The sequence below is a fragment of the Xenopus laevis genome, chromosome 1L (assembly GCF_017654675.1).
Source record: "Xenopus laevis strain J_2021 chromosome 1L, Xenopus_laevis_v10.1, whole genome shotgun sequence".
NCBI classification, from domain to species: Eukaryota; Metazoa; Chordata; class Amphibia; order Anura; family Pipidae; genus Xenopus; species Xenopus laevis.
This window is the reverse complement of record NC_054371.1, coordinates 4,995,987-5,068,075: the sequence shown is the minus strand read 5'-3', so window position 1 is coordinate 5,068,075 and position 72,089 is coordinate 4,995,987. Positions and strand designations below refer to the sequence as shown.

Genomic DNA, 72,089 nt, shown 5'->3' with positions numbered 1-72,089 from the left:
ATGGCAAAATCATTGCAATTATTTCTTCCATTTTCTGAGTATCCTCCATAAGGAGAAACCAGTCTTGGATTGTAGGGGGGTTCCTATCTTTCCATTTTTTTTTTGGTATCATAGCTTTTGCAGCTTGTAACATGAAAAGTGTCAATTGATTCTTTATTGCAGTGTCTGTATGGGGATCATAATGGAGTCATTTAATTTTAATAAAAAATCGTTTGAGATCTTTTCCTGGGTAACCCTCTCTATTGTTGTTATTATTTATATCCAGGAACTATTTAAAACTTCACACTGGTGCCAAATATGAGTATAGGAGCCTGTGTCTTATAACATCTCCAACATTTACAACAGGTTTACTTGTTAAAAAGATATTTAGAATCTGTCAATCTCAAAAACAGAAAGTTGACATTCAGGCAGAGGTTGAAGTTGTAATAGCTAGCTACCAGAAAACAATTGGTATTTTCCATGGTATAATAGAATACTTTATCAGATTGTATGTTTTACCAGAAAACAGGAACATTAAAGGGATGGTTCACCCTTTACTTACCTGTTAGTATATTGTATACATCCATACTCTAATAATATTTGCACAATTGCTTTAATTATTTAGCTAATTCTCTACAGTGTCCAGTATACAGTGTCCTTACACTTCAATTCCCTAACTGGCACTCATTGCCTGGGAGCTCTTCCCCAAATCCTCTCTTCTCATTTGAATATAGGTTATTCCCCTGCAGGCCAACTGTTTGAATTGTTATCCCGCTAACAAAATCCAGTCCAATTTAGGCTTAAGGTGGCCATACACGGGCCAATAAAAACTGCAGACAGACCGAGTCGACAGCTTATTGGCCCATGTATGGGGCCCCCCGATGGGGCTTCCCCGATCGAGATCTGGCCGAAAGTCGGCCAGATCTCGATCGGAAGGGACTAAAAATCCCGTCGGATCGCGGCCACATCTGTTCGTTGATTCGGTCCCGTGATCTGACCGCCTGTTAGGCATCATCATGATCCGATCGTTGGGCCCTAGGGCCCATGATCGGATCAGCCCCATATTGCCCACCTCAAAGTGGGCAACATCGCCAAACGAGCGGATCTCTCCATGTATGGCCACCTTTAGTAATACTGGGATTTCTTTCAAGCTATGCAAGATAGTGAATGTAACATACCTGACAAAGTTCTTAAATGCTCTGAGAGAGTAACAAAGGACTTGAAGTACAGATTCTTCGTTCCTTCAGTAGTAGTAATTCAACACTTTCGTTTTCCTCTGATCGATATTTTTAACTATAGAGGAAGCAGACCCTGCGTTGCAGGGGGGCCCACCCAGGAGTGTAGGGGGCACAGTGAGACCCTAATTAATTAGCAATTTTAATATATCTTGGTAAAATAGGCCAACTTATAAATATGTTGGGGCCCTAAATTGAATTTGCTATGGGGCCCAGTAACAACTAGTTACGCCACTGATAAGGAACTTTGAATCATCATAGTACAAAAGATACCTAACAAATAATATTTTTCTCTGTACTTTGCAAAAAGGAAAGTGCTAAACTTTGGTAGTGCTTCCCTCCCCCCCAAGTTATCCTGAATCCACTTGGACATCCCATGAATACTGGGAATGAACACATGTTCGCTAGAGTAGCTATTCACAAGTAAAGTGGATAGGCAATATGTTGTTTTGTAACAGGGGTTTGGGTTCCTATCAAGCAATGACTCTTAGTTGGGAGGACACATTTTGCACATTGTGCTTCCCATCTCTAAACTTTTAAAATAGCATTTTAAATCATTACCCAGAAGCCCATGAATCTGCAGTAGCTCTTGCTTAAACTATAATTCCCACAATGCCTTTCATTATCAACTTGGAAAGTCTGACACATGCATGTAGGTAGAGCCCCTCTTGTATGCATGACGTCAGAGAGAAACTCCAGATCCAGGTGTCAGTTTCCCTTTTTTTTCTAAATTACACTGTTAAGACTGCAAATAATTCACTCTACCATATACAATTTCATTCCTGAACCAACAAGTATATATTTTATTTTAGTTATAATATTGGTGTGTAATTGCATCTCAGGTCATTTTGCCTGGTCATGAGCCAGCACTTCACAATGTAACTGCTTTCTGACAGGCTATTGTTTCTCCTACTGAAGGAATCACAGTGGGACTTGGCTTTTTACTGTTGAGTGCTATTCTCTTATGTCCCAGGGAGCTGTTATCTTGTGTCTGGGAGCTGTTATCTGGTTACCTTCCCATTGTTGTTAGGCTGCTGGGGGAAAAATGGAGGAGGGTGACAACACTCCAACTTGCGATACAGCAACAGCAACTGTTTTCAAGCAATACACTTCCTATGTCAGATTTCAAAATGAAATATAAAAATATATATATTTGCTCCGTTAAAAAATGTAGTGCCAAATTCTGCTGGAAAAAAAAAACATGTTTTCCCATGATTAGTAAATTTACTAAAGGGAGAAGTGGCTAATGCTTGTGAAAAATCGACAGCGTGACGTCATTTCGGCACTTCGCCAATTTACTAACGGTAGCTGTCGTAAATTCGCTGGATTAATTTAGCCAAGGAGATAAACTCTGGCGCAACTTTGCACTCTAACGCCTGGCGAATTTACGGTCTGGCGAAAGAGCGTTACTACGCAAATTCACTACGTTTTTGATTTGACCATTACCTCTATCACCAGACTTGCCTTCGCCACCTCAGACCAGACAAAGTGCAATAGAGTAGACAGGAGTTCCTCAAAAAACGCTGGTGTTTTTTCCTATTTAAAGGGTGATAGACTGAAAAAGATCATAAATGTTTTTTTTGGGGTTTTCGCCTTTCCCAAAACACTAAATCCAAAAGAGATGTCAGGACCTCCAGTAATAAAGAAGCAATTATGTTTAAAAAATTAGAAAAATGTATTAGTGCCTATTGTCTCACTTACTCATAGGCTATCCTCCTTTCCCCCTACATTTGCTAACATATGGCACCTCAACTATACTGTTGGCACATGTGTAGGGCATTATAACAACTTTATATCATTTTATTAAGGTTCCCTGGCATTGTGCAGTGTAATGTATTTGCTACAGCATATACGGCCATTGTACTTTAACTGCACGCCGTATGCTAATTAGCCAACGCTAGCGTAACTTCAAACTGCTGAGCGTAATTTCGCTGGCGTAATTTTGCCAGCATTCAGTACCCTGTGTGCAACTTCGGATCTTCTTAGTGTTGTCCAGGCGAACTTACGGCTGGCGATGTGTTGCGATGTGCGCAAAGCCATCTCTGTCGAATTTTCGCCTGTTAGTGAATTTGCCCCTAGGTCTGGTATAGCCACATAGGCTGGAGAGTAAATTTTTGAGCCTCCCTGCAGCCTATCCAACCTCTACATGGCCATACAAGGACTTACACTTTGAGAAGAAACACTGACCCATCTCTGAAGCTATACTGCAGAACGTTAGAAAATGCCACTGCTGCAGGTGGTGCCCGAAAAAGGGGGAGAGAAGATTTCTGGGAGAGAAGTAGAAAATGCAGACAAGAAAAGTGGAGACATCAGATGAGGAGAAAGGATGATGAGCAGTTGAAACAAAATTAATTTGCATTTTCATATTTTCATTTTGGGGTCCCTAAATATAAATTCACGAATATTGGGCATCTTTTCAAATAGATGAGATATATGGGACAAAATTATTTTTAGGCAATTTTAAGAAAAGTCATAAAAATCTCAAATTTATTGAGGCTTTGCAGGTTGGTCGTTTGGAGTAGAAATATACTGAATGTGTACAATGTCTTCAAAAAATATTAGATTTCAAACTGTAGATGGAAATAGCAAAATGGCTTCGCTTTAAAATGGTTCTCTCTCTCTCTCCTGCCTCCCAAAACTAGTTTTTTAAGATTGAAATGTTAAAGTTATGCACTTCCTTAATACCTGTTGTAAGGAACCACAATGGGAGTTGAATGTATAGTAAGCTATTTGAAACTGAGAAGGGACTATTCGGGGGCAGTTTTACTAATGCTGCTTCATTAAAAGAAAAGTAAATTTTAATTTTTAAATCTTAAGTTAAATCCTATATTTATAAAACTTTTTTCAAGCATGACACTCCCTCCCCTGCAGTAATGGTGTGTGCAATTAGTCGGGAATTGGGACAATATCTCTTTAACAGCAGTTTCCTAATTCCAGATCAGTTATGGAGCTTCAGACCCTTCTCTCAGTGACAGAATCAGCTTTCCATATTTTTTTCGGACAGTACAAAGTGATCAAACAAACTATTTTACATTGGTGCAATTAATTAAATATTTTGGCTGGACTTGGGTTGGATTTATTACATCAGATGATGTTCCTGGATTCTATGAACATCAGATCTTCACCCAATATCTCTCCAGTCAGGGCATCTGCTTGGAATTCACAATGTATTTAAACCAAAATGTCGATAATGCGGATCGTGAATCTCGAAAAAAGATTGCCCTGTCCACTAGCAATGTCATTATAGTTGGTGGAACTGTGTCTCTTTTAATTGTAGGCAAATTAGATGATTTAAATGAGGCCCTTGCAATGAAAAATGTCATATTCCTACCACAGTGGGGGACATATTTGCTCCACCGTTTTACTTCATTTAAACACTTTAATAGCAATTTGATACTTTATTCACTTTACCCATATAATCTGGATTCTCCTGAAATCAGACAATACTATGAGCAGTTACATCCATCAAATAACCCAGAAGATAATTTACTTAAAGATATTTGGATGAGGATTTTTTTCTGTTTATCAAGTGAACAACACAAGAATGATTTTTATGAAGCCTCCCATCATACTTCTCTACACAATTGCACTGGTGAGGAATATCTTGCAAATCATGAGACTTTTAAGTATTTTGGCAGCTCTCCCCGTATGCACCTCCCTGTCAGTATAATGACCCGCACCATTGTGAATTTGCACGCTGAAATTAGGAAGGAATATCCTCAAATACATACAAGGGCAATCACTTACAGGCACAAGGTAAGTATTATTGCCGTCATGAAAATTAGTCAGCTGAGTAGTTTAATAGTTTGTCTACATTTGTATTATAGTCAATGGTACAGTGTTGTCCTTGCACCTGCCAGCACTGCCCCCTGTACCTTGTATCTGATGTTTAATCCAGAGAAAAGCACACGGCACAACTTGCAAAGACTATTCCGATGGAACACAAGTGCCAATAAAGGGTACAGTTTTGTGCCTCCTAGTACTCTAATACATGCTGCAACAGCGAGAGTATCTAACCTACAATGTACTCTGCACTCAGCCATACAGTATATACAAAGTTCACTCAAATCCATAAGTAAAGATTCAGTTTAATGTAAACATTTCTGATGATTTTATGAGTCGATACGATTGATATTAACTAATGATATTAAATATGCATGATTCCAGAAAGGCAAAACAAAAGAGTTGTTTTACATAGTTACATAGACCAAAGCCTTTCAAATAAAACCCATCCAAGTGAAACCCAGTGCACATCCACTGACCCGCCCATACACTCACATAAATATCTATATTAATTGTAGAATTTAGTATCACAATAGCCTTTGATATTATGTCAGTCCAAGAAATCCTCCAAGTCCCTCTTATAGTCATTAACTGAATCAGCATCACAACATCACCCGGCAGTGCATTCCCCAACCTCACTGTCCTCACTGTGATGAACCCCCTACTCTGTTCCTTTAAATGAAACTTCTTTTCCTCTAGTCTGAAGGGGAGGCCTCTGGTACGTGATTCTCTTTATGGGTAAAAAGGTCCCCTGCTATTTGTCTATAATGTCCTCTAATGTACTTGTAAAGTCTAATCATGTCCCCTCACAAGCGCCTTTTTTCCAGAGAAAACAACCCCAACCTTGTCAGTCTCCCCTCATAATTTAACTCTTCCCTCCCTCTAACCAGTTTAGTTGCACTTAGTCTCTGCACTCTCTCCAGCTCATTTATATCCCTCTTAAGGACTGGAGTCCAAAACTGCCCCCATACTCCAGATGAGGCCTCACCAGGGACCTATAAAGAGACACAATTATGTTTCATCCCTTGAGTTAATGCCCTTTTTTATACAAGAACTTTATTTGCTTTAGTAGCCACAGAATGACACTGCCCAGAATTAGACAACGTGTTATCTACAAAAACCCAAAGATCCTTCTCATTTAAGGAAACTCCCAACACACTGCCATTTAGTGTATAACTTGCATTTATATTATTTTTGCCAAAGTGCATAACCTGCATTTATCAACATTGAACCTCATTTTCCAGTTTGCTGCCCAGTTTTCCAGTTTAGACAAATCACTGTGCAAAGTGGCAGCATCCTGCATGGAACCTATAGTTCTGCACAATTTAGTCTCATCTGCAAATATAGAAACCGTACTTTCAATGGCCACCTCCAGGTCCTCCATTAATAAACCACAAACATAATAAATGGCAGAGCCCTGCAGTACTCCACTAACAACACTTGTCCATGTGGATGTGTTTTATTTAGGCATTTTAGGATTCAGGATAACATGGAGAGAGAAAATCACCAATAAAGTTTGTCATTTTGCCCATTATAAGATATTGAGGATAGTCACACAGATGCCTGTGGCCCCACACATGGAATTATAACAATGAGTAATATGCAGGGGCCCAAAGCTTCAAAGCAGAATTATAGTTTCAGGAGACAAATCATAGTTCCCCAAGTGATCTTTCAAGCTAGAAGTTATTTACATTTCTGCCACTATCTATTTACATTTGTTGTATCATCTACTTATTAGCTGCATCATTATCTGAAGGAGATGACAGTTTACATCACAGATGGCCAGTCCACCAAGTTTGATAAAAATGGAAATCTTGAAATGGATTATGGGATCTTTAGCAACATTATAAAGTTTTTAAATGATGGTTTTAAAGGGACTTTAGCACCTGCTGGGAAAATCAGAGTACGGGCTCCACCAGATCAGCAGATGGAAATCAAAGAAGATTTGATCACGTGGAACTCAGTTGGCTCAATAGTAAGAGATTTGTATATCTACATGATGCAACATTTTATTCTACTCTATAGAGGGGCATTGAATAAATGTGGGAGCACTTAGAATTCAGCTCCAGCGTGCCGCACAAACATTGCAATCCCCCACAGCCAAGTTCCAAAAAGGAGCCGATTATTCATCAGTTAAAAATAGAAATTTATTTTAATGATTCTTCAATAAATTTCTGTTTTTTAACAGACGAATAATCGGCTCCTTTGGTGCTCCATTTTTGCACCTCTATTTATATGTCTCCTTGGTCATTTTTTGTGTAAGGTATTTTTGAATGAAGGCAATCAAAATTAAAATCCATATATTAAGATGTTTCAGTTTTATGTTTTAGTTAAACATTACTTAATATATCATAGCCTCAAGTGCCTGCTTATTTGCCCCTTGCATTATTGATAATGTAACATACCATTCATTTGATGTCACAATGCATAAAGATTGATTGTTATATTCATTATATTTTCAGGTTCCAAGATCTCAGTGCTCAGACAATTGTCTCCCCGGATTCTGGAAGGCAACAAAAGCCACAACCCAGTCCTGCTGTTATGATTGTGTCTCATGCTCAGAAGGAGAGATCTCCAATACAATTGGTATAAATTCACAAACATTTAACATATTACAATAATTAAAAGTTGTAATAATCAAGTTTTCTTTCCAGTAGGCAACACTTTTGGAAAGGTAGAATCATCATCAAATATGTGTATTTTTCACATATTTTCAAACAATTATGCCTCTGTTGTTAGGTTAGTCTGAGGATGATTGTATGTCTCCAAAAATATAATAGAACTTTCTGCAGCTGATCTTTCTTTGAACCAAGCTTGTGCTGGAGAAGCAATGAAAAGGAAGAGGCTTATCAGTCTACTGTTAGGAATCTCTTTAGGATAATCTTTTTAAATTTGATCTTACCCTAGTCATAAAGCTGTCTCATTGGCCCCATTAATTCTCTGTAGAAATTGATTTAAAAAAAAAAACTTCTCTACAAATGCAAGAAATTTGGCCAATAAGAATTCCGATTACAGAACCATGTCAGGCATTTGCTTTTATCTTACATACAAGTTAGCCTGTCAATTTGTCATTATATTACACTGGAGTCAAACATGCTGATCAGATCAGATCTTTGCTGGCTGTTTAAATCTAATTGCTGATTGGTTGCCATGGGCAACATCTCCAGAAATCTCTCCAGATATTTATCTCCAATGTTAGTAAACATGCCCCTTAATGTTTCCAACTCCAATTGTAGGAACAAAGAACAAGGAGTCAGATTTATACAGAATTCTTATTGGATGATTATTTTTTATTTTAATTCACATTTAAAGGAGAAGGAAAGGTTAAATCTAAGTAAGCCTTATCAGAAAGGTCCATCTAAATATACCAGTAAACCCCCAAAGTGGTGCTGCTCTGAGTCCCCTGTCAAAAGAAATACAGCATTTCTTTCCTTCTATTGTGTACTCATGGGCTTCTGTATCAGACTTCCTGCCTTCAGCTTAAACCTCATTGCCCTGGGCAAGAGCATGCTCAGTTTGCTCCTCTTCCCCCTCCCCCTCCCTTCTCTACTGTAATCTGAGCCCAGAGCAGGGAGAGACTCAGGCAGGAAGTGATGTCACACCATGTTAATACTGCAGCTCCTATCCTAAACAAACAGAGAGTTTCTAGAGCTTTTTACTCGGGTATGGTACAACATTCTACAGAATAAATATAGCATTCTTGCTTGCACTATTGCAGCTAATCTATTGGCAATAAAATGCCTCCGCAGCTTTCCTTCTCCTTTAAAGGGATACTGTCATGGGAATTTTTTTTTTTCAAAATGAACCAGTTAATAGTGCTGTTCCAGCATAATTCTGCACTGAAATCCATTTCTCAAAAGGGAAAACAGATTTTTTTTATATTTAATTTTGAAATCTGACATGGGGCTAGACATTTTGTCAATTTCCCAGCTGCCCCTGGTCATGTGACTTGTGCCTGCACTTTAGGAGAGAAATGCTTTCTGGCAGGCTGCTGTTTTTCCATCTCAATGTAACTGAATGTGTCTCATAGACATTGGTTTTTACTATTGAGTGTTGTTCTTAGATCAACCAAGCAGCTGTTATCTTGTGTTAGGCTAAGGCCACACTAGGCGATAGCGCCGCGATTTGACTCGCGGCGACTTTTCGCCGCAACTGCTGGGGAAACTTTTGCACTGGCGTCTATGGGGAATCACTCGAAATCGCCAGCGTAAAAACACACGCGACGATCTTTTTTCTACTGTCGCTCGAAATTGCCTCGCTAGGCGATTTCGAGCGACAATAGAAAAAAGATTGCCGCGTGTGTTTTTACGCTGGCGATTTCGAGCGATTCCCCATAGACGCCAGCGCAAAAGTTTCCCCAGCGATTGCGGCTTAAAAGTCGCTGCAAAGTCGCTGCGAAAAGTCGCCGCGAGTCAAATCGCGCCGCTATCACCTAGTGTGGCCTTAGCCTTAGGGAGCTGCTATCTGGTTACCTTCCCATTGTTCTTTTGTTTGGCTGCTGGGGGGGGGAAGGGAGGGGGGTGATATCACTCCAACTTGCAGTAAAGCAGTAAAGAGTGATTGAAGTTTATCAGAGCACAAGTCACATGACTTGGGGCAGCTGGGAAATTGACAATATGTCTAACCCCATGTCAGATTTCAAGATTGAATATAAAAAAATCTGTTTGCTCTTTTCAGAATTGGATTTCAGTGCAGAAGTCTGCTGGAGCATCACTATGTTCCCATGACAGTATCCCTTTAAGGTTAAGTTTTCCCTAAATTGAGTTTTCCAACAGTTGATGAGAGCACAATGAACGTGTGTATGAACTCTGACCCCAATAAATAAGCCATTACAAAATCACTACATGGTGAGCCCCAGTGGGCAACTTGGATCAGTACTGTTTTTGCACTTCTGAAACTGTTGGTTGGTACAGTAAATTCAGTTTGTTTATATTTACATTCAGTATACAAAATAAATCAGTTCTAACACGTTTATAGCTTGTTTTAGACTTAAATAACATTGCTCCACATATTGGCAGTTCCTTCTAATCCTGCTAATGCTTAACTCCATTCTTGCTAATGCGCAACCCCCACAGTTTTGTAACTCTGCTACTTTACAAAGATAGCTGAGATGGTTAATCATGTCCCACCATAACACTCTTTAAATTGCTTAGTATTATTTTTCCTCTTAATTAATACTGACATGTTTAGACATGATCCCCTTGGAATGCAATTTTTGCAATGTACAGAAAGTTTTGCTCTGTCAATACAAAAACATTTTCATACACCATTTTTCAAATAACTGTCAAATTCAAATTAAATATAATCAGTATTCCTTTGAAGATTCCCTTCCTAAGACCAATAAAGTTCTCAACTTAATAGAAATATGACACAGTGGTTATTTTTGCAAACAATTAGGAGAAAATGACTTCATCCATCTTTACCAAAAATAATGAAAGCTGTTCTCAGGAAAGAATGGAAGCACATTCACCTTGTACCAGCAGTGGAATTGTATTCATGAATAATGTTATATCCCTGAGATCTGAGTGTTTTATCTGTACTTGTGATAACTACTGAGTACTTTTCACAACCACTCAAACTTTTTTGGAAACCTGGGTTCTCTGCTGCTACACTAGTAGCATAAGATACCTGTTAATATATAATAATATAATAATATTTTGGGCATAAAAAATTAGACTAGAGAGAAATAAATCATGAGAGCTACCAGGAAGTTGCTGACAAATGTTTGTTGCTGACAAATGGTCATGTTGGAAAAAGATATGGGCAAATATACTATAGTTCTGTGAAATATGTTGGCGCTATATAAATACATGTTGTTAATAATAATAATAATAATAATGTTAATAATAATATCAAGAATGATGGAGAAGGTGGGAGTGCAAACATTTGTTTGGCAAATAACCAAGGAAATGAAGATACATTTTAAATTTTAAAAATTGGCATTCCATGGAGCATCACGTTAAAACCTGTCAGTATTAATTATGTGGAAAAATAATACTAAGCAATTTACTACTTCTGGGCAAATGTAATATATGGGGGTTATGTCTTTCTAGAACCTTTCTTTGAGTGCATCACCAAATGTAAATGTCATGGCTATTACAAAATAAACACGGAGTGTAAAAATCCCTTTCACTGCTTCAGGCTCTGAGTTATTAAACAATAATAATTTGTCTTGCAAATGCATTTATAAAGCACATAACCATATCAAGCTTTTATTTTCTTTTCATCTTTATTTTAAGACAGTGAAAAATGTTTCCAATGCCTCTACTTGGAATGGCCCAATGAGAAGAAAACTCAGTGTACTGCCAAAGTTGAAGAATTCCTACCATACACTAATGCTGTGATATCCTTGTTTGTTTCAACTATCTCTATTTTATTTTTCCTTATAACTCTGCTAATATTGGGTGTTTTTATTACATACTGGGACACCCCCATAGTGAGAGCCAACAACAGGAGCCTGAGCTTCCTCCTCCTTGTCTCCATCAAGCTGAGCTTCCTCAGTGTGTTTCTGTTCCTCGGTCGCCCTGTGGATATAACCTGCATGCTGCGTAACATCACTTTTGGAATCACCTTCTCCATAGCTGTCTCTTCTCTCCTGGCCAAGACTATCATGGTTTACATTGCTTTCAAAGCCACCAAGCCAGGGAGCTCATGGAGAAAATGGGTGGGAGTCAAACTGTCCAATTCTGTAGTCTTGTTCTGCTCATCCATTCAAATAATAATCTGCATGACTTGGTTGGCCATTTCTCCTCCCTTTCAGGAACTGGACCTTCACACTTACCCTGAAACCATCATCATTCAGTGCAATGAGGGCTCAGCTATTGGCTTCTACTCAGTTATTGGGTATATGGGGCTTCTGGCAGCTGTTAGTTTTGTTTTAGCATTTTTAGCTCGGACATTACCGGACAGTTTTAATGAGGCCAAGTACATCACTTTCAGCATGTTGCTCTTCTGCAGTGTTTGGATCACAATGATCCCGGCCTATCTGAGCACCAAAGGCAAAAACACTGTGTGTGTGGAGATATTTGCCATACTCACCTCAAGTGCTGGACTTTTAGCCTGTATATTTTTGCCAAAATGTTATATAATTTTGTTTAAACCTGAAATCAACACAAAATCACAATTACTTGGGAACAAACCTCATTGATATTTTTGACATTGATAACACTGTGTGTGTGGAGATATTTGCCATACTCCTCTCAAGTGCTGGACTTTTAGCCTCTATATTTCTGCCCAAATGTTACACAATATTGGTAAGACCTGAAATGAATACAAAACCCCAACTATATGTTAACAAAACCAATGTTTAAAATGTTATTGTTGTGTTCTAAATGTGTATCCAGTTTTTATGTTTGGATATTATATAGAACTTTAAGAATGAATGCCCCATACTCCATATGGTAACTGTGCCTGTTAACCTTTTTTTCAACTGTCACTACAGATTTTACCTTTGGATGGTGCAAATATAAAGTTGAAATATTTCAAATATCTTCTTTATTTAGTGTATCACACACTGTTTAATTAATCTGTGCCTTTATGTACATATAGGTGAAGATTTATCAAAATCTGAGCTATCACAAAAATCTGTCCCGTTATTCCTGCAATAAAATACACTGTTCCATTAATTTTCAGTAAGACTATAAAATCTTGATTTGAAAAAGATTATAAGCCCAAATGGGTTAGGGAAGCTATGGTGATGCTAGTGACAAAACACAGGAGGAATTGTTAATCATGAAAAGGAACCATAAAGGGGGTTGAATAAGTCTTTAAACTAGGGGGCACATTTCCTATGGGTCGAATATCGATGGTTAATAATATCGAAGTCAAAGGATTTACCGCATTTACTTTGATCGATCAAACAAACAAAATTTAATCCATCAATCAAACGATTTTCCTTCGATCAAAAAATGCTTAGAAAGCTTATGGGGAAGGTCCCCATAGGCTAACATTGGTGCTCGGTAGGTTTTAGTTGGCAAAGTAGGTAGTCAAAGTTTTTTTTAAAGAGACAGTACTTCGACTATCGAATGGTCGAATAGTCGAACGATTTTTAGTTCAAATCGTTAGATTTGAATTCATAGTCGAAGGTCGAAGTAGCCTATTCGATGGCCGAAGTACCCCTAGAAAAACTTCGAAATTCAACGTTTTTTTACTTCGAATCCTTCACTCGAGCTAAGTAAATGTGCCCCTAGGTTCATTGAAGCATCCTATGAAATTAAAAATATTATATGAAAGCATTGGTTGGTATTATCTACTGATTCACTCTTAGTGGGGTTGTTAAGCAAAAATCTCAGATGTCTTTCAAAAGATCCATGACCATTAAGAATATTTTAGTACCATTCAAGTTATGAGGCAGAACTAATAAGACAATCAGCAGATTAGGTCTGAAAGGTACATTCAAATGTAATACGTTTACTAGTAGCCAGTATACTATCCCTATACATACCTAAAACAGAGTGTCTTTGAGATAGTCCAGGTGTGTAGTACAGAAGTGTGAAACAAAGTTCAGTTAAGGTGTGTCTGGAATGTAGTGGGAGGGCAGGCAGTGAGTTGAGGTGTCTGATCGCTTGTGGAAAAAAGCTTCCGTGCAAAATGTTTGTTTGGGCTTTAATGCTGCAAAAGCATCTGCCGGATGGGAATAGTTTGTGTGAGGGGTGTGTGGAGTCCAGTGCAATGCAGGAGGCCTTTCTTGCACAGCGCTTGTGGAAGATGTCCTGCAGTGATGGAAGAGCCGCTCCAATGATGTTGCCAGCTGCTCTGACAGTCCGCTGTAGTCTTTTCCGGTCAGCAGCGCTGGCACTACTGTACCAGACGATGATCATGCTCCTTGTTCCCCGTCCTTTCTCTATATGTTACAGTTGCCTTGCCTGGCCAGAGCTTCCCCCATGGTCCTCTCATGTTAAGTCCTGGCTGCATCCGAGTAGTGGAGGGCTCCTCCAGAAGCCAATGGCTATTGTTAGAGGCAGAAGTGTGAGTCAAGACCTTGGGTTTTGAGATACCTTACCTTACACAGCGAAATCAGTGGATTGGTAAGAGTAAGGAGGAGATTGTCCATTAATAGTCCAACTTTATAGTGTTTATGGCATTGTTCCTAATTACCATGGCATGGGGCTCAATGCTTAAAAGTTTTAGCATTGTTTTACTTTTTTCATTTTATTTTTGAAGATAAAAATATCTGTAAACCTAATGTTAAAATTAAGAATGTGCAGGGGAATCACAATGGGGCAGATTTATTAAAGGTCGAGGTGAATTTATGAATGAAAAAAAAATCGAGCTATTTTTTGTGTACCTTGACTAGGGAATAGTCCAAAAAAATTGAAAATTAGAATTTTGAAATGTTTCATGTATTGTCCCTTTAATAATTTGACTTGAAAAAGCAAAGTTTTTTTGTGAAAAACTTTGATTCAAATTCAATCGAAATGCGCTGTTACTTCGATTCGTATGATTAAAATTCAGCCGAATAGGGACCTATGCGATCAAAAACTGACCTTTTCAAAAAAAAAAAAACTTTCTACTTAATTTCTGTTGGTCTTTTTTAATTCGAATTTCAGAGTTTTTCTAATTCGAAATTTGACCGTTGAAAAAAATGCCCCTATATGTGTCGAAATAAAACACTGGGTATTTTAGTAATAATTTATTTCCAGTAGCTTTAAGTATCACATAAGGATGGCATCCATCATGAGCACCCTCTCCTGCTCACTGGACCCACTACAATTTGCATACCAGCCAAACAGGTCAACTGAGGATGCCATATCTTCTGTACTCCACCTCTCACTAACTCATCTGGACAATAAAGACAGTTATGTGAGAATGCTGCTCATAGACTTTAGCTCAGCATTCAATACCATCATCCCTCTGAGCTGAACAGGAAACTGAGTGAGCTGGGATTGAACACCTTTTTGCTCAATTGGATCTTGGACTTTCTGTCAGAGAGGCCTCAGTCTGTACATATCAGCGACCATCAGATTGAGCACAGGAGTGCCTCAAAGATGGTTCTCAGCCTGTTGTTTTACACATTGCTGACACATGACTGCACAGCTAGACACAGCTCAAACCACATCATCATAACATGCTGATGACATGACTGTGGTGGGGCTCATCAGCCACAACGATGATGTTCAGCAGCTGGTGGTCTGGTGCAGTGAGAACAACCTGTCACTGAATGTGGATAAAATGAAAGAGATGATCGTCAACTTCAGCAGAACTCGCCCCGCTCACACACCACTCAACATCAACGGCTCCACAGTAGAGGCAGTTAAGAACACCAAATTCCTGGGAGTCCACATCTCTGATGACCTCACCTGGACCACCAACACTGCCTCCATCACTAAAAAGACTCAGCAGCGTCTTCACTTCCTGAGACAACTGAAATGGGCTTTCCACCTCACAGTGTTCTACAGGGGTACCATAGAGAGCATCCTGACGAGCTGCATCTCTGCATCCAATCACAATGGCACATTGTAACTCTTCAAAGAGGTGACATCTGAAGAAATTCACAGATGTGCTGATTCTGTGTAGTTACTGTGATAGGATTATCCAATGTGTCATGCAACTCCTAGAGTTGCATGAATGGATGAACTACACAGAATCTACACCTCTGTGAATTTCTTCAGATGTCACCTCTTTGAAGAGTTACAATGTGCCATTGTGATTGGATTAGTGGAAGAGTTTATATGCCGAGAACTTCCCACACCAGTCAGTTGTACTGAAGAAGCTGCTCGGATGAGTAATGAAACGTCTTCATTGATTACTCAGCAAGTCCAGTTGTTTTTAGATTTACCTATACTAGATATACTGTCAAAACAAAAAATTTATATTAACTATTTGATTATAATTATTTTAATACATCATGTAATTATATTATAGTCATAATAACAGCATACAATACAATTCTGTTATTCAAAGGGGCAAATTTATTCAGCAGGCATGGGTTTGTGGTGAATTTCCACATTTGCCACCCGCCAATGTTTTTGCGAAATTGCAGTGAAAATTAGATGAGACAAAAACAATTGTATGTCAAAATTGGCTTTTGCATAAAAATTGTTGCGCGTCAAAATTAATCAGACAACCATTGACTTTTTTGCATTTGGACAAAAGAGTTGCGCATGCGCATATAAAAAATTGACTTCAATGCATTTTACAAATTTTTTGCTGTTTTGCTATTTTTTTCAGAGTTTTGGTGATAGATTCATTCATCACTAATTACAGCAGATAAGGCATAAAACTAACCAAAAACAAACCCAGTATGTGACCATTGCACAAGTACAGATGGTATTAAATAGTCAATTTGCTTATGTTCTTTATTTATTATTCCCTAGTAAATATTGTTTTGTGTTCATCTCTGGCTTCAATAAAATAATGTAACATTTGGGGAGAAATATACAGAAGAGAAGGCCACAGCTTGAAGAGATTATGGCAAATATTTCCACTGCCACCATGTATTTGCCTTTGGTGCTCAGATAGGCCGGGATCATTGTGATCCAAACACTGCAGAAGAGCAACATGCTGAAAGTGATGTACTTGGCCTCATTAAAACTGTCCGGTAATGTCCGAGCCAAGAAAGCTACAATGAAACTCACAGATGCCAACAATCCCATGTAGGAGAGAACAAAACAGAAGCCAATGGTCTCATTGCACTGAATGATTATTGTTCCAGGTTCAGACAGAATATTGAGCTCCACAAATGGGGGAGAAATATTTGAGCAAATTACACTAATTACTATTTGTATCATTAAACAAACAACAACAATTTTATAAGCTAACCTGACTCCCACCCATTTTCTCCAGGGACTGTCAGGTTTGGTGGCTTTGAAAGCAATACAAACCATGATAGTCTTGGCCAGTACAGAAGACATAGCTATGGAGAAGGTGATGCCAAAGGAGGTATTTTGGAGCATACAGGTTATATCAACAGGACGGCCAAGAAACAGAAACACAGAGAGGAAGCTCAACTTGATTGAGACAAGGAGAATAAAGCTCAGATTGCGATTATTGGCTTTCACAACTGGAGTGTCTCGAAATGAAATAAAAAGTCCCAATATAACTGCTGCTAATAAAAAAAATAACAGAGAGAGGAGAATAAAAGTCACAGTTAGGGAATCATCTTTGTATGAAAGAAATTCAGTTTGTTTTTTGATGCACAGAGTTTTCTTCTGGTTTGGCCATTCATAATCCCCACATTTTAAACAATTTTCTGCATCTACAAGAAAATAAATTTGTTAATATGAAATATGTAATATAAAAAAGTATAGACTTTTTTTTCTGACTATAGACTCATATAACTGATATAGATAAAGATAGTTGATAAATTCATAATGGGTAATTTGTTTTTCTCCAAACCAACAGACTACAAGGCTTTTTTTTTTCAGAATTGAAACATTCGGAATATGAACTTCATGGTCTTGTAAATATTTTGATTTTTGTTAGAATGTCTAGCTAAACTGACTGGCGTGTGATGTGTAAACTTATGCAACCATACAAAAAGCCTTGACACTGGAGCAATTAATGGTAAGAAATGATTTAATAAAAGAAACAAGACACGCAGACAAGCAGAAATCCTAATGATGAACAGGAGATCAAAAACCAGGAAGTAGGAATATAAGGAACAAGGGCAGAAGAGGATCCAATTTACAGTCATTCATTCTGACCACAGCACCAAAAGCACAAGACATTTTCCCCAGATGTTCAGGGCCAGCAGTTGCATTAAAAAATCCTCCAATCAGCATCCCACCTGACTCCATGTTCTTTGTTCCTACAGGTGGAGTTGGAAGCATTACATACATTCCCCAGCAGAACAGGTCTGTCCTTTATCCCCATGTTTGATTTCAGTGTAATATAATAAAGCCAAAATGACACATTGAAAGATTGAAAAGAAAAGTTTTTTTTTAGTTCAAGCCCTCTTTCGGCCCCCTTATTCGTGAAATGAGTACAAATCATTTAAAGAATATTGAAAATATTCAATTCATATTTAGCCCAAATATCATCACAACTACTGTGTCAGTAATAAATGGATGAGTTTGCCATGTTAAACTTGATTCTTAGTAAATTTATAAAAGAAGATCTGGGCTTAGGGACCACCACCTAGAGGTTTCAGGTTGAAAATTGTGTGCCTTTGGTAACTGCCATCTTGCTGTGCAACTGTGTAGATCGCCATTTAGCTGTCCATGTTGGATCTCAGGGGTGTAACTATAGAGGAAGCAGACCCTGCGGCTGCAGGGGGGCCCAGGAGGTATAGGGGCCCCATGAGGCCCTTATTCATATACAATTTCAATAAATATTGGAGAAACAAGTCAACCTCTAAACAAAAATAAGTCCAAGATGAAAGGCATTAGCTAAAGATGCTAAGCACTGATGTGGAGATGGGACATAGTTTATTCCAATGTAGGAGTTGTAGTAAAATATTTTACTGACCAAAACACAATATATAAAAGCATATTGCATTATATTGTCAGTTTCAGTTATTATGTAGTTACCAGTTATATTGGATATTTCCCCCTCTGAGCACCTGGCACAGACATAACAGCAGGGAGGGGCCCTTTCCTTTGGAAGTTTTCTGTAGCCAGGGGGGCAGTTTGGAGAACACTGGGACTTTAGAGTCTACAAATCAGATAAAGAACAAAATTTTTATTAATATCAGTAAATATTGTCAGTTTTAACATTAAGGGGCATATTTATCAAGGGTCAAATTTCGAATTGAAAAAACTTCGAGATTCGAAATAAAAAAAACCAACTGAAATTAAGTCGAAGTTTTTTTTTGGTCGAATAGGTCCGTATTCGGCAGAATTCGAATAGTACAAATCGAAGGAATAGCATTTGATCGAATTCGATTAGAAGTTTTCCCCACCAATTGACTCCAGATATGTTCTAGGAGGTTCCCCATAGGCTAAAACAGCATTTAGATGGCAAATGGTCGAAGTCAAATTTTTAAAGAGACAGTACATGATAAATTCAAATTCAAATCGAATTTGGGCTATTCTCTAGTTGAAGTACACAAAAAATAGCTCGAAATTCAAATTTTTTTCATTACAAAATTTACCTCAACCTTTGATAAATCTGCCCCTAAATAAACCTCTATTTTATACAAACATGGAATCCCTCCAGCCAGCAGAGGTTTCGCTGCAGAAACATATTTGCAATGTTTAAAATATGATAGAAAATACGTTTTTTCTTCCTACCTGGTTATTATTGTTTTTTTTCCATATTATGTTTTCGGTATCAATTTCAAGGAAACTTCCTTGAAATTGATTCCTTGAGATTCTGACCACAAGTATTTCTGATAAGTATTCCCTTCCCACTATACACAGTAAAAATCATGTAATTCACAGGGGATTTCATAAGCTCATTAAAAACTATTTCTGGTCCTCGTTTTTCATGAAAACGAACATTTCTCAGATATCGGTGTAACTGCAAAATGGAATGAATCTTATATTCCACCCTAAAGTTCTCATGTAGGGAATGTTTCTTACCACTTTTCCCTAAATGGTTAACCCCATGCCATTAAATCTGGGGCAACTAAAACATTGCCACTGCTTGTACTCTAGTGAGACAGTTATCAACCACAAAGAGAATGAGAAAAATTGCCAGAGCATAGTTTGCCTTCAAAAATAATTATTACAAAAAATGAGGTTTTAGTAGCACACTTTAGCCAAAACATGTAAGCTCACGTGCCACGTCCAGGCCCCTCATTGTACAGTAAGTGAGTCCTACACTATTTATTGGTAGGAATGGACAAATTTGACCATTTCACTTCACCAAAAATTAGTCGTTGGCAAAAATTCGCAAAATGCATTAAAGTCTATGGGCTGCAATTTCTTTTGACGCGCTTCAATTTTTTTTCTCCCATTGGAGTCTATGAGCACAAAAACTTGGCGAAAAATGTGCCCATCCCTATTTCTAAGCATTCTAAGTATGTAGTGCATTTCAAATCAATTCCCCAAGCAACCAATATGAATGGGTAGTAAGACCAATAGTGCACTTACCCTTAACTCAGGAGTTATATTGAAACATGTAGGAGCTTTAAGCCCCAGCCAATTAACATACATCTATAAAGAATTCCCTGTTTTGTAGGCTGAATGGCAGCTATAGGCAATACTTGGCTACAATTTGTACAACAGAAAAAAATCCCCAGCGCTCAGTCTAACCCACAATCTGGAGTTGACCAGCTGCTATAATAGATATGGGTGGCACGTGAGCTTACATATTTTGTCCAAAGTGTGGTAAAAACATGTAATTAGCACCAGATAAATATATTTCTTTTTACTACCACTGAGAGTTAGTGAGACCTTTTGTTTAACACACCTTCGGGTGCATCAGTCTGGTGTTGCAACATATAATTCTGCTCACAATACTTTGGCACAACTAATATAGCCTCACAGACCCATAGGGGCACATTTACTAAGGGTCGAATATCGAGGGTTAATTAACCCTCGATATTCGACCATCGAAGTAAAATCCTTCGACTTCTAAAATCAAAGTCGAAGGATTTACTGCAAATACTTTGATCGATCATTTTAATCCATCGATTGAATGATTTTCCTTCGATCAGAAATAGCTTGCAAAACTTACGGGGAATGTCCTCATAGGCTAACATTGGAGCTCGGAAGGATTAAAGTATGTAGTCAAAGTTTTTTTTAAAGAGACAGTACTTCGACTATCGAATGATCTAATAGTCGAACAATTTTTAGTTCGAATCATTCGATTCAAAGTCGAAGTCGTAGTAGCCTATTCGATGGTCGAAGTACCCAAAAAAAACCTTTGAAATTCAAAGTTTTTTATATTCAAATCCTTCACTCGAGCTTAGTTAATGTGCCCCATAGTGTTCTTAAAGGGGCCTTTGATATTTCAATACAAGGAGTGAGCTCAATTATATTGCCTAATATTCTATGTGTTATTGTTAAAAAATGTCACTGTTATTACACATTATAATAGTTTCTATATATGGAGTGGTTTATTGTCTGTTACATTGGGTACAGCAATCACTGCACTGCCCATGGAGTTATATTAACTTGGTGGAGACAATTAACTTATTCAAACCTCACAAATCTCCACTTAGTGGAGGCTTTCTATTATGTTAGCCAGTGTGGCCCTTGTTACAATACATTGAGAGGGATGAGAATTTTTTTTTCACAGAGTATCGCCTTAGAAATGACGCCCATAGAATTTAATGGGGGAAAAAAATGTTGCGCCTCGAAAAAAAAAATTGTCGCTCATAGACTTTAATGCATTTCGGCATATTTTCACAGACTGCAATTTTTGGGCGAAAGAGTCAAATTCGCCCATCCCTTTAACATTGAGCTTTGTTTGTTAACACCAGAGGTTATGTGACGAATACTTTCTCATTTTATGGCCCCATTTCTAGTTTTTTTGTAATGTAATAAAACACTCTGGCAGAAATGTATGTTCTTGTACCTTTTTTACTTGACACTATACAACATTAATAATGAATCTAGTATTTATGCACACATTCACAATCTATGTCTAAGGTAGGGGATTGTTTATACAGTTTAAATGGACTAGTGATGGGCGAATTTATTCGACAGGTGCAAATTTGCGGTGAATTTCCGTGTTTCGCTGCCGGGGAATAAATTTGTGAAATTGACAACATTTTTTTCTTTATGCCGCGGACAATTCCAACTCTGGCGACAATTCCAACACCGGTTGATTTTAATGCGCGTCAAATGTCGCCGGCACAGAAATTGACACCGGCAGCAAAATTTGTGTTTCGCAAGATAGTAAACTTGTCTGTAGCAAGCAATGCCAGTCAGCAGCATCAAGGGCAAATAAGGTCTTGAGTTGTATTAAATGGGGCAGAGAGTCACGGGAGGAGGGGGTCCCACTGTATAGAGCACTGGTAAGGCCCCATCTAGAATATGCCGTACAGTTTTGGTCTCCATCACTCAAACAGGACATTATTGTATTAGAGATATATATAAATATATAAGGGGATCATATAATAATCTCTCTAATGCTTTATTTACCAGTAGATCTTTCCAGCTGACACAAGTTCCCCAATCCGATTAGAAGAAAAGAGGTTCCGGTTAAATATTGGGAAGGGGTTTGTTACAGTGAGAGCTGTGAAGATGTGGAATTGTCTCCCTGAATCAGGGGTACAGGCTGATACATTAGATAGGTACAAGGAAGGGTCGGATGCTTTATTCACCAGTAGCTCCTCCCAGCAGACAGGAGGGAGCCAATGAGATTAGAGGAGGGAAAGGGGTGTTACAGGGAGAGCTGGGAAGTAAATCAGGGGTACAGGCTGATACATTAGATAGGTACAAGGAAGGGTCGGATGCTTTATTCACCAGTAACTCCTCCCAGCAGACAGGAGGAAGCCAATGAGATTAGAGGAGGGAAAGGGGTGTTACAGGGAGAGCTGGGAAGTGAATCAGGGGTACAGGCTGATACATTAGATAGGTATAAGAAAGGGTTGGATGGTGTTTAGCAAGTGAGGGAATACAGGGATATGGGAGATAGCTCATAGTACAAGTTGATCCAGGGACTGGTCCCATTGCCATTTTGGAGTCAGGAAGGAATTTTTTCCCCTTCTGAGGCAAATTGGAGAGACTTCAGATGGGTTTTTTGCCTTCCTCTGGATCAACCATCTGTACCCTCTCTAATACAATAATGTCCTATTTGAGTGATGGAGACCAAAACTGTACGGCATATTCTAGATGGGGCCTTACCAGTTCTCTATATAGTAGAATGACCACAGCCTGCCGTGAATCAATGCCCCTTTTAATACAGCTGAAGACCTTATTTTCGCCTGATGCTGCTGACTGGCATTGCTTGCTACAGACAAGTTTACCATCTATAAGGACTCCAAGGTATTTTCCATAATGGATTTGCTTGGTGCAATCCCATTAAGGGTATAAGTGGTTTGGATAGTTTTACATCCCAGTTGCATGATTTCACATTTATCTCGTTTGCCACTTAGCTGCCCAGATTGACAGTTTGTCAAGATCCTGTTGCAAGTGCCACATCCTGGATGGAATTTTTTGGGCTGGATAGTTTTGTGTTATCTTCGAACACTGATACATTAATTACAATACCTTCCCCTAAGTCATTAATAAACAAGTTAAATAAAAGTGGACCCAATGCCGAGCCCTGAGGGACCCCACTAAGAACCTTACTCCAAGTAGAGAATGTCCCATTAACAACCACCCTCTGTACCCGATCCTGTAGCCAGTTTCCTATCCACGTGCAAACTACTTCATTAAGCCCAACAGACCTTAGTTTAGAAACCAGTCGTTTGTCTGACATGACCTATCCTTCATAAAGCCATGCTGATTGCTGCTCATAATGTCATTCACTAGGACAACATTTTGAATGTGATCCCTTAACAAGCCTTCAAATAATTTATCCACCACAGATGTCAAATTTACTGGCCTATAATTGCCAGGCTGAGATTGTAATCCCTTTTTAAATATTGGAATGACAGCAGCCTTTCTCTAATCCATAGGCACCATACCAGATGAAAACGAGGGGGTGTATGCCACCAAGCCCTGGAGCCTTGTTTACATTCTTTTTTTTTTTTAAAGCTTCATGGATCATATCCTGAGTCAGCCAGTGACTAGATTGAGCTGAGCCAACAGTGCAGCTATAAAGTGAGCCTGGGAACTCAGACTCCTCTATTGTATACACTAAAGAAAAGAACTGATTTAGCACATTTGCCTTTTCTGTATCTGTTACAACCAGACTGGTACCATTATTTAATTGAGCAACACTCTCAACCTACATCTTTTTACTATTAATATATTTAAAAAAAAACTTTTTGGGTTTGTCGCCAAAATGCACTCCTCGTTTTCTTTCTTTGCCTTCCGGATTGCTGATTTACAACATTTATTACAGTGTTTATATTTATTAAATGCAGCTTCTGTCCCAACAAACTTGTAGTTTTTAATGCCTTTCTCTTCTTTACTTCTGCATTAAGCCACACAGGATGATTCTTAGAGCTTCTACATTTACTTCTTAAGGAAATAAATTGAGAACAATAATGATTTAATATCATTTTAAATGACAACCATTTCTGTTCTGTGTTTTTAGCTGAAAACTTAATGCCCCAATCAATGCTCTGAAGGGCAGCCCTCAAAGCAATAAAATTAGCTTTTCTGAAATTCATGGTTTTTGTTGCCCCAGTATATATTTGTTTTTTGCACCAGACATTAAATGATATAACATTATGGTCACTATTACCCAGGGGTTCAATGACTTGCACATTTGCTATAAGTTCTGGGTCATTTGAGATCACTAAATCAAGAATAGCATTTTTTCAGGTTGGCTCCTCAACAACCTGTGCCATAAAGTTGTCATGTAACAATGTATAAATATAAACTTGTTCCCATTAACTGATCTGGCAGTACCGTTGCTCCAGTTAATATCTGGGTAATTAAAATCCCCCATTATCATTGCTTTACCCAAACTTGAAGCCTTTTCTATTTGCATCAGGAGCTTTGTTTCTTCCTCCTCACTTACATTAGGGGGTCAATAGCATACGCCTACAATTAATTTGCTGAACTCTTTGCTGGACCTCCTTTATATAAGCTTTTAAACAAATAGACAGAGCCCTCCTCCTTTTCTATTGCCTCTGTCCCTCTGAAACAAAGTATAGCCACTGATATTAAATGCCCAGTCATGTGACTCATTCAGCCATGTTTCAGCCACACCAATCACATTATATTTTCCCTCCAGCACCAGCACCTCCAGCTCTCCCATTTTATCAGTCAGACTTCTTACATTTGCAAACATACATTTAATACTGGTACCTTATTGAATAAATTACATGTGATGCTCCCTATCCTTAACATTACCCACAACCAAATCTCGTCCCCCATGTTCCCTTTTTTTGCCCACTATCTCATCTAACCTGTCTTCCACTCACTGCATTATCTTTAAGGTCCTGTCCTCACTTCGAACCCCACAATATGTGCCCCATAAAATTTCTGCGCTAGATTCCTCCTCCACAATGTGAATTTCTTCTCTTTCTCATGTTATAATTATAATTATTAGTTAAGTTAACTTTTAAAGAGGAGTTGCCACCAAAATGATGCCTGAATATAAATTTTGACTTTTAGTTCCTCACTTGGTGAGAGTTTAAATCGTTTGCTACCTCAAATTTACATTCCATAAACTCAATTGTTACCTCTTTTCCGGAAAAGTTTTTATGGATATCTTTATTATGGTTTGTAGCAAGCAGGTTATGTGCTGCATGTGCCAATCCCTTCACTGCTTTGAGCACTTGGTAACTTGGATGAAACGCCTCTTGTTTTAATTTTAATCTCGAGCAATTGCTATACTCATATCTATAAACCTGATGAAATAATTCATCCTTCTCTTTATCGTGTGTCAGACAAGAAGCCTTAATTGTCAATATGTCTTTAAGTAACGTGTCTTCTTCAATTGCCATAACATGTGCATGAAATTCTTTTTTTTCATCATAAATGGCGATTATTTCTATAAACTCAAGACAGCCATTAAATAGGAACCTGGTGTAAATGGGAATCCAGGTTACTGGAAGCACGAAAGTCTTGTCTTTTATCATTTCCTCTGTAAGAAGTATTAAATATATAGTATGAAAACCTTCTCCACATAAGACAACAACCTCTGCAGTACATTTTTGTATTCTTTCTAATGTTCTTATATTTGTGTCTTTATCTTCTGTTAGAGTCCCAATGAAGTCAACACAGGCACCATGTTTGTTGATCTCGTTTCTGAGGTTCTGACTCTCTCTTTCAGCATGGTCATCATCAACTGCCAGAATAATCACCCAGGTCCAACCCAAATGTTCTACCAGTTCTGCTATAGCAATGTGTTGAACACGTTCATTTGTCCTGGTGCTGAAATAGTATGGATATTGCACTCTATCATTCAGTTCAGGGTCTGAGGCACCATAACTGATCTGAAACATAGGAACAAAGCTTTACAATTTTTTTAAATTAAATAAATCCAAAAGCAAATTGCTAGATAGCTTTCAAGAATTCTTAGTTAACTGTAGAAAATGCACTAATATAGCAATTAAACTCTATATAATATTATCTATACAGGTATGGGATCCCTTAACCTGGAAACCTGTTATGAAGAAACCTCCAAATATCTATCTCCCATAGACTCCATTAACCAAAAAACAAATAATAGTAATAACAGTAATTCAAATTTTTAAAAATGATTTCCATTTTCTGTGTAATAATATTTAATTAATGTTTCATTATTTTTTTTCGTAGACTTAAGGTATGGAGATCCAAATTACAGAAATATACCTTATGTGGAAAAACCCAGGTCCTGAGCATTTTTGTTAATAGGTCCCATACCTATATAGCTATACTGAGACCATATATCAATTGACAGAGATTATACACCATGACAATGACATCACAGTGCCCTGTATATTCCCCACTGAATGATCTGTTCATTTCACTGTATTAGCTATGTTGAAAATAAAATAATGAATTGACATACCTGTGAGTAGCCATAGATACTCAGTAGTTGGGCTATAGGCAGGGATGTGACTGTTGACCGATCTCCAATAAATCCAGCAATTTGCCCTTGGTCCCTACAGGAATAATTGGGAACCACATTCCCAGGCCCAGATAATATCTGTAGGACACTCCCTATAGCGAGACTTGGATTTGTACAAGAATCATATACATGATATCCCAGAGTGATGTTGGGTAACAGATCTGGGCTCTTGCTGATCTCATTAGCTGTAAATATTAAGGCCTGGATCTCCACATAGTGATCAAGGACTGGACTAAGAAAATATTATTTCTGTTAGTAAGAAAGTATTTATCTTGGCTTTTTCAAACCCACTACTTAATTATAACCCCCACATCAGCGTTAAATTAAAGACTAGAAATGTGTAATATTTGAACTTTCAAGGTGAATATTTGCAGTATAGTTAAATATTATACTGAATATCAGCTTATAAATTTATTGTCACAAAGTGTCCATCTATCAATTGGTCTCCAGTGAGTACTGAATTGTGATAAGTTAGCATGGATAGCCCCTTGCACTCTGTTCTGGGAGTAGACATTTTTTGCACTTTGTGCCCATCCTTCCGTCTCATGGATCAAAAATGCTGTTTGGCTGTTTCTATTATATTTTAATACATTGCAATTTTCCCAATAGTTTCTTAAACATCACATCACATACAGGAGCTCTGAGTATATAAAGAGTTTTATTAAAGTGCCTCATGGTGGTAAAATTAAGACAATAAACGAAATATATACAAATATAAATAGCAAAAAATTGAATATCAGCACTCTCGAAAAATTAATTATTCATATGCCTGGGTGCAGTTATCATTTGGTTCCATAAACATGTAATCAAACAAAACTGCACATCTCAGGACTTATGAAAAAATTAATTTTTATTTGGCACATACTGATTTTTCGGCTGCTCCTTCAGCCTTTTTCAAACTACAAAGTGTATATACATACACAATGTTAAATACCGACAGACGTGAGTGAAAGTGTATTCCCATATTCCTCCCCCTTCATTCATACATTACTTAAATTCCCACCTGTGCAGTAATCACAAATATAAATAAATATGACCAGATAAAAACAAATAAAAACCTATTAAATTGAAAAAGAAACAACAACAATATTAACTCTATGGAAAAATAAATATAAATCAGTATGCTCATCATAATCAACTATAATATGATATTAAGGGGAAGCACTTACTTTATGCAGAGACTTATGTACTTCCCAGTGTTATCTGATATATAACGCACCCCGCAATTTACAGAGAACACCCCTCCAATGATGATGTCTCCATCATGAATGTATTTGTATTCATACTTGGGCTTGGTGATGTGAATACGGCACTGTGAGTCTGACCCACTCAGCTCAGCACTACAGGGTGTTACCCATATGGCTGCCAGGAAGAATATTATTTTCAGCTGGTCACATAGGAGACCTCTGGTTGAAGACCATGTACAAGTAAAATGAATCATTTCCATTCTTTAAAACTGTAGTTAAAAAGGTGTAAACATTATTTGCCTTGTTTCTCTTGTGATACATGTTACCCCTGCAATCAAATGATCTAACATAGTTCTGTTCCTCATTAAAAATAAGGAGATGGGGCAATGCAGTGATTGTGTCAGTGACTGTCTGAATTCAACATAAATGAGTCCTATCTGGGTTTCAAACTCTTGAATACAAGACAGGAAGTTCAGAACCAGAGATCCAGTGATACAAATGACTTCAGTGGTTGATCAGAATCAAACAGATGGCAACCTTATCCCTGTCTTTCTTTTTCTTCTAAAAATGCAGCATATGCTCAGTCTGCTTTGGAGTTGTGTCAATCATCTGAAGTTCAAGACGTCACTCAGCAAATTAGGAGCAGAGAAAAGCATCAATTCTGACCATACCATATTATTCAGATAAGTAAAGGTTTAATATTAATGTACTTACCAATGCCACCTCATCCCTTTAATAAAATGTAAACTTCACACACTACAAAGGTCATTATTATTATATATCTATAGGATGCCCCTGAACTGATAAGTCGAATATTAAACAGTAGAAACCTCTGCATGAATCTTCACCCATCTCTTTAAACAATAGTAAATATAGTGCCAACATGTTCTGTAGGACTTTATAGACATTATACAGAACTCACATCAATTGCTGCTCCAACTGAGCTTAAGGTTCCAATCACATTCACTCACTGCAGGGTCAGTTGAAACAGAGACAATGTGCCTGAATGTTTTTGGAGTGTGAGAGAAAAGTCATGCAGACACAGGGAAAACACTCATTCAACATGAAGATAGGACCCTGTCTGGATTTGAACTCAGGACCCCAGTGCTGCAAAGCCTATAAGCTGCCAGACATTCCTCTGCTTGTATTTGTTTATTCAAAGTGACTTATAATGTATAATGTAAAATAGACATTTGACTCATCATTGCACAAAAACAGGAGAAGATAATGATAATGCTTTAAAAATTGTTAATTTAGCCTAAACTTTACAATAAGAAATATTTAGTGTCCTTTGAACTTGATAAGGTTAAATTAGATCTGTGATTCTGCCCTTTTGCCTCAGTTCAGCAGGTGCCATCCATATAGTTACGAGGAAGATCATTACGTTATGAAGTCGAGACCAGTGACTTCTTGGTGACAGAGATTTGAAATGGATCATTTCTCCTGGTGTCTTTCTGTAGTTGCATTTGGTCAGTGCACTCTGTGATACTGACAGGCTGTTGCCCTTTTCCTTATGACAGTGAGGTTGGGTATCATGGTATATATATATATACAGTTGATTGCTGATATTCCTTATGTGATGCTTGAAGCTCCTGGAAATAAATTATACCTAAAATAAACAGTGTTTTATTCTGGCTCACACATATAATGATTCCCTTGTACATTCTTAATTTCAACATTAGGTCTATTGATATTTTTAAGTACAAATTGTACAACATTGCTAAAACTTACAAGCATTGAGCCCCATGGCATAGAAATAAGGAACAATGCCAATAAAATGGGTGTAAAGTGGGCCATAAAGACTATTAAATGGTGCTATTTGCAGACAATGCCAATTCACAGATTTTCTTTCCAAAGCTCCATGTTTTAGACAGCTTGTAATATCCTGCCTAGAGTTGAACCAGGGACCTGGAGTTTCAAAGATGTTTGAATTACCTCTGCTCTATGTGAGCAGACAATGCAGGCATTGGTTCACTCCCATTGCTATACTTGGAATTGCAAGTATTCATGACTTTGTTCACATGTTATCAATCTGGCCCCAAGAGCTCAGTGTAAGCCATTATTGCCCAATATACAGTAGGTCTATGTTCCATAGTTCCTGGGTGTGATAATTCTGTCTGTTTCTGGTTTTCAACCATTACCTGTACTGACCCCAGCCTGTTCTTCACCACTCTTTGGATTCTGATTGTGATTCTCGAAAAAAAGATTTTATTCATCATTCAACTTCTCTAGCTGGGATAGGTATCTTTTTTTGTGGAAAAGAAGGACCACTCTCTAAGGCCTTGCATTGACATACGGGAACTAAATAAAGTGACAGTCAAGAATCATTATTCATTACCCCTCATATCTGATTTATTTCAAAGACTAAGTCATGCCATGATTTTATCAAAATTAGATCTAAGGGGTGCCTATAATTTGGTTTGAATTCGAGAGGAGGATGAATTGAAGACTGTGTTTCAATCCTGTTACAGGCATTTCGAATATACTGTAATGCCTTTTGGTCTCTTTAATGCCCCTGCAACTTTTCAATATTTTGTAAATTATATTTTTCATGATTTGTCATTGTTTATCTCGACGACATTAAAAGGATCAGTAACATCAAAAAGATGTTTTAAAAATCCATTAGTATACATCAAAAAATAAACACCAAGACAAATAAAACTTTCAAATTGCAAAGCCTTTATTAAGAAATGACAAAAATAAAAATCAAGACCGCTTCAGCTCACCGGACCTCCCTTCCTCCAGGTTCTCAGTCGACAGTGTCCCCACTGTAGGCATATAAAACTCAAACGGACAGATGGCACTTCTGGAATATGGTTTATTAGGGTTGCTGCTGATAGACACCTAACGCGTTTCGGGAATGTATCCCTTATTCATAGGCTAATTGTTCATTTCGGTCAGCTGAAGTTATATACAAAGGTAAACAGTAAAATAACAATAAAATAACAATAAAATTACACTTTTATTTAAATACATTAAAACCCTTGTAAGATAGGACTGTTAAAATGAGATAAAAACCAAACAAATTGTAAATCTCTATGTCTTAAAGAGGTTGTCAAAATCTATTAGGTTCCGTTTCTTTAGGTTAAGGTTATCATCTAAGATCTTACTTAACAGATTACATGCCTTTTGTTGCGTTCATGTAAGAACTAGATTAACATTAAGTACCCTAGAAACTCAGTATCCAACTTTAATATAGATAACTTATATCGTGTCTATAATTAAGACCATTTGGAATCCTGGTTTCCAATTTAAGGATCCAAAAAGCCTCCCTAAGATTTAATCTATGGATAAGGTCTCCTCCTCTAATGGGGACCCTTACTTTTTCAATTACTTTGACTTTTAAGTCCTTAATTCCGTTATTTGAGCATGCTTTAAAATGTTTGCCAACCGGGGTGGTTTCTTCCTCGTTAGTTATGCTTCTAATGTGCTCTCTAATTCTCTCCTTCAACATACGTGATGTGCGGCCAACATACTGTTTATTACAGTGTCCGCATTCCAAAAGATATACAACATTTCTAGTGTTGCAATTGTAGAACCCTCTATTCTTCTGTCCTGACACGTTAGAATTAAATTCCGGGCCTGTTAGAATTACTTGACATGTTTTGCATATTTTTGCACCACATTTGTAAGTGCCTTTCACTGTTAACCAATTTTCGGTGGCACTAAGCGGGACCGACGAGACTTGACTTGAGGCTAAAATCCTCTCAAGGGTAGGTGCTTTCCTTGAAACATATTTAACCTCAGTATGGGACAGAATTTCAGACATTTTACTGTCCCCATTAAGTACGGGTAAATATTTTTTAATAATCCTACAGATCTGTCCGTATTCCTCGCTATATTCAGTAATGAAAAACATTTTCTCTTTATCTGTCTCCACATTATCTGTTTTATTGTGTGCCACCTTCTCACTCTCTTGCTTCCCCCGTATAAACGCTGTTTTTGCTTTCTCATATGCATTTCTAATGAGATGTCTGGGATATCCTCTGTCGTGCAATCTATCCCCTAAAAGTTGTGATTGTTGATCATACGTGGCGTTCTGGCTACAGTTTCTACGGAATCTGATAAACTGGCTATAGGGGATACTGTTTAAAGTATGTTTAGGATGGCAACTATTATACTTCAAAATTGTGTTACCAGCCGTGGGTTTCCTAAAAATTTCCGTATCAATCCTACTAGTATGTATGTTCCCTTTTATTCCCTTTATTAAGAAATAACTTACCGAAACTCCACTTCCGCTCCTGTTCAGAAAAGGTGACAGGGCGACCATATATTGTGCAGCGCTGTATTTCTCCTCCCTGGCTATCTCTTCTCTCATGTTGTACTGACAGCATGTGAAGCGGCTGCACCTCAATGGCATTTGTCATTGCTCTGGTTCTATCCCTATGTCTGCTCTGAACCTGCAAGAATTTAAAATGCAAGATCTAGGAGGAGCAGATGATCGGTACCGTGGTGGCCAGGCTCTCCGAGGATGTGGCTGATGTGCTGTTCGGGGTCCTGCTAGCCGGGGGGGTTATCTACATTCTGTGCGGGATCCTGGTGCTCATCCCGCTCTGCTGGATCACCAATATAATCATTATCAAGTTCTACATCCCTCGGGTGCCGTCCCCCCCAAAAGCGAGAGATGGGGGCCGCTTTGTATGTAGGGTGGGCGGCCACTGCTCTGCTCATGCTTGGGGGCTCCCTACTGTTCGTACTGTACTGTACTGCTCATTCGCTATGAAATATGCAATCAGCAACCAGCCTGTCAAGTACTCCGTGCCCCACATGCCTGCCTCCAATGGGGACTATGACAAAAATAACTATGTGTAGTAGGAGACTTGGCAATTTTAAAGTTTTATTTTTCTTGGTGTTTATTTTTTGATCTATACTAATGTATTTTTGATGTTACTGGTCCTTTAAGTCTTTTTCAATTTTTTATTTATTGTGGCTTAGAAAATATCAATTGTTTGCCAAAGCCTCCAAAACATTGAATTGAATTGAGTATTGAATTCCTTGGATTCCTGGTCTCTGATCAAGGATTTAAGATGGATCTTATGTAAGTGGAAGCGATTCTTAACTTGCCTCCTCCAGTGGATTATAAAGGGGTCCAAAGTTTTATGGGATTCACTAACTTTTCCAGAAGGTTTATCAAATACTTCTGCTATTATCAAGACTCTTACTGATCTTACTAGTAATAAAATTAAATATTTTGATCCTCAGTTGCACAACAGGCTTTCAAACATTTAAAGAGACTTTTTACATCAGCTCCTATTTTAGTGCACTCAGATTCTACCAAACCCTTTATCCTTGAGGTTGATGCCTCAGAAGTGGCCATTTTGGAGCAATTCTTTCTCAAAGAGCTGGACCCAAGGATCTGCTGCATTTAGTAGCTTTCTTTTCTAGGAAGTTACGTCCTACAGATGTAGGAGATTGCAAACTTTTAGCCATTAAGGGAGCTTTAGAAGAATGGCATCACTTATTGGAAGGAGCCATCCATCCTATTATTATTTTCACGCATCATAAAAACTTGGAGTATTTACATACAGCAAAGCACCTTAATCCTCGTCAAGCAAGGTGGGCACTTTTCTTTTCTCATTTTCAGTTTCATATCACTTACAAACCAGGTTACAAGAACACAAGGGGAGATGCCCTTTCCAGAGTATTCCGAGCTGAAAAAGTTGCTATGGTCAAGGATACAATTCTTCAGCCTGGGCACTTCCTGCTACTTCAGTCTTCTTTTATTAAAAGTTTGAAAATTAATCCTCAAACCATTAAAGACAATACTTTTTCTGAGGATTTTTTACAACAAGACAATCTTATGTTTCAGAATAACAGACTGGTCGTGCAACCAGATTTTCAATTGGAAGCTCTTAAATTGATTCACGATCATCTTTTGGTGGGACATACTGGAATTCATAAGACTTTAGAGTTGGCAAGACATTTTTTTGGTGGCCATCTATAGTAAAGTAGTGAGTCTCTTATGTTCGTTACTGCAAGACCTGTGCAAGATTCAAGATCTCCTATAATAAATCAGTAAGTAGGGTTACTCCACCCTCTGCCCCCACCTGAAAGACCTTGGAGTTCCATTTCTATAAATTTTATTGTGGAGCTTCCTCCTTCCAGCAATTGTAGATTTTGGAATGCGTTGTGCAAAAACATTGGTAATTTTTTGTCGCGGTCTTCTGCGTATCATCCATAGACTAATGAGCAAACCGAAAGGACAAATCAGACCCTTAAGCAATATATTTATACCTTTTATTTGTATCTTCAAGACAATTGGGTGTCTCTTCTTCCACATGAGTTTTGCAATAATAACGCTATACATTCCTCCACCAGTCAAACTCCTTTTTTTTCAACCTTGGATTTCACCCTATTATGTTTCCAGATATTTTTGAGGTGGCTCTTCCTTCTGTTTACGATTGTCTTATTTTCCTAAATGAGAGCACAAATGAGAGCACAAGCATCTGAAATAACACATCTTAAATGCTCAATAAAATTTCAAAAGCTTTACAGACCAATGACGGGGGAAGGATACCGAATTTAAAGTAGTAAACAAGGTCTGGCTGTCTACAACAAATTTACATCTTTCTATTCTAGTGATCCCCAACCTTTTGAACCCATGAGCAACATTCAGAAGTAAAAGGAGTTGGGGAGCAACACTAGCATGAAAAAGGCTCTTGGGGTGCCAAATAAGTGCTGTAATTGGCTATTTGGTAGACCCTATGTGAGCAATATGTTTCTCACAAGCTACTGGTTGGGGACCACTGTTCTAATCCTTCTAAGATTTGCTCCAAGATTTTTGGGACCATTTGTTATCAAGAGAGTTATTAATCCAGTCTTTTTGGAGTTGAACCTACCTGATTCTCTGAAATTATATCCTGTGTTTCATGCTGCTCTACTCAAGAAGATCATTCTCAGGATCGCTCAAGAGGAAGCTGATAGGCGAAACGCATTAGCGTGATTACGCTCTCAACTTGCAGAAGCGCTGAGCATATTTACGCACGCCATTTGGAGAAGCGATGCTCGTGATTTTTTTAAAAAAAGCACAAAGTTCCAAGGGACGCCGAGGAAACCTAAGTGCCAAACGGACTGTACAAGGACATTTCAATGCGCTGTACCAGAGTGTGTTTGTTAGTGTGTTTTTACTATTTTTATTAAAATGTTTTAAAAGTGCTTCTGCACAGGATATCTGTCTTTTATCTCCCTACCAAGACAAGCAGGAATCAGGAAGAAGGAACCTGGATGAGAGATCATCCTCTTTGTGTTTCATATTGGTTGAAACTCACTTCTTGTGAGTATATAATACCACCGGAGAGTAGCAATCCGGAGTTGTGTTGCTAACCTCATTACCCCTTAGTTACGGATCCACCCACCCATGTTTTTTTCTCTTTTTTTTCTCTTGTTTTTTTTCCCTTGTTTTTTTTCTCTTGTTTTTTTTCTCTTGTTTAAAATAAGGGTTAAAAGGCTATAAATGAACACACAGGGTGAATAATTTATTGTAATACACAATCGTATATTTCTCTGTGTCACAGCAAAGGAGTTTTTAATAAGTATTGGAGGACACTGTGGGTGTGTTTTATTTAATATTGAAATTACTACACTATATAAACTTTCTTAAAAAAATTGCTAATGTCTGGATGTATGGTCTTGAGAAAGGTCTTAGACACAGACCGAAACGTTGACCTGTTTTTTTAAATGCATTAAATAAAATTGAACTTTTTTAACTATTTGAAAAATGTTCCTGGTGTGCCCCTCCCTTTTTTTGTTTTTTGCATACTGCTATCGAGAGTAGCACCTGGGTCATTATCTCCTTAATGGTGTGCTGAACGCTCATGGACTATGTATATATATATATATATATATATACATAAGAATACATTTACATCAAATACAGTTCAAACCCAATATTAAGTGACAAAAGTGTTAAAAGTGAAGTAAATTGAAACCATTCTCCTTAGAGAACAATGTCCTTTGGAGAAGAGTCCTTGAGACGAATGAAGTTATCAACAGGTATCCATAAAAGTCCAAATACAAAACATCCTGGAATACTGATAAAAGTGAAACCAAAAAGACACAATAATGTAGCAAATTGTAACAATCTCAATAAAAAAGCAGGGAACAAGATAACTATCTAACTTCCCCATATAGGGTAAGATAGTCATCATGTTCCCTGATTATTTATTGAGGTAATTTATTGAGATTTATTGAGATAATCTTGATGTGCATCAGAATAGTGGCGTGCATAAGAACTGTCTGGCATCAAAATTACTTGGACACCCATTGCCTTTAATGGATTTGTGCATTTGGAAAAGATAGGCATGCGTCAAATTAGTCGCGGGCATCAAAATTTACGCAGGTGGCAAAATAGTCATGGTTGATTTTTTTTTTTGATGCGGCAAATTTTCGATGTCTAAATTTTGCAATAGAGTCGCAAACTTGTTCGCCAGCAGCAAAACACGCAAATTTGCCACGAATTTGTGCCTGGCGAACTCATTTGCCCATCTCTGCTGGCTCATGGGACTCTGGATCACTAGCCTCTGCCAGTACCTCTGCCAGTACCTTCTCCCCTCCAGTAATTCAAAGTCAGTAGTGCCTTAACCTTTCTTCCCCCACCAGGGATTTAGGCCCATCAGCCTCTGCAACTCTCCGAATGCTGACAAAGTTGCAATAGTGTTGCTGCGCCAAGCAAAGCAAAGTTGCGCAACATTGCCTAATTTGCATATGGCAGGAAGTTAAAGTTGAATGGACGTATATGTTGCAGCAAATACATTACACTACACAAGCCCAGGGAACCTTAATACAATATAATAAAGTTGTTATATTGCCCTACACATGAGCCCAGTGTATAGTTTATGTGCCATATGTTAGGAAATGTAGGGGGGAAGCCAGGTACCCCAAAAAAAATTCACGCTCTTTTGAAGCCTGTCACCCTGAAAAAGAAAGAAAAAGAAGCCATCGTTTTTGAGAGATTTTCAAATAAATTTTGAGGAACTCCTATCTACTCTATTGCACTTCTTCTGGTCTGAGCTGGTAAAGGCAAGTCTGGCGCAAGAGGGAACATTCAGTAAAATCTGCATCTTAGTGAATTTGCATAGTTACATCCATTTGCCAGAGTGCAAATTTGCCAGGTGTTAAGGAACGCTAGAGTCTATCTCCTTCGCTAGCGAAGTTACGCCGTCGACCATTAGTAAATCTGCGAATTTCCGAAATGACTTCACACTGGCGAATTTTTGCCATTGTTAGTCACTTCGCCTTTTGGTACATTTAACCCTATGTGAGAGGTTGAGCAGTTGTATAAAACTAGTTATCCAAGATTGCAAAGTTGCTCACTGGAGCTTATTTGTGTGTCAGTGGCACTGCACATGCTCAGTGCTTTTGGTCTAAATTTGTTAAGGTTATGTATAAAAACAAAAAGTAGACCCTTGTTTTTATGAACTATTTTAAAGGATTTCTGCTGAAAATCAACCTAAATTGTCTATAGCACAGATGTGAGTCAAAGTTTACACAGGACATAACACCTTCAATAAATGCACCTTACAAAGCCTACCCTATTTTTCAGCTTGGGAACCAGTCTCAACAAAACAAATATAAAAGTTAAACAGATTGCATAAATAAAAAGATTAGGCTGGATTCCTTTTGACTACTTTTATTTTTGACCATATGTCATTGGGCAGAGTGGGTTATAATTTAAGTTGGCCTATTCGGTTCATCTTGCTTCTTCCTTGAATAATCCAAGCAAAAAATAGACACACAGTATCATGGCTTTTCCTTCATTTTAGGCATCTAAGGAGCCTCTTGATGATTTTAAAAGCTGTGTCTTATGATCTGTGGTTCTTTTTTTGTATCTATTTTCCCAGTTCTGAATTTGTAGGAGAAGAGCAGGTCTTTATGGGTGTTAAGTGCAGCGTTGGGTTCACTATTATGACGATGTGTGTCCGTGCTTTGTTCTTTACATCCTGCCCCACACTTAGCAAATTAAGCTAATACCGTATATACTTGAGTATAAGCCGACCCGAGTATAAGCCGAGGTACCTAATTTTACCTACGAAAACTGGGAAAACTTATTGACTCTAGTATAAGCCTAGACACAACTACAGCCCTGTCTCCCAGCAGCGCACAGTCTGCCAAAGCAACCCCCCCCAGTTATCAACCGGACTTCTTTGCAAAGTTGATGGTGACAGAGAATTGCCCAATGGATTACTGTGTGCATTGTCCCACTGTCCCACTACCATGTGCAGAGGGTGTTGTGTGATATTGCCATCACTGTTAATCCTTCATATAACCACAGAGGGCGCTGTGTGATATTGCAGTCACTGTTATTCTTTCATATAACCAACAGAGGGCGCACTGTTATTCTTTCATACAACCAACAGATGGCGCTGTGTGATATTGCAGTCACTGTTAATCCTTCATATAACCACAGAGGGTGCTGTGTGATATTGCCATCACTGTTATTCTTTCATATAACCAACAGAGGGTGCTGTGTGATATTGCAGTCACTGTTATTCTTTCATATAACCAACAGATGGCGCTGTGTGATATTGCAGTCACTGTTATTCTTTCATATAACCAACAGATGGCGCTGTGTGATATTGCAGTCACTGTTATTCTTTCATATAACCAACAGAGGGCGCTGTGTGATATTGCAGTAACTGTTATTCTTTCATATAACTAACAGAGGGCATTGTGGGATATTGCAGTCTCTCCCCAAGTGAACTGTTGGTATAGGAATGATTAAAAGTGACTGCAATCTCAGCTACTACCCGCTGACCCGAGTATAAGCCGAGGTAGACTTTTTAAGCACATTTTGGATGCTGAAAAACTCGGCTTATACTCCAGTATATACGGTACTTAAATGTTATATGTTAGAGGAAATTAAATTCATAAGAAGCATGGGGAGCCATACAACATGTAGGAAAATGTTCTTGCCATTCAGTTTAAAAATGAAATCTGCTAAGTGAAATATAGTTATTTAGAGCAGTAAACATCTTGGAATGCTATTGTTATGCCTGTTTATCCATTGGTTAAGGAATCAAATCCGTAATAGACCAAAGATCCCCCAGGTGACTGTGTCTATATTCAGGAGACTGTGCAAATCCTCTCTCTGTTCTCTATAAAAGGAGAGTTGGATCCGTCAGTCCCCTTACTCTATTCTACACATGCAGCCCAATCCTGGATTCTCTGTTCTGGGAAATGCTCTGAACCCACTGCCTTGTATTGTGGGGCATGGGGCTGTTTGGATACAAGTCTACAGAATATGGCTTTCATTATACTTTTCAGAGTCCTGATTTACGTCATGTCAGTCAGGTGTGTTGGATACTGCTATTCTGCTGTTCAACCTGTTCACTCTGCTTGCAAATTGGAGATAATAAAGACACTTGAGGACTATGAATACATAAAGGAAGGAGATATCATAATTGGAGGAGTTGTAACTGTAAATGCATTAGCACATCATTTTGATTATAAAAAAACTGGCAAACACCTATTGTGTTACAAGTAAGTCTTATTGTATACAAAACAATATATTTAAATCAAGCAAATAAGGTATTTAAAATAGGGGGTACATTTCAGCACTTCGTTTAAATTGAAGCAACACATACTTAATGCTAACAAACAAAGCTTCAGAATTCATAAAGAACAGGTATGGGATCTATTATTGAGAATATATGTGGTCTTTTGGAAATGTTTTTTAAAAATTAGAATTACTTTCTTAAAATAGATTGATTAGATGGGAGATGACCTTCCTGTAATTCAGAGCTTTATGGATAAAGGGTTTCCAAACACGTAATGCAGATCAGTCTTTTATGCTAGTACAAGTTTTTCTCTGGCTACAGAGCCTTTCAGACGTTTTGAACTATAAGGTGTTATTTGTCACCTAACAAGAAAAAAGCTAAATCATTTTAGAAGGAACAAACTTGTGAGAGAGAAGATAGTGCTGACGTTATTGATTCTGTGGTTCCAACTGACACTTTGGTTTATGCCGTGGCATTGTGTATATGGCAAGACACGGCAAAGATCAAAGAGCCAACCAACTGCAGGGAAAAGGTTTGTGTACATCTCACATCAAGTTGTGCTACAAAAATAAGTGCACTCAGATGTCCTGTGTCAAAAAATGCACCATATAAAGGGGTGGTTAACCATTCAATTAGGTGTTAGCATGATGTAGGGAGTAGAACTTTTTTTTCCACAGTTTAGAATTCCAGCAGCTATCTGTAAAGCTGTAAAGGGGCAGAAGAGATGGGCATTTCATTTTTACACTAGAAAAAATAAAGACCAGTTGCCAGGCAAGTTGCTAAAAATACATAATTCTACAACATACTAAAGGGTAACCTAAATGTGAACTTCCCCTTTAAGGTTTCTTTATTTGGTTGAGATTACAAGTGTAGTGAGTGGCCAGTTGTAGGATTTTGCCATACTTATTCAAGGATAAATTAAATGCTAATAATAGTACCACAAAGGTCTCCAAAAGGCCTCTAAAATCACCAGAATCCATTGAAGATCTTTTTTATAAAGAGTTTTTTGTCTCTTTGAAAAATATGCCATTAATTCAAAAAAAGTTTTAAATGGTTTCATTGTGCAGATTTGCTCTCTTTCTTTTGCACACACACATCCATCTTAAACATTCTTGTAGAATTAAAAAGGAAGGTTAAAACAAGGGCCACGTAAACTCTATGGATGGGGATATGTAGGGGGAGAAATATAACACAATTTTAAGGACTGACAAAAACTTTCAGTAATTTCAGTAAATTCTTCCATTCTATATGATAATATTTCTTTATTTTACTCTTAATACTGGTCACAGACCAAATTACATAATGGGTTATTTACAATTCAATAAGTAGGCACATGTTGAAATCTTTTTCATGTTTTCAAGTCTTTGGGTTCCAAAATAGAGTATGAGGACCTAAGCCTTACCAAGGAATCAGAACTGGTTGCAGTTGGTAGCAATTTAAAGCAGAATGTATTGCTACTTCTATAAATAACATATTTGAATTGGTAATACCTTTTTTATGTACTATTAGCTGTGGAAAAGAAAATGTGAAAATGTGCAAAAACCTAAATTCTAATTTATTAATTTAAATATAATATGATTTATTTATAATAGTACTGGTGGTGACCCATTTATAAAGATTCTGGTTTAAGTTAAATTGGCGTTTTTTTGGATCTACAGAAAACATTTTTTCACTAAAACCATGAATGACATGGAATTTATTAAAACTGTGTTAAATAAAAAGCATGAACAGAAAAAAATGCCAATACAGGTACAAACACCAGGAACCCCTCATGTTCATAAAAAAATTCCAAATAAAGCATAGAAAAACCTGAAAACCACTAAAATCACAAAGCAAAGAAGGATTTTCCAATTGTAAACAGGACAGCTCTCGTTGACTTCTACATGACTTCTCCAGCTTTTAGATGTCAACTTTTTTCTTTTAATAAATAACGATTTTTATTCCTGGTTTAGTGTAATTTGTTTAATCTGTGATTTTGAGCACCAAGAACACACAATTTGGGTAACTGAAAAAAAAATGCAAATGTTAGTAAACAGCTTGAAGAGAATTTAGGAGCCTTGTGTTTGTAAAAATTACAAATAAGAAAATCTAAAATGAACTGTGAAATATGACTTTGTTTTACCAGGCCTAGTCCCCAAAATTACAAATATCTATTGGAATTTATTTATTTGATCAGTGAATTCAACAACAATCTTTACTTCTCCCAAAACCTGACGCTGGGATACCACATATATGATTCCTGTGGAGATGTATTTAAGGCACAGAGGAGCATATTACAGATATTATCTGGACTTAAAGACCCAATTCCCAATTACTCCTGTGTAGGAAAGAGAAATATTGTTGGATTTATTGGGGATCTCACCTCAGAAACAACTATTCCCATTGCTCATATACTCAGTGTCCTTGGCTATTCCCAGGTAAGAAAGAGGGACATAGATTTTTTTTTTGAATTGCTTCTTTTTTATTGCCCTTTTTATTCTGCTTCCAGCTCATCACAGTAAAAAAAAGTGAAGTGAGAGGGACAAAGGCCCATGGCAATCACTAAGTAAAATCAGGTAAATACATTAATGGTGATGGCACAGGGGAGATTCGACACCCATGGTTAAATCGTTACTGCCGTGGGTGACAAATATTCTGAAAAACATTTTCCATTGAATAACATTACAGTTGCCACAAGTAAAACTTCAGCTACTCCTGGTGTTCTGACTTCACAGACACAGACAATTCTGTACCTTCTCATTTTCCTGCGATACATTTGGATGTCCATGAGTACAAAGTTTTACTTGTGGCAACTGTAATGTTATTCAATGGAAAGTAGGTGAAGAAGATTTAATTGCAGGCAGTTTAACCTTAGGCCCTTATCTTGTACCCCCCTCCCATCATCAATGTTTCAGCTTTCATCCCAAACTGTTTTCACTACTGTGGCAACTAATCCTAATTTTCTTTTAGCCAAACCTACTGCAACAGTAGGTGTAACACAAGTCATTATGAGACCCTCTTCAAAATTCTGCACTCTGGTTGCCTCTGACACTGTGCTGCCCTCTCATACATAGCTAATATCTAAACAACTCCAGCATCCCTACCTGCTTTGCCTTCTATTCCCATTTGCCATATGTAAGTGAGCCCTAATCAGTTCCTTGGTATATACCTAGGGCACATCACTGGGCATCTGACTTGGAAAGTCACCAATTTTTTTATGCCCATGGCATGTAGGGTTGCAACCTGAACAAAGAGGGTGTTGCTGAGGCATCAGGGGTGGGGTAGTGATGCTGGGGGTGGGCATAATGAGGTGGGAGTGGTTATGGCACTGGGGTTACTGCATTACTTAGATACGATTGGTTGGATTTCATCCCAGTTTTCAATGTTTTAAACTGGACAGAATGTTTTAAACCTTATAGTACTTTGCAAAACTGGGATGTCCAGTTCAAAACTGGATAGGTGGCAACCCTAGCTCTGTCTATATTGTGCCTAATGAAAAGCCCAGTCAAAAGTATGGGATCTTTTATACAGAAATGAGTAATCTGAAAAGTTTTGAATTACAGTCATGGCAATTTTTTACTGATTTGACTTTTTTTTACTGTAATAATAAAAAACTCTAACTAAGCCACGTTAATAGAAAAAATCTCAGTAAGTCACATAATATTTAGATGTTTTTCATATTTTGGCTAAATTAATATTCGGTTTCACATGGCTGAAAATCGAACAGAAAGTTGAGACCCGAATAGGCCTAAGAAAATCGGAACTGTTCGGAAGAAAGTCAAACAGGTGGCAACCCTAATGGTACGTAGACCTCTTTTTCTCTTTGCAAGAAGATCCCTTTAGAGCTCATTCTAGGACACTTAAACACACACACCCTTGAGCACCGTGCCTTGTACTGTGCATTGTGACCCTTCAGTCCAATCTCAGATCACAGGCCTTCTATCTGCTTTTTGGCCATAAGTGAATGATTATTTCTTATACTCTAGCTCTCCAATACATAAACGCTCCACCATCACCAACATCTCCTCCCTCCTTCCTACTCATCATTCAATTCTCAAGCTCACTTTCTAGAAGTACTTATTTAGCAGTGCTCCAAATTATTATTATGAACGTAGCAAACTTTGTCCCTGGATGCCTAGGTGTTTTGTCACCAAATATATGAAGATAAAATCAATGACTACAGTTGTAGCAAACATTGACAATGCATGGTTAAAGTTGTCCCATATGGCCCTAAATGAGATGCCTTAGCATGTTGCATGAAGCACATGTTGAATCATATAGGGCCATAGCGCACCATTTAAGTGTTATCATTTTCATCATTTAAGATACAGCATTAAAAGCTGACGGAAGTACCGAAAAGTACAAAAATGCTAAAAAGCATTACTGTTGGCTGCCATTTTGTAAAGTGGTAACCTGCTCTTTGTTACAGATCAGTTATGGAGCCACAGACCCTTTCCTCAGCGACAGAGCCACCTTCCCTTACTTTTTTCGGACAGTACAAAGTAAGAAAGGGCAATATTTTGCTTTAACTCAACTACTGAAATATTTTGGATGGACCTGGGTTGGAATTATTACAACTAATGATATAAATGGAGACAGAGCTCATCAGTTGCTAACTACCTACCTTTCCATGGAAGGCATCTGCATTGAATTCACAATAAAGATCACAAATGCAGATATCTATACTCAAACTAGAGTGTATAAGGAAATCATCCAACAAACCTCAACCAGCGTGGTTATCTTTTGTGGGACAGTTAATTTGGAAACAGCAGAAAAACTACAGAAACTCTCAGATATATTCAGTGAAAAGACTTTTATCTTTACATCTGACTTAATGTATTATAGCTATCTAATATATTATGCACTTGGATTATTTAATGGAAGTGTGATTATTTCACAGAATATCGCATATTTTAATGAAGATAATCTTCGGCTCAGACAGTTCCTAGACAGTGTCCATCCATCGAAGCAACCAGACGACAAGTTGCTGGAGGCTATTTGGATGAAGCACCATGCATGTATTCCAGAAAATACGAGTGTGTCGTTTGTACATGAATTAATTTATTCACAACATCTCCGGATCTGTACTGGAGTGGAACGACTAACTGATATTGAAACATTTATTGATTTATTCTATACTAGGAACATGGTTATTGCTGTCCATACTCTGATATTAGTGAGTAGCCAGATGCATTACCTTCAAAACAAACTTAATAAACACAGTTCTGTGATTAATTTTAAGCATCAGGTAAGTTGTTGTAAGGTCATGATGACTTTCATGTATTATTATTATTATTGCACCTGTTTTTTCCCTGTATATTAACTAGGGGAGAACTTGTTGGGCACTGGGTGTATATTAATGTCTTTCAGTACTGGAAGGTTGGTTCTACTGTTAGGGGCAGATTTACTAAGCTCGAGTGAATTTTTGAAGTTTAAAAAGTTTGAATATCGAAGTATTTTTTTTAATAATTCGACCATCGAATAGGATACTACGACTTCGAATTTACTTCGACTTCGATTCGAAGTAAAAATTGTTAGAATATTCGACCATTCGATAATCGAAGTACTGTCTCTTTAAAAAAAACGTTGACTTCATACTTCGCCAAATTAAAGCTACCGTATGTGCAATGTTAGCCTATGGGGACCTTCCACAGCGCTTTTCTAAGTTTTTTTGTTGATCGAATAGAAATCCTTCGATCGATCACTTAAAATCGTTTGAATCGGTCGATTCAAACTAATTAATCGTTTGATCAAATGATTTCTATCTGATCGTTCGTACGATCGAATATGCTAAAAATCCTTTGACTTCGATATTCGAAGTCTAAGGATTTCAATTTGAGGGTCGAATTTCGACGTTTTTTTAACTTCGAAATTCGACCCTTAGTAAATCTGCCCCACTATGCATTGGTCTTTTTTTGCGTAATTTTTTTGCATAAAGTGGCTCAACTACAGGGAAGAAGCCTAAAGAGGCATAAAGAAGTTGGCAGATACATGCAGCAAACAGAGCTTTAGGTCAGAGATAGATCGTTGTAGCTGTCAATGTTCTGGAACAAATAAGGTGACAATGAACAGACGCAGATTAGTGATGATCGCATTTATTAATCAGGCATGGATGTGCAGTGTACATCTCACTTTGCCACCTGCTAACTGCAACAAAAATTTACCCCTGAATAATTTGCAGCAATAAAAAAGTTGCGCATGTAAAAATTTCCGCAAGTAAAAAAAAAAATTGACGCCCATTGACTTGAATGCATTTGGACAAAAAATTCCAAATACAAAAGATATATATGCTAAAACACTCTACATTTAAGTTAAAAAGTTAATCTTTATTTAACATAGAATTAAAAGAATAGGCATACAGACCAATTCGAAGTCGAAGTTTTTTTTAATTGAATTTAGCCAAATTCGGTCGAATGAAAATCGTCAGATCGAACAATTTTCCTTCAACTTCTAAAGAGTTCTAGGAGGTCCCCATAGGCTAACATAGCAATTCGGCAAGTCAAACTTTTTTAAAAAGACAGTATTTAGATTTTCGAACTCGAACTTTTTTTTACTTTGAATCAAAGTCGAATTTAGGCCTATTAGACGTTCGAAGTACCCAAAAAATAGTTTGAAATTCACTTCTACCCTTAGTAAATCTGCCCCATATTGTTGATGAAAAGTCAATTTATCCATTCTTACTTCTATTTCATGGGATTATTCCCTACACCAAGGAACAATCCTCATGCTCAAGTTCTACCTCCCAGCCAAGACCAAGAAAATGAGGGGCTTTTTTCTTGAGTTTCTATTTCTATTTCTAACAAAACAGGGAAACCCATTTGTAAAACTTGCAACTGGGTGCCATTTTCTAAAATGTTCTAATATGTTGCACTGTGTCACAAATCATTGTGAGTTGCATACAACTATTTGGTTCCTAAAATGAAATGCAGAAAGTTGCCATGTATTCCTATTGCAGCACTGCTAGCCTATACAGTAGTAGGGAAGGGAGCTGGGTGTCACATGGACATTCCTATAACACCCCTAGATTTTGTGTAATTTAGAACACACTAGTCAGAGAACAGCAGGTGGTAGAAGGTAGTAGGGAGCCCCTTCACTGTGTATGCTACTCATGTGTGTGCCTCTAGTTCCAAAGTACAGAATCTTCAGAAGCAGTGAAAGAGTGTACTTCATAAGAGATGTGAGGACCTCCAATAATAAAGCAACAGTTAATTAATAAATAATTAGAAAATTTTATTAGGACATAGAAACCTAACACGTTTCGTGCCTATTAGGGCACTTACTCATAGGTCCTCACATCTCTTTTGCAATACTGTTTTTGGATTTGCAGATATAGGTTCTTATTCCCTCTAGATCCTCCAAATGACTTTGTAGTCTGACTCTTCAGCAGGTTAGTAGAGTAGCCATCTCCACTGCAGTAACATGAAATATCACATAGTTTGGATTTACACCCTGGGACTGGGGTGAACTGTGAGTAAATCCTCTTCGATTAATTTAATATTAATTTTTGTATTTTTGACTTATCATTTAATATTTTTTGAGTAGTGCCGTATACATATATTTTTTCGATGTGGCAGGGGCACAGACCTTTTCATTATATAAAGAGTGTACTTCCCCAGTCTGACCCACACCCAACCCTAAGCCCCAATGGTTGTCCAAATTTCAAAGCGAACTTGACCTATTTGGGGTCACATGCGGGTTTTGAGTCAACTTGTGCATCAATAAAATATATTTATTTCTACATATATAAAGCTCATGGACAGGGTAGCATTTGAGGTGTAAGCTATAAATATAAACTTGCCAAACATATTTTTTAGACATAATATCCTTTCATTTTTAATAATGTTTACACATAAGATTCATTGGTCTCTGATTTTTGCTTTATAGTTTTACCACCTTTTGAAGAAACTGCAGTATCCATTTGAGGGGCAGTTTCTCAAGTCTTTTAATGAAAATGGGGAGTTGGTTTCTCCCTATCATATAACCTATTTATATTTTACATCAACTCAATACATAAATGAGACAAAGATCGGAATGTACACTCCCTGGGCTCCATCAGATCAGAAGCTAAGTATCACATGGGATGCAATAAAATGGAAAATGAACAAGGTAAGGCAACTATTTCTTTCCTATTTATGGTTTCATTGAATTAGTACCACATAAAGGATAAAGTAAAATATCTTTGATTCATGTTCATACTGCCATACTGTTATATTCCTTGCACAGCAAAGGCCTTTTATTTCATTTGTAGGATAAGGTTGGTTAATACTGGTATTCACCCTACTCATTCACATACTCTATCCAGGGATTACTTTGTAACCAGTGAGATCATCCTATGATGATTAGGCCTATTAGCTGGCTGCCGATCAATAGAGCAGTGTAGGGATACCGGATAAAACAAAATGACAACAAAGACTGATATAGCACAGCATATATATTTATAGTAAAACCTCACAATGCCCCTATAGCAGTTATGTTAAATAGCACATAATAAAATTGAATGATTAAACAACATACAGATAAACATTTATCTAAGTGTAAAAAAGAAGTAAAATGAAGAGAAGCACCTGTGACTAAATACATGCAAATAAACCATTCATACAGTGCCATATTGGTATGGCAAAATTAGATTAAAGTAGAGCTAGGGGAATATATATATATGAAGAGGAAATATCCAGGAAGTCTCAAGAAGATTTCATATACATATTATATAGATTTAAGATAGATTTAGAGCTATAAAGATTCATATAGAGTTAATCAAGTCTCCATGGTGGTAAAGGCTCGGGACCTGGGGTATTCTGGATAACGGATCTTTCCGTAATTTGGGTCTTCATGCCTTAAGTCTACTAGAAATTCAGTTAAACATTAAATAAACCCAATAAGCTGGTTTTGCCTCCAATAAGGATTAATTTTATCTTAGTTGGGATCAAGTACAAGCGACTGTTTTATTATTACACAGAAAAAGGGAATCATTTTTAAAAATTTGGATTATTTGGATAAAATGGAGTCTATGGGAGATTCCGTAATTCGGAGCTTTCTGGATATCGTGTTTCCGGATAAGGGATCCTATACCACATTCCTGGAGATAGTAAGAGTCATTAAAATAAAAATATTTGAGGGTCAGTCTGTAGAATATAATCCAGAATTATGTCATTTCAATGTCAAGCCATCTACCTTAGATAACAAATGACCCATATCTGTGTAAGGTTTGATTTAGTTGGGTTGAAAACATCAGTCTACCTAACTGGGAAGACACTTTGGTAACAAAGGTGGTGTGGGTGACTTAAATGTGAAAGTAATTGACAGAATCAAGACCCTGCTTAGAATAGGTTTCATTTATTGAACCTCTTCTTACCATTCACACACATATCCCTATGGATCTTAACACCAGATAATGTAGGATGTTTCTCAATTTGTTTGATTTTAATCAAATTTTATGGTAAAAATCAGGATTTTTTCAATAAAAGTATTTCCGTTGAGTGTGGTACTATGTTACTTTATTTAGGCAAGTTGCTAAACAAGTTTAGGGTGTGCTCCTCCATGTTTATATCTATATATATATATATATATATATATATATATATATATATATATTGTTTTAAGATTTGAACATTTGTGTTCTGTTTAACATAACTGGTATAGGGGGCCTTTTGAGGTTTGTATATATATATATATATATATATATATATATATATATATATATATATATATATATATATATATATATATATATATATATATATATATATATATATATATATATATATATATATATATATATATGTGTGACATTCAGGTTAGCTGAGATAATAGCCACAGCACAGTTGAAGCACACAAATGGAGCCTGACACCCCCTTTTAAGAGTTGCAGCTTAGCTGCTTTTTATTATTAACAAAATCAAATCTTCTGCATTCTTGCTTCACATATTAATAAGCAGTGCCACTTTAACACTCAACTTGGTCTTCACAAAAACACATTATATCCAGCACTTACAGTTTTGGATGTCACAAGTCCCAGACTCACACAGTCTCTTGGGAGGGATTTATCTCTTCCTCTCGCCAGTCACTTGGCGCTCTCTCCACAGTCCCCCCTCCCAGCTATTCTCAAACACATACGCACACCTCCTTCCAGCACAAAGAGGTCTCCATGGGCCACTCACCCTCCTCTAGCACAAGGAGGTCTCCAGGGGGAGCACTGAAGTGTAGTCACACACCTCTCTTTATCAGCAGCTCACTTGCAGTCTAATTACATTGCTACCTCTAACTGGGCAGCTGAAAACACTCAATGGGTCAGTGAATGAAAGGCCGACCCTACTCTCCTCTATTCACTCCAGGGACCTATTCATCCAGCTTTCCTGAGCCAATACACAGCTTTACTTGGTGCAACAACATATCTATTTTCATGGACTTTACTATTCACCAGTCTAATATTGGTGATATATACCCTTACGTCAGACGAAGTTGAGCTATGGCGAAAGGGACGTAACTACGCTAATTCACTAATTTATGGATTTTACTGAACGTTACCTCTTGCGCCAGACTTGCCTTCTCCAACTCAGACCAGGCGAAGTGCAATAGAGTAGATAGGGATTGCTTCAAAAAAAGTTTACATTTTTTCTGTCCCAAAAAACGCTGGCATCTTTTCCTTTTTTAAGGGTGGTAGGCTGAAAAAGATCTTACATTTTTTTGAGGGTACCCTCCTTCCCCCCTACATTTCCTAGCATATGGCACCTAAACTATACAGTAGGCTCATGTGTAGGGCAATATAACACCTCTGTTTTATTTTATGAAGCTTTCCCAGGCTTGTGTAATGTAATGTATTTGCTGCTACATATACGTCCATTGTACTTTAACTTGGCACCGTATGTAAATTAGGCATCGCTAGCTTAGCTTCGCTTTCCTTGACGAATTAACGCTAGCGCAACTTCGCTAACGTTCGCCTCCCTGAGCGCAACTTCGGATTTTAGTGAATTACCGGCACCCTGGCGAAACTTTACCTGCCGAAGTGCGGCAAAGTGTGGCGAAGCCTGCGCTAGCGCAACTCTGCAGGTTAGTGAATTTGCCCCTTGAAATGATTTTTCAACATTTTGATAAATTTAAAAAAAAAACGCTACGTTCAGACAAGCTTTGATGTTTGGTCGTTAGGAGTAGAGAGACATAGTTACCCATTTTGGAATCAGCAGAATGTGTACTTTCCAAAAATATATGGTTTTCTGGGGTAAACCTACTGTTTCAGGATTTTGTGTCCTTGGAATCTAAAGCATGCCGTTTTCTGCCTTCTGCTTTCAAAATTCGGTAAGATACTGCTGGGAGTGTTTGCTGTACAGAAGTCCTAAATCTGCACAAAACTATACATATCTGGTATTGGCACATTTGAGAGACATGAGGCTTTCCAAATCAGTTGGATTTACATGCGTAAAATGAAATATTTTTCTGGTATAAGTTCATATATTGTGAAAAATAGGATTTTTTTTTTTTTTTGTATTTAGCACTATAAATCTTTTTGCAGAGGTGGAAATACATGAAAACTCAGACAGATTTAGAAAGCTCAGTTTCTCCTGAAAAAAACAATGTATAGTTTTCCTAGGTAAACTATAGGTTTCCACTTCCAAATGCCCCTAAAGTGAGAGAGCTCAAAATGTTTCAAAAATGTCTGGCATTCCGCGTAACCAAAATGGTCAATTCTGCTGGCACTTAAAGGGTTAAAAATGTAAAGAGGGACTAAAATATCTGTGGTTCTGATAACACTAGAACATTGATTACACCTGCCACATGGGTACATTCCAACTTTTAGGGGCATTAAGAGTCTCTGTGGGCCCAATCCCGAGGGACCCATCATGCAAATAATAATAATCATGATTATCGATATTCTCTCATCAATAGAGATGATCCTGTCCTGAATGATAGAATCAGAGACCAGGTTCTGTACATGGTGCACCTCATTCTGTAGTAATATTAAAGGATTTTCAATTTGTTAGAATTTAGGGGTCATCTCCTCCAGATGCTGAGTGACTTGACTCTCCTCTGAAACTATCCTCCTAACGTGGAGAGATTGTGATCTAGGAAATAAAGACATATTGACTCTGGGGAGGAAACTATGAAACTGTAGCATGCTATTACAGTCAGTCAGTTTCACATAATTGTCTATAACACATTACCCTTATGGAAGACCTGTGTATCCATGGAAGTTACTGACTCTCTGCTGTGATTAATAGTGAATGAAATAGTATGAACCAAGTGTTCCTTAAAGAGATTCTGTCATTATTTTTATGGTGTAGTTTTTATTTTTAAATTACACTGTTTACACTGCAAATAATTCACTATAACATGTAAAATGAAATTCCTGAACCAGCAAGTGTATTTAGTTGTAATATTGGTGTGTAGGTGCATCTCAGGTCATTTTGCCTGGTCATGTGATTTCAGAAAGAGCCAGCACTTTAGGATGGAACTGCTTTCTGGCAGGTTGTTGTTTCTCCTACTCAATGTAACTGAATGTGTCTCAGTGGGACCTGGATTTTACTATTGAGTGTTGTTCTTAGATCTACCAGGCAGCTGTTTTCTTGTGTTAGGGAGTTGTTATCTGGTTACCTTCCCATTGTTCTTTTGTTAGGTTTCTGGGGGGAGGGTGATATCACTTCAACTTGCAGTACAGCAGTAAAGAGTGACTGAAGTTTATCAGAGCACAAGTCACATGACTGGGGGAAGCTGGGAAATTTACAATATGTCTAGCTCCATGTCAGATTTCAAAATTAAATATAAAAAAATCTGTTTGCTGTTTTGAGAAATGTATTTCAGTGCAGAATTCTGCTGGAGCAGCAGTTTTTTGAAAAAACCCCCAAAAAACTTGTTTTCCCATGACAGTATCCAATGTCACTCTCCCACAACACCAACAGGTCATCAATGTAGCACCTCCATTTTCAGTAATATTGGTTAAATAGCATGTGACCGTACACAAACTGTTCCTCAAATCTATTTTTAAGCATGTTGCTGTCTGTGGGGGCTGTAAGAAAAAAAGTGTCATGAAACGAAAAATAGTTATTACACGAAACCAAATAAAGTAAATCCATATATAAATATATAGGCTGTCCTGTAGCAGTAATTTGTGCCTACATTTAAAGACAGGCCTGATGAAACATGTCACGCTTCTGATGCTCCTGATATTTTATGTGACTTGAAATAAAGATATAACTCATCCACTCGATTCTTACAAGACAAGTTGACAGGGGACTGAAGTTTTGTTATAAATGTCCCTAAACCCCTATAACTGTATTATTATTACTACCAGTAGTAGTAGTAGTATTGGTATTATTATTAGTAGTATCTTTATTATTATTAATAATAACAACACATATATTTAAACTCCCAAAGCCTAAAGTGCTAGGATGAAAGCACATGTCAATGAATACTGACAGTGTCGGACTGGGACACCAGGGGCCCACCAAAAACCCTTAGACCAGGGGCCCACTTTAAGTATTATTTTCTTCCTCTCTTCACTCAACCTCTATTCTCCTATTCTCTTTTCTTTACTCATGTAGGGATGTGAAAATCTTAGACACCCTTACACATTACAGACAGGCACATCCCTAGTAATATGGACAATCCAGTGGGTCCTTATGGGGACCTTGTGCTTATGTAACCCCTGCAGTTCACACAGTGTACACCAGATGGCACTGTGCCAGAGTATAAAAGGTTTAGGAACCATGTGCTCTGGGTCCATTGCTTTAGCCCAACCAAGCAGGCTGGAAGGGAATGGGTAGTGCTGACCCTAGGCGCCTTGGCCCTAGTAATTAGACAGCTATACTCGTTTTATAGATCGCTCTAGGAGTGATAGAGAGGTTAATTAGTTGAGCAGCTCAAGGCTCCACCAAGGAGATTAGAGGGATTAAGATCCCAGGGTATTACTGACCCAGAGTTGGGAACCAAGTGTTGAGATAGGGATGTCAGGAGTTCCCCTAGTCTGGCACTGGAAGATATCCTGAAAACTGGGCAATACCCATCACATGCTGTCAACTTACTCTCTGCTGTATATTCCCTAGCCTGTGGGGATTCAGCCTATACGTGCTGTGAGTATATGCTTCCTTTATGCTGCTGTGTATGTTCTATACTCCATTGTGGATCAATGCGCTAAATGATCTCTGTGCTATTGTTCAATAAATACTGTTCTTTGTTCAACTGTTAAAGAACTACTGGCGCCCATCATTGTGCTATTGCACCAGGTTACAGTTACACTACACCCTTGTCTCCACCGCGTTGCGAGGGCTTACCCCTGAGAAAGAGAGCTCATCGGTGGTCTCGGCCCACCAAGGAAAATAGAGTAAACGGCCCTAGCACAAGTCAGTTTACTATAGCGCTACACTCACTATAACCTATTATTCAATCTATTTAGCCTCTTTATTCTCGTAGAAATAGGGAATGACCATGAAATAGGCCAAATGTTTAGAAGCAGGAGGGGCCACTGACACCTGGGCCCACCGGGAGTTTTCCTGGTATCCTGATGGGCCACTCCAACACTGAATACTGAATAAACTGAGCATGTTTTATGATTGTTGTTAAGTACCCATATAATGCTAATAACTTTATATATTTTGATTTTAGATCCCAAGAGCTCAATGTTCAGACAACTGTCTCCCTGGCTTCAGGAAAGCAGTAAGGCCTGGAGCCCCGTCCTGCTGTTATGATTGTATCCAGTGCTCCTCAGGAGAGATCTCCAATGTAACTGGTACAAATACCTGTTAGACAGTATCAAGTAATCACCTTGTGCAGTCTTGAGTCCATGAATAGGCAGCCCATGGCAAGCGGGTGAATAAGGACAGGGAGACAAAGAAGTTACAACTAATAGTGGCTCAGTTAAAATAAACTCTCAAAGAGTGGTTGATCAATGAAGAAAAAAGTCCAAGTAGATCAGCAAATACAGGGAAATACTACACTGTTTCCAGTTTTAGAAATATCTGTTGTTGGAATAGGAATCAAGAGAAAGCAAGAGATAGAAAAAGGGAGAGCAAATGGAGAGAAGAGAGACATAGTATTGACAGACAGGAATGGATCTTAAGCATAAAGGATGTTAACGAAGAAACAGGTATTGGAGAATTTAAAGGAACGGTTCAGGTGCAGACCAAGCATATCCCAAGACTTGACAATAAAGATACAAGCAGACTTTCTCACAATATAGTTTATTCTATTACGTACACAGGCCAACAGAGAGGTAGATAACTATACACCGTACTGACTTGACCAGCCACAATTTATACACAAATAATGACATCAGATCCCATTCATAAATTCCTCAATTAAACTCATCCTGTTTGGTGACACTGCTTCTTTTGATATTTATGTTTATCCTTATCAATCTACCTCTATCACGTGTGTGCCTCTTTGATATGTGTGTTTGTCTTCTTTACCATGTTCCCCTGTCATGTGTGTTGCCTCACTGATGTGTTTTCCTGGTGTGTGTCTCTGTGAACTGGTGTCTACTACCTTTTGAGTTTCTTTCTATATCTACTGTCCGTCTCTGCTCATATTATTTCCATGCACTATAATTAAATTAATGCTAAAGTAGAAACTATTTCATGATCACTGGGAGGATGGCAGTTTGTTTGGCACACCCTAGCGATTATAATCACCTACCTGATATCCTAGGCCAATGCAGGGTACTACTGTAGGAGCACCACTTTGCCTCCTTCTTCGTCTTCTTTTCTTCTTCCAAAACACCAGGTTTTTGTTCTTAAATTAGTATTTTTACTCTACTGCACTAGTATTTTTACTCTACTAAAAAGATGGTAACATGGCACTCCTACCCCAGGCCCCCAGTAGGGTAAAGTGTCTATCAAATTGGAACATTTTGTCTTTATGTCTCCTTTAATTTTTAATAAATACTGTATATTTCATATATTACACACACATATATATTATATATTTCATATGTTAATTATTATACATTTGCTTCCTTTACAGATAGTGAAAACTGCTTCAGATGTCCTGACATAGAATGGCCCAATAATAACAGGAATTTATGTGTTGTAAAAGGTGCAGACTTTCTTTCATACACAAGTGATGTGATTTCTGGGTTTTTTTCATCAGTTTCTGTTTTCCTTTTTGTTTTGACTCTTCTGATATTGGGAATATTCATCATATATCGGGACACCCCCATAGTGAGAGCCAACAACAGGAGCCTGAGCTTCCTCCTCCTTGTCTCCATCAAGCTGAGCTTCCTCAGTGTGTTTCTGTTCCTCGGTCGCCCTGTGGATATAACCTGCATGCTGCGTAACATCACTTTTGGAATCACCTTCTCCATAGCTGTCTCTTCTCTCCTGGCCAAGACTATCATGGTTTGTGTTGCTTTCAAAGCCACCAAACCAGGGAGCTCATGGAGAAAATGGGTGGGAGTCAAACTGTCCTATTCTGTAGTCTTGTTCTGCTCATCCATTCAAATAATAATCTGCATGACTTGGTTGGCCATTTCTCCTCCCTTTCAGGAACTGGACCTTCACACTTACCCTGGAACCATCATCATTCAGTGCAATGAGGGCTCAGCTATTGGCTTTTACTCAGTTATTGGGTATATGGGGCTTCTGGCAGCTGTTAGTTTTGTTTTAGCATTTTTAGCTCGGACATTACCGGACAGTTTTAATGAGGCCAAGTACATCACTTTCAGCATGTTGCTCTTCTGCAGTGTTTGGATCACAATGATTCCGGCCTATCTGAGCACCAAAGGCAAAACCACTGTGTGTGTGGAGATATTTGCCATACTCACCTCAAGTGCTGGACTTTTATTCTGTATATTTCTGCCAAAATGTTATAGAATTTTATTTAGACCTGAAATCAACACAAAATCTCATTTACTTGTAAACAAAATCTGTTAATGCCTTTAAGATCTGCAGTACAATTAATGCTTCTTTGTTTTGCATGTATGTATACTTCTGTAGACTGACCAATAAAGCATTCTGAAAACTAAAGTAGAATTTTAAATTTTCTTGCCAATTCATCAAGGGTATTTTCATTACAATGCGCTGGTTATTATAGATTAAAATCAGTTTTCTGATAAAACCATTATACCAACTAAATGTTACTCATGTCTCTGTTTTAGAAAGATACATTTAGCTTTTGAGAATTTGTCCAATTATCAGATAGGATCAGCACAGCTCCATTGACTTCTATGTGTCCTCGACAGCTTTTACTTGGATAAGTTGTTCATCAAAGGTCGAATTTTAGCGTTATGTGAGCTTTTTTAGACCTTGAATGAACTCGAATGAATTTACAACTCAAATGGTTACTAATTTAAGAAAAAAAACTTGAATGCAAAAAACTCGATTCAGTGAAGTTGGGTTAACAATGCTCTATTTGATGTAAAAGAGTTAAAAGTAGGGATGCACCGAATCCACTTTCCACTTTCCTTCGTGAAAGATACCGAACTGAATCCGAACCCTAATTTGCATATGCAAATTAGCGAGGGGGAGGGAAAAATAGTGCTGCACACTTTTACTTCCATGTTTTGTGACGAAACGTCACATGATTTTAAGGATTTGGATTTGGTTCAGCCAGGCACAAGGATTTGGCTGAATCCTGCTGAAAATGGCCGAATCCTGGTCGAATACCGAACCGAATCCTGGATTTGGTGCATCCCTAGTTAAAAGACTTGTTCCTGGAGACTTTCCTGTACTGTACAAGGAGTCCTTAGGGAATTTGGCTAATTATAATAACATCACCTTGAATAAAATCTGTCCAACTCATGCCGCATGCCCCCCCCCCAGATGCCCCAGTATCAGTTGTCAGTAGGTGAGTACATTGGGGGATCTATATCCAAGTAGTAGAATTACAGGCTCACGCTCATAACGGCTACACAAACTTTTGTAAATAATATCCCACTGGGTTTCAGTTGGACGCCCCTGGGGAGATGGATGTGGCTGCACATGGCTAGTGTTTTTCTTAATACAGTTACCAGATTCTGAAGAACAAAAAGCCTGTTCTTGAATTTCAAACTGATTTAAAATGTCATATGCATTCATGTTGAAGGGGAATTTATAGTGAAATAAAGCATTTTATTTCAAATCAATTAACCAACGTAAATTTTGCTGCATTTTTCATCTTTTTTTTTTTTTTTTAAATAATCGTAGATCGAATTACATAGAATATAAACAACCAAACAGATTCTGCTTTCAATAGATATTATATTAACAAATACATTAAAAACAAATACATTTATTAAATACATACTGGGAAGTGTACATTTACTTTTTCTTTTTCTTATCAAAAAAAAAGTACAGTCGGTCCATTTTAAGGGGTGAGTATAGCAATTTAAAGTACAGAAATTTTAAGTACAACATATAGAGTTAGAATGAGTTGGATAGTAGTTGAACCAGAGTTGGACATCTCATTGAGACATCACTGGTCATCATTACTTCTGTAAATAAGATAAGCCTGACTATACCATTTAACTATGTTTATCTCCCTCTCCTCTATACTTCTGAATATATCCTCTGTACCCCAACATCCATCAAACTATCCTGAAATTGTCATTTTCTCTTCACTGCTCCCATCACCTTCTCTCAATCTAAGCTCCCTGTCTTGTATTGTTAAATCTCATATTGCCTCTCATCCCATTAAACAATACAATGCTCACACTGTCATATCTAGGTCACACCTTGTCTCACTTTCTCTATTACTATTACTTGCAGTTGGGGACATCTCCCGAACCCTGGTCCCACTTGTTCCTACCCTCACCTATTCCCACTCTCAGGCGTTTGACAATGTCTTTTCCACACACTTAACGCACTTCTAATCCTGCAAATCTTATCACATAAAGCCTTCACCCTTTCTGCCTTTCTCATGTGCCTCTGGAATGTACTGTCAATCTGCAATAAACTCACAGCAGTCCATAATCTCTTTATATCCAAATCTCTTCACCTCTTCAACCTCTGCTATGAAGGCTTCTTACATAGTTACATAGTTACATAGTTACATAGTTAAATTGGGTTGAAAAAAGACAAAGTCCATCAAGTTTAACCCCTCCAAATGAAAACCCAGCATCCATACACACACCCCTCCCTACTTTTAATTAAAATTCTATATACCCATACCTATATTAACTATAGAGTTATGGCCGTCATGGTGGTGGGGTTGGATTTCTTCTGTAGGATTCAAAATCTAACCACACCAACCTCTCTCCTTCACTGTTTTTGAAATCTACATCATACGTTTGTTTTCTCCAATCTCTCTGCGTCATATATCGACCCCCTGGTCCCTACTTTACTTTCTTGGATCACTTTGCTGCTTGCCTTCCATACTTTCTCTCCAGCGAGACACCTGCTCTCATTTTAGGTGACTTCAACATTCCCTTTGACAACTCTACTTCTCCTGCCACCTCTAAACTACTTTCTCATTTGGTCTCTCTCAATGGACCAACTCACCTACCCACGTCGAGTGTCATGGTCTTGATCTCATATTCTGACACTCGTGCCGCCCATCCAACCTTACTAACTCTACTTACCCCCTATCTGACCATCACCTACTCTTCTTTCACCTGCACTATCACAACCATCTCTCTCCACCCACACGTACAGAAAACTTAACACATTTGATCGACAACAATTATCAACAGTATCAGCACAACCCATCTCTCATATGAACAACCTCTCCTGTCCCAATATGGCAGCTTCTCTCTACAATGATGCTCTTTCAAGAGCTCTTGACTCCCATACTCCTTCTACCACCCGTCACAGCTGGCCAGCTAAACCCCAACCCTGGCACACTAGTGTAGCTTGGTACCTCAGAAGATGTAGTAGATCAGCTGGACAACAGTGGAGAAAGTCACAAATTGATCCTGACTTCATCCATTTTACATTCATGCTCTCCTGCTACAATCGAGCTCTATCAATAACTAAAGAACAATAATTCTCTTCTTTAATCTCCACTCTGTCCTCTAAACCAAAACAACTGTCTGGAACATTTAACTCTCTCCTATCTCCCCCTCTGCTCCCCTCACCCATTAATGTAACTGCTCAAGATCTTGCTCATGCCTTTAATGAAAGAATTGATCTCATTAGACTGACAACAATCTCAGACTAACGCGCAGTCAACTCACATCCACTTTGCACTCCACCCCCACAACACCAGATGAAGTTAGCAAACTTCTAGCCTGCTCAAATCCCACAACCTGCTCCCTTGACCCCATACCCTTTTGCCTCCTTTATCCAATCTCTGATACACTCTCTCCTGCACTTACCCAGCTATTTAACCTTTCACTCTCTGCTGGTACTTTTCCATCTTTATACAAACAAGCACTAATTACTCCTATACTCAAAAACCTTCCCTTGATCCCAGCTCTCCTGCTAACTATCGTCCGGTTTCCCCTTCTTCAATTCACATCCAAATTACTGGAAAGTCTTATTTACAAACGCCAGATCCAGCGTCTCACTCACAACTCCCTTCTTGACCCCCCGCAATCTGGCTTCTACCCAACACACTCAACTGAAACTGCTCTCACCAAAGTAACCAATGATCTTCTATTTGCAAAGTCTAAATTAATTATTCCATACTAATCCTTCTAGATCTCTCTGCAGCCTTTGACACAGTTGACCACCCACTACTCCTAAACATTCTACACTCATCTGGCATTTGTGACACTGCTCTTTCAAGGTTTACATCTTATCTGTCTGACCGTTCCTTTATAGTTGCCTTCTCTAACTCTACTTGTACTATGTTCCCTCTCTCTGTTGTAGTTCCTAAAGTCTCTGTTCTAGGCCCTTTGCTGTTCTCCCTTTGCTGTTCTCACTCTATACTACTTTGCTAGGAAAACGTATTCAGTGATTTGGACTTCAGTATCACCTTTATGCTGATGACACCCAACCCAGGGGGCAAAAGAAGCAGACAATCAAATACACAGTGCTAGGATTGTTTGCCGTTCTCCCGTGCTCTGCCATTGTATAAAGCGAAGGGATGGATTGGATTTCACACACAGACAAGTGCTCCGTCCCCTGCCTCCGCTCACACCGACTCCTAAATCACTACCCACTCTGTGCCCCCCGGCTGCTGCTGCTGTCTTTGCCTCATCTCTATCTCTGAGTAGGGGAGGAGGGAAGACAGAGAGGAAGGTGAGGAGATCGAAGGAGGGAAGCCGATCCACGGGGAAGGAGAGACACGGCTGCTGCTGGATGCCTGTCAGTGAATAGCCAGGGAGGAGAAATCGATTGCTGCAGTGTGGATGGTCGCCTTTTCGCCGTTTCTGAAGAGGACAGGAAGTGGATTTTCTGTAAGTTATTTCTTAATAAAGGCTTTGCTTTTTAAAAGTTTTATTTGTCTTGGTGTTTATTTATCGTTGTGCACTAACGAATTTTTAAACATTTTTTTTGAATGTTACTGGTCCTTTAAGGCCTTCTTTGGCCTGAGCAAAGGTCCAACTGGTCCAACTGGTGTGCCCCATTATCATGCCTTGCGCAGTGTGGGAAAAATGTTTAAACCCCACCCACTTTTGGCCAACCCCTAAATACTTCACTCATTTTACCAAAACATAACGATGTGCCAATATAATTACTACACAAATGAACAATGAGCATATTAACCCCAGATGTGTCAATATAATATGGATAATGGGCATATCAACCCTAGACATGTCAGTAAAATCACCACAGAAATTAGTTAGCAGACTATGCCCAGCTTTGAAATTGCCAATGCACCCTCCATTATTCCCAGACAAGCAAGTAAGATTACTGAAAAATTACCAATAAACACTCCATTAATTTAACATGCCTGTAAGATCAACTGATAGAATGAAAGGAAATATTGTGCTGTAGGAGTGCAAGTGTGTGGCTTACATCCTCAAGGTGCATGTCCAGGGCAGAAGATTCTATAGTTGCAGTGTGTTAAGCTGGTGCAAAACAATGTTAATCCTCATTTACAGGCCATAAAGTGAGTAGCAGTGATGAGAGACTCTGTCCCGTTTCACCCAAAAATTTGTGAAACGCATTGAAGTCAATAGATGACAAATTTATTTGGCGTATAACATTTTTCTGACTTCAAATGTAATAAAGTCAATGTGCGTTTTTTCTCGCAGTTACTTTTTTGTCTGTGCAACTTTTTTGTTTGCAGTTTCGTAGAAACATTTGCAGATGCCGAAATGCTGAATTTCACAACAAATCCCAGGTGAAAAAACTATGAGTCAGGCTACTCACCAGAAAAAAACCCAACTCTATGGGAGGATATAGATGAGCCTTACTTTGTTTTTTTCCCTATTTGTGGGGTTCCTTGTATATTTATCTACAGTATATTTTTATTTGGTTAAAAGCACCTGAATTCTGCCCCTAGCACATCTCTTTATAGGGACAGTCAGAAAACAGAATTCCCTCCAAAGGGAACAAATAAGCAGCAATTTATTGGTGATCTTCAAAAATATGTTGACTTTTGAACAAATAAAGGGACATATCATTATGAATTTTTAAACAATCGCTGGTTGGGCAAGATATTTATCTTACAATCATGTTTTGGTGAGGAAAGAATTGTGCCCCCTACCCTGTGCCGAGTTGTGGGGGAAACCCAAGGTCCCAAACATTCTGGATAATAGATCCTGTACCTGTTTTAGCAATACAGAGTGTATTTGGAAAAGTTGAACTCTACTTGTTTTTAAATACTGATAAATGAACAGCAGTAATAACAGTAATAACATGAAAAACACATATGAAGTGTAGGAGGGAGAGAAAGGGTTTTAATCCATATAATAGAAGATGGTCACAGAGGGAATCATATGAGCTGCATGTTAATAGACCCCTACATAGGGATACAGTGATATGGTCATAGTATTCATAACTGATATATTTATAAAACTACTGTTTTTTTTATAATGCAGAGCTCAACTAAGGGTGTTTACATGAAAACACACACAAAGTGCTGAATCTAAATCTGAAGTTCAGACTTTCCTGTACTGTAACTACAAGGAGTCCTTAGGGAATGGGGATAATTATATGAAACATCACCATGAATAATATCTGTCCAACTCATGCCGCACACCCCCTCCCTCAGGTGCCTCAGTATCAGCTGTCAGTAGGTGAGTCCATCGGGGGATCTATATCCGAGTTGTAGAATTACAGGCTCACGCTCATAACGGCTACACAAACTTTTGTTTAGAAAATAACATCCCACTGGGTTTCAGGCTTCCCTGAGGGGACGGTGTGAGCTGTATGTGATACTCTGGTTATTCTCAGCACATTTCTGGGATTGTGTGAAAACAAGAAAAAAAAAAGCTGCTGCCGAGTGTCACATGGATCTCCCATTCCTTTCATAGGAACAATGCTGAGTTTAAAGTGACATAAATCATTTTATTTCCCATTCATCTGAACTGGTTTCTCAACCATTGCATCAATGTCCCAAAGCCAAAGATTTAGTGTAACATTCTGCCTGGAGTTGAACCAGGGGCCTCGTGGTTCTGTGCTGTTAGCATTGCTACTGTTCTATGTGAGCAGACACTGAAGGCCCTGTTTCAATCCTATGGCTATGTTTTGTAAATGCAAGTATGCATGGCTTGTTTCACCTGTTGCCAATCTGGCCACAGGAGATCTGTGTAAGTCATTAGTCTGACTATAAAACCCCCCTACTCTGCACTGACTGCATTTGCTCCAGCTAGCCTTATAGAGATGGGGTGCACCTGGAGAATGCAGGCAGGCAGGGATACATTCCCTTTCACCAACAACCTGCCATAGGTTCCAAGTACTACCAAGCTGGTCCAAGTCTTCTCCTGCTTATGAGCATGATGGGGAAAGTATCCACCAGATTGCTGATGGATAACTCAGATCTCCCCTTGATTCACTGCTTATTGTTAGTCTACCTTTGCAGGGCTACTGAGTAAACCTAACCTTTAAGTCTGGAACTTCAAACAAGATTTTGTGGCACCTAAGACGCCTCACCAGAATGTTTAATACCATGTTTGGGGATAATGTATCTTCAAGTTGGGAGAGGATACTGCAACTTTCTTTCTCGAGGGGCCCACTCCTGATAGGCAGGAGGCCAACCATAGACAATGTGGTGACACTACTAGCACGCACTGTCACCTAAATTGCCACAGTCAATTATGAATACACTTTATTTAGTCACAGCTGAAGTATACCCTCAAAGTCATTACGATACTAGCTCAGGTTTGCTCTGACCATGCTCCACTAGGGCGGTCACAGTGGGTGACCGCCCTAAAAAGCAAGAGACACTATGGAGATTGCCACCAAAGTGGATACAGCATCCACAGGTAGTGGAGAAGATTCCTGTGAAGGAGTAGACAATTACCGGCACAACGTGGGGTATTTCTAGCAGGGAAAACCTTGCTCATTTATTGTGGATGCTTTCATCTAGCACCAGGGATTCATTAGGATTGAATGGCCAGGGTGTGTGAGGATAATCCTCCCTTTTGTTCCAGTGGAGAAGATTCCCCCATTACTAAGCCAGTACTGGGATTCCAATGAGGGTTCAGCATCTGACTTCTGAGTGTGGGATGTGGCCAAGGCATATGTAAGGAGTTCATATATTTCTTTAATTAAATCAGTCAGGCAAAAAGTTGACACAGAGGTGGCACAGGCCCGTTCTGACCTAGCAGATGCTGAACAAGCACTAGCCCACTCCCCTACTTTGGATACAGCAGTCACTTTGGCTGAAGCCCAAAGGAAATTGAACCTATTTTACGTGAAATTGATGTACTTGGCCTGTAGAGATGGGGTGTTAGTGGAATTGTTAACTACGATGGATACTGTCATGTTCGGCACCCTAAATCCAGAAACAGTGCTAGGCTCCCTAGTCTCGGCTCTTGCTTCTGCCTTTAACAGCCGCCTTTCACCTCGGGAGGAGCCTTCAGCTAATTGAATGTTGCCAGGTCTTACTAAAAGAGGAGCAAAGCTAAAGATTCTGGATGAGCAAAGGGGCACGATCGTTTCACCAAGGATACTGGATGGAAGACAACACAGCTTGGAAAACAGACCAGGAAATGCACCGTGGACAGACAGGCTGGGCCAGCACAAGCAGAAGAGTAGAATAGTCAGAATCAGCATTGGAGAACGAAGAGTAGTCAGACCGGCAAGGGTCAGTTTGGAGAGTTCAGAATAAACAGCCAGGCAAGGGTCAGGATACAGAGTTCAGAAAAGTCAGGCAAGGCAAGGGTCAATAACCAGAAGATCAACAGGATTCACATAGAAATAGCACAAGGAACAAACCAAATTGAACCTAACGAAGGGCAGTGTGTTTTATTTCAAAGCTCCTTTAAATACATTGAATTTCACGCCATTGCTCAATGACGTCATCACACCGGCGTTGCTGTTGGAATAATGGAAAAAAAACGAATTGTCTTAATTCATGGCTTAAACAGATTCCCTAAAACAAAACCCATAAACCATCCAATCCATACAGTCCATCACTTGGCAACAGTCCCATCCCACTACCAAAACAAAAAAATCACAGCACAGCATACAAAATATTGCCTTTGTCCATAAGGCCATTCCCCATCAAAAACAAACAAAAATAAATTGAAAATCCATCAGGAACATCCTATTAAAAGGCTCAGGGCAGGATTCAGATCAGCAGAAAGAACATCTTAAAAGCCATCTACTATAGCAAAAATATGTCACTGTTATGCCAGCAAGCCATATGCCACACATTAGTGAGCTCCCAGAGTGAGCATCTATGCTGGGGTGCATATAGAATGAAAAAGTTGGACAGTCTCTCATTATGTACATGCATGTGCCCCAATATGGATCAGTGACCCTAAAAAGTGGCACAATCTGGAAAGCAGATAGAATAGTAATGTCAATAAATCCAAACTAGCTGAAAAGTTGCTTAGAATAAGTAACACAAATTGTGATGGACCTGTAGAAGGAATATGATAACAAGCACAAGACCAACATATAGGGTTTTTGGCGTAAAAACCTGAAAAAATTGATTCAGGAAAAAAGTTCAAATAAAATCAGACAATTCAGGTTTTGGATCTATTTTATCAGGTTTTTTCCCAATCTGATTAATTTGAGCTTTTTGATTAATAAAAAAAAAAAGGTCAAATTGGGTATGGCAGTTTGGTCGTATTTTTTTTAATAAAAAATTAGATAGATTTGGAGTTTAGTAAATAACCCCCAAAACGTATCTAATATTTTTTTCTTCTACAGAAGGTGCAGATGACAAGAGGCCTGAAAATGGAGAAAAGGAAAATTTTGACCATATTTATAATCTGGTGAAGGGGGAAAGAGAGGACAAAGGGGTGTGGTCTGGGCATAAAAGGCAAAGCAACAGAAGACTCAAGCACATGGGTTAATTAACAGAACGGGGATAACCCCTGTGTTTACTGTGTCCAGTCAAAACAATACAACATTTCAGGGGTGTGCCGCTTCATCAGGTGACCTGTACAAACAAACATAGTAACATAGTAAGTTGGGTTGAAAAAAAGACACACATCCATCAAGTTCAGCCTTTTAACTCTATTTTAACCTGTCTAACTGTCAGTTGATCCAGAAGAAGGCAAAACACCCATCTGAAGACTCTCCAATTTGCATCAGAGGGGCAAAAATTCCTTCCTGATCCTGACTCCAAAATGGCCAAAATCAGACCAGTCCCTGGATCAACTTGTACTTTGAGCACTCTCCCATAACCCTGTATTCCCTCACTTGCTAAACACCATCCAACCCCTTCTTATACCTATCTAATGTATCAGCCTGTACCACTGATTCAGGGAGACAATTCCACATCTTCACATCTCTCACTGTAACAAACCCCTTCCGAATATTTAGGCGGAACCTCTTTTCTTCTAATCGGAATGGGTGACCTTGTGTCAGCTGGAAAGACCTACTGGTAAATAAATCATTAGAGAGATTGTTATATGATCCCCTTATATATTTATACATAGTCATCATATCACCCCTTAAGCGCCTCTTCTCCAGCGTGAACATCCCCAATTTGGCCAGTCTTTCCTCATAGCTAAGATTTTCCCTTTAACAGCTTAGTTGCCCTTCTCTGTACCCTCTCTAATACAATAATGTCCTGTTTGAGTGATGGAGACCAAAACTGTACGGCATATTCTAGATGGGGCCTTACCAGTGCTCAAACAGTGGAACAATGACCCCCTCCTTCCGTGACTCTATGCCCCTTTTAATACAACTCAGGTGCATAGATGGCAGGTTCTTGAGAAAGTGCATGGACAGCAGGCCATAATCATAAATTAAAATTGAGTGAAAGTTATTGGATCTGGCTTTTGCAGACACAAACACCTCAAGGACTAAATGAGGAATGTGTTCATCAATGGTAACAACTCAATTCCCATAAAGCATAGGAACATTGAACCAGCAACTACAAATCTCCAGGAAAGGGCAATTGCCTATAAATGGTAATGTCCAGTAAATCGTTACTTAAAATGGAGCACAACATATAGCAAATAATTTAGAGCTGTGCTGTCCAACTTATTACTTGTAGTGGACCAGTTGGACGGCCAGATTCAGATCAAACAATGATGTAATACAGTGAAGTCTATGGAGCGTCTGAGCAGACTTGGGGCTATAAAAATAATTTTCAGGGCCACATCCGGCCTGTGGGCCTCAAGTTGGACAGCCCTGAGCTACACTCACAAAAGCTAATAGATGACCACAGAAGTAACAAAAAAGACATTTTGAAGGAAAAACTACTTCATAAAACATTATAAAAGATGTAATTTGGGAAAGTGAAAAAAAAAAAAACATGTCAAAGAAGCACCTAGGGTAGGGCTGGACTTGCAAGCCAGTAGTTTGCTGCCTGAAAGAGAAGGTCAGAGTAGCACCATAGAATCACCACCACAAATAACTTTAAAGAAAAGGATTCAAAGAAGGACCCAATAAAAGCATCAGTCATAGGGGCTACAACAAAGCAGCAAGGAAACTGCAGCAGGAAGACTTTAAGTTCTAACTTCTCAATTGGGTCAAAAATGTCTAAACCTTTTTAACCCTATTGTTCATAATTACAAGTCCACTAAATCTTTGGACCTTAACATTATGGGGAAAACTCAACTGTATCCACTTGGTAGGGTCATTATAGAGTGACTATATAAGTAGTTGGAGGTGGGATGCCAATGTGCCTCATGAATACACCATGGAATGCAGGCAGCACTGTATTCATGGGACAGAGATCTGCTTCTACTTCTACAAGGTTGAAAATGCAAAAACATAGTGGATTGTGCCTAAATGTTCCCACAGAGCCATTGACAGGACAGCAGAAGTCTATTAAAGAAAATTTTAGACAGCAGGAAAGTAAAGGCAATTTTGTAAACTGTTCCAAACACAACAGCTTTCTTCAGCAGGACTAGTTCAGCAAGACTACTACAGGAGTACTACTAACCTCTATGTGTGAACTTCCTATTGGTTGCTATGAGTTACTGCACCTGGGCAAATGGTGCCTTTGCTATAAATGGGGGGTACTGGTGTTGGTTTGGTTAAGGCCATTTATAGTGGTGTTTATAATGGCTGCATTTATCATTACTGCACCTGCTTACAACAATTTATACCATTATTTGACATAACATGTATAGACCTTCAATTCAAAGGCGACAAGAAAATGCTGTAAAAGTAAAAGAAATGTCAGCGGGGAAACCTAATTATAACACTAGATGTTGAAATGCCCAGAATTTACAGTTCCATGAAATCAGCAGGCAGCTTGATAAATGCATGGATTAATTATATGTACCTGGTCTTGTGACAGTGATGTGTGTTAGATATGGGATCCAGTTAAAGAGATCATAGTTACTAGATTGTCATGAGTTTGGATGTTACTTGGCTTGTAGGGCTGCAAACATTGTCTAAGAGAAACCCCAGCCTCATTGATAGGAGAGGAGACAGGACTGTGATGTGGGGAATGGGGGCAGACTGGGGGGAATAGCAGATAATTACTAATTTACTAGTAAATATATTGTCCAAGTCCTTTGCTGCTATTCTATCAACTAGGCCTGTGAAAATCCAGGCAAGATGGAAATCCTGTTGCTTTGGTATGAGCCGACATGTGACTTGTCTTTCATTCGGCTGCAGAGTCGAGCTTGGGATTAGTTGTAGCCTGGGACCTCCAAACAATCTTCCTAAATGATAAAATCTGGTGGCGTGTAACTCTGAGATTGTGGATATATTATAAACAAACTAAAAACAGTTGGGTTAGGTGGGTCTGAGTTGACCAGGGAAATTACCATTGCCACTGACTTATCTCACCCAACGCTCAGGACTAGGAAGATGTTCTATGGTAAGAAGAGGGGGAAATGTCCTTGCACCCCCCTCCCCCCTACTGGCTGGGCTGTCTCGTGGCACAGAAATATGACTTTGAGGTGTCATATCAGCTGCAACTTTACTGACCCCCCCTCCATCAGAACCAGTGATAGTATTGGTTATTGATATCATTGTTAGAGTATCCCAAATATGTTTTTTTTTATATAATGCAAATACTTTTTTTAATCATGAATTTTTTATTAGAAATAAGGCACTTAATGTTATATTGGAAGAATGAGCCGAATCTGCTAATATGAATCCCCATCAAATAAATCTGCAGTTTTATTGTATTAAGAGTTAAAAGACTTTTTCCTGAAGTTCAGACTTTCCTGTAATGTAACTACAAGGAGTCCTTAGGGAATGGGGATAATTATATGAGACATCACCATGAGTTGTTATCAGCTGTCAGTAGGTGAGTCCATCGGGGGGATCTATATCCGAGTTGTAGAATTACAGGCTCACGCTCGTAACGGCTACACAAACTTTTGTTTAGAAAATAACATCCCGCTGGGTTTCAGGCTTCCCTGAGGGGACGGTGTGAGCTGTATGTGATACTCTGGTTATTCTCAGCACAGATTCTGAGATTGTGTGAAAACAAGAAAAAAAAACCATGTATCTCCCATTCCTTTCATAGGAACAATGCTGAGTTTAAAGTGACACAAATCATTTTATTTCCCATTCACCTGAGTTGCTTACATACAGTATGTACTAAGGGTTCTTTAGCTGAATTTAAAGTTTATTTATTTTCAATGACTTTTAATACAATTTTAAATTCACACAGACAGAGAGAGGTTTAACAATGTAAAAAAAAATATATGTAACAGGTGGATGGGTCAGGGTCTTTCTAATCCTTCTCTTGGGTTACTATACACTGGTTTCAGTACTCGGGCACTGGGTACAACACCCAGCAACTGCCAGTAGGCATGATATAGTTAGACTCTATCTTCAGGTGGGGCCCCTGCTTATGGTATGGAGGAAGGGATTACCACACTGGTATAAACACACACAGTATTTACTCTTGATCAAATAAACTTTGGACACCAGTGGTTCTTTAGAACAGCAGAACATTTATTGAACTGACGGTGCACTTCTCAATAGTCAGTCACATATTCAATATGTGTGTTCAGATAGTAAACTTCATGAAGCAAGTAGTGGCAGCAGCAAATTTACACACAATTGTATTACTCAAATTTACTGTCTGATCCTTTGTTAGTCAACTCTCTGAATTGAGACGCCTTTCCTGCCTTTGGTGCACATTTCCCATTGAAGGGGAGGACCTCACAGCTGGTTTTACACAGCAAGGATCTCTCTATCCCTGAGCCTAACCGCTTAAGTCCCTAACCTGGCAGCCTTGTCAACACAAGGGACTAACCCTTCACTAACTCCTCGTTGGAGCCTTAGCTGCTCACTAACTTTACTGAACTGATCGTTCACTCCTATAGAGACCTATTACATTTTCTGACCTGACACTTGCTTCACCTATTCTGAGGCCTACCTCCACCTGAAGCCCTAGCAGCAACACCCCACTTCCAATGGGTGCACTGGACCATGGCAACATCTCATTTTATAACCTCTGGGGAACTACTAAGCCTAGCTGGCTAAAACATTCACTGGGGTATAGAAAAACCTTTACCCTTTTATATAAGGACATATACTGGCCAGTCACTGAGCTGCCAGCAGAATATATTTACATAGGACAAAGGAAGCAGCTTACAAGACTTGTTATAACATCCTAACACTATAACCTTGCACTAGCTATAAAAACAACATCTTTCAGTGATACTTCCTCCCATCATCTCCAGCACATCCTTAGTTACCTTAAACATTTGCAATATAGCCAACACATTATCAAATTTCAACATGTCGTGTCATGTCTCCAGCATAAGCTGCCATCATGCTGTTATATTTCATTGCTCACTTGTGGTGAACTCCCTCTACTGGCCATTTCAGGCATCCATCCAGCACCTCCATAAGGCCAGTTACAGGATTTCATTTGAACTAATTGGGAGACCCAACACAGTGCCTTGTGAAGACTCCATTTTGCAGTCCATGATGTAAAAGAAGTACACAGGTAGCATCAATGGTTAGCAAATGGACTTAAAGCTGCATTAATCCACCCTTACAGCTGCCAGCACCTCAGAGACATTGCTGCAGACATGTTTTGCACCAGTATATGTGCTAAACTACTTGAGCGCCTAGTCTACAACCGACTAACCTCATTCCTCTCTGACAATAACCTGCTGGACCCCCTACAATCTGGTTTTAAGCCACAACACTCCACTGAAACTGCCCTGACTCGACTAACTAATGACCTTTTTTACCGCTAAACCAAACAATAATTTCTCACTACTAATACTGCTTGATCTCTCAGCCGCATTTGACACTGTAGATCACCCTCTCCTCCTCCAGTCCCTCCATTCACTTGGCCTTTGTGGCACAGCCCTGTCCTGGTTCTCTTCTTACATCACCAATCATTCCTTCAATGTCTCCTACAACGGAGTAGCATCTTCGCCCTACCTCTTTCTGTTGGAGTTCCTCGAGGCTCTTTCATGGGACTATTACTATTCTCCCTCTATATTTCCTCCCTCTGCAAATTAATCAACTCGTATGGTTTCCACTACCACCTCTATGCTGACGATACTCAGATCTATCTCTCATCTCCTGATCTCAACCCAGAACTCCTAACTCGCGTCTCCTCCTGCCTCTCCGCTATCTCTACCTGGATGTCTCTAAAACTGAAACAGTTCTCTTTCCTCCAACTAACACCAGTAACATCCCGGAAGTATCCATCATAGTTAACAATTCCACTATCACCCCCTCTCCCCAGGCCCGGTGCCTTGGGGTTATCCTAGATTCTGCCCTGTCATTCACTTCTCATATCCAGTTACTTATTAAATCATGTCACTTCCACCTAAGGAACATATCCAAAATATGATCATTCATCACCCAAGATGCTTCCAAAATTCTTATTCACTCTCTCGTCAACCCTCCTCTGGAACTCTCTCCCACGTTCTGTCCAACTTTCTCCCAACCTTTCTGCTTTCAAGAAATCTCTGAAAACGCACTTCTTTCGAGAAGCCTCCCCTCACTCTGCTTAACTACCAAATACAACACCACATACAGTACCACATTTCTCTTTCTCATTTTCACTTAATTTGATCTTGCCCACTCCCACACCTTGTGTATTGCTCCCTTCCCTTTAGAGTGTAAGCTCTTTTGCATAGGGCCTTCCTCACCTTTTGTACCTGTATTGATTGTGATGTATGTAACTCCATATGTTCTATGTATAGAATTCATGTGATTTAGTTGTATAATCACATTTACTTTACAGTGCTACACAGTATGTTGGCGCTATATAACTACATGTTAATAATAATAATAATATGTTGCAGTTATTGCTCACATGTTACACTTACATGTTTATATGTTGTTGGTCATTGCAAACATACTCATTGCATGTTCTGTTATTTGTTACAGTTTCACCTATTCCTCTTGCCTATCCAGTAAAATCTACAGACTCCACACTCTCTTTATTGGATTGTGGGGAGGTTTAGCTGCTACATACTCTCAGGTATAATGATTGGCTGTGGAAGAAACAACACCATTAGTTTATATTTCCCAAAATTCTTACAGTTTGTCATCTGTAAACCTGGCAGGCAGCTGATTGTGGGTGCACCACACTGGATAGCATCCTTCCAGCTGTCCATCA

At 38.5% G+C, this 72,089-nt stretch overlaps 2 protein-coding genes across 2 annotated transcripts; both read left to right on the top strand.

The window, feature by feature from the left end:
- Nucleotides 1–11,607: 11,607 nt before the first annotated feature.
- Nucleotides 11,608–12,144, top strand: LOC121394569 (vomeronasal type-2 receptor 26-like). The gene has a single exon (XM_041565974.1). It carries the CDS (start codon nucleotides 11,608–11,610, stop codon nucleotides 12,142–12,144), a length of 537 nt encoding a protein of 178 aa, XP_041421908.1.
- Nucleotides 12,145–38,969: 26,825 nt separating this feature from the next.
- Nucleotides 38,970–56,020, top strand: LOC108705248 (vomeronasal type-2 receptor 26). Its single transcript, XM_018242055.1, has 6 exons — nucleotides 38,970–39,169; nucleotides 41,312–41,603; nucleotides 43,595–44,413; nucleotides 47,050–47,271; nucleotides 53,757–53,880; nucleotides 55,113–56,020. The coding sequence occupies exons 1-6, from the start codon at nucleotides 38,970–38,972 to the stop codon at nucleotides 56,018–56,020; spliced, it is 2,565 nt and encodes an 854-aa protein (XP_018097544.1).
- Nucleotides 56,021–72,089: the final 16,069 nt, after the last annotated feature.

What these genes read in the sequence shown, in the direction of transcription:
- LOC121394569 (XM_041565974.1), top strand. Translation starts at nt 11,608, where the DNA reads ATGGTTTACATTGCTTTCAAAGCCACCAAGCCAGGGAGCTCATGGAGA.
- LOC108705248 (XM_018242055.1), top strand. Translation starts at nt 38,970, where the DNA reads ATGTCAGTCAGGTGTGTTGGATACTGCTATTCTGCTGTTCAACCTGTT. An exon ending in AAACACCTATTGTGTTACAA is followed by an intron (nt 39,170 to 41,311) that starts GTAAGTCTTATT and finishes TTGTTTTACCAG; the next exon opens with GCCTAGTCCCCAAAATTACA. An exon ending in AGAGATCTCCAATGTAACTG is followed by an intron (nt 53,881 to 55,112) that starts GTACAAATACCT and finishes CTTCCTTTACAG; the next exon opens with ATAGTGAAAACTGCTTCAGA.